This window comes from Gossypium hirsutum, chromosome D01 (assembly GCF_007990345.1).
Source record: "Gossypium hirsutum isolate 1008001.06 chromosome D01, Gossypium_hirsutum_v2.1, whole genome shotgun sequence".
NCBI classification, from domain to species: domain Eukaryota; kingdom Viridiplantae; phylum Streptophyta; class Magnoliopsida; order Malvales; family Malvaceae; genus Gossypium; species Gossypium hirsutum.
The window spans coordinates 55,693,002-55,765,090 of record NC_053437.1 but is presented as its reverse complement, the minus strand read 5'-3'; the positions used below and the strand labels follow the sequence as shown (position 1 = coordinate 55,765,090).

At 33.3% G+C, this 72,089-nt stretch overlaps 5 protein-coding genes across 12 annotated transcripts; 4 read left to right on the top strand and 1 right to left on the bottom strand.

Annotated features, from left to right (window-relative positions):
• The first annotated feature begins 30,828 nt into the window (after positions 1 to 30,828).
• Positions 30,829 to 34,019, top strand: LOC107922352 (probable 26S proteasome non-ATPase regulatory subunit 3). The gene is made up of 9 exons (XM_016852346.2): positions 30,829 to 30,958; positions 31,079 to 31,167; positions 31,326 to 31,516; positions 31,933 to 32,070; positions 32,137 to 32,273; positions 32,442 to 32,496; positions 32,567 to 32,677; positions 32,850 to 33,089; positions 33,290 to 34,019. The coding sequence occupies exons 2-9, from the start codon at positions 31,089 to 31,091 to the stop codon at positions 33,791 to 33,793; spliced, it is 1,455 nt and encodes a 484-aa protein (XP_016707835.2). The 5' UTR covers positions 30,829 to 30,958; positions 31,079 to 31,088; the 3' UTR covers positions 33,794 to 34,019.
• An 11,562-nt stretch (positions 34,020 to 45,581) lies between these two features.
• Positions 45,582 to 47,945, top strand: LOC107921248 (mavicyanin). Of its 5 annotated transcripts, none has more exons than XM_041087465.1 (3): positions 45,613 to 46,057; positions 47,159 to 47,274; positions 47,604 to 47,945. In XM_041087465.1, the coding sequence occupies exons 1-3, from the start codon at positions 45,892 to 45,894 to the stop codon at positions 47,799 to 47,801; spliced, it is 480 nt and encodes a 159-aa protein (XP_040943399.1). In that variant the 5' UTR covers positions 45,613 to 45,891; the 3' UTR covers positions 47,802 to 47,945. The 5 variants fall into 5 exon arrangements, with proteins under 5 accessions (XP_016706613.1, XP_040943399.1, XP_040943398.1 ...); XM_041087464.1 differs by having other exon boundaries at positions 45,622 to 46,057; positions 47,601 to 47,945; XM_016851123.2 differs by having other exon boundaries at positions 45,669 to 46,057; positions 47,120 to 47,274.
• Positions 47,946 to 49,075: 1,130 nt separating this feature from the next.
• Positions 49,076 to 51,764, top strand: LOC107920904 (pre-mRNA-splicing factor syf2). The gene is made up of 6 exons (XM_016850729.2): positions 49,076 to 49,201; positions 49,595 to 49,739; positions 49,857 to 50,050; positions 50,141 to 50,381; positions 50,680 to 50,816; positions 50,916 to 51,764. Exons 2-6 carry the CDS (start codon positions 49,616 to 49,618, stop codon positions 51,141 to 51,143), a joined length of 924 nt encoding a protein of 307 aa, XP_016706218.1. The 5' UTR covers positions 49,076 to 49,201; positions 49,595 to 49,615; the 3' UTR covers positions 51,144 to 51,764.
• A 1,430-nt stretch (positions 51,765 to 53,194) lies between these two features.
• LOC107922244 (aquaporin PIP2-7-like) lies at positions 53,195 to 54,673 on the bottom strand. The gene is made up of 4 exons (NM_001327196.2): positions 54,276 to 54,673; positions 53,886 to 54,181; positions 53,659 to 53,799; positions 53,195 to 53,575 (listed from the first exon to the last, which is right to left on the bottom strand). Exons 1-4 carry the CDS (start codon positions 54,553 to 54,555, stop codon positions 53,456 to 53,458), a joined length of 837 nt encoding a protein of 278 aa, NP_001314125.1. The 5' UTR covers positions 54,556 to 54,673; the 3' UTR covers positions 53,195 to 53,455.
• Positions 54,674 to 59,520: 4,847 nt separating this feature from the next.
• On the top strand, positions 59,521 to 63,597 carry LOC107922473 (F-box/kelch-repeat protein At5g60570). 4 transcript variants are annotated; one of them, XM_041087463.1, is made up of 4 exons: positions 59,521 to 61,544; positions 61,964 to 62,031; positions 62,481 to 62,531; positions 63,053 to 63,597. In XM_041087463.1, exons 1-4 carry the CDS (start codon positions 61,430 to 61,432, stop codon positions 63,056 to 63,058), a joined length of 240 nt encoding a protein of 79 aa, XP_040943397.1. In that variant the 5' UTR covers positions 59,521 to 61,429; the 3' UTR covers positions 63,059 to 63,597. The 4 variants fall into 4 exon arrangements, with proteins under 4 accessions (XP_040943397.1, XP_040943396.1, XP_016708015.1 ...); XM_041087462.1 differs by having other exon boundaries at positions 63,005 to 63,597; XM_016852526.2 differs by having other exon boundaries at positions 62,624 to 63,597.
• Positions 63,598 to 72,089: the final 8,492 nt, after the last annotated feature.

Below are 72,089 nucleotides of genomic sequence, written 5' to 3'. Positions count from 1 at the left end.
AATCACTGAACTAATATTTGCTTGTCACAATTTTGCTATGCATGCAAAATATAAAAGATAAAAATACAAAAGACATAATATTGAAATGTGAAATTAACTTTATTTATTTATCATTCAAATAAATAGAAAATAGTTACATGTTTCCTACAATATAGGCACATTTCCTAATATCGATTTCATAAGGATGCTGATCGTCTCCCTCGCTGCCCTCGCGAACGACAGGAGAGAAATTAACTATTAAAGACAACAAAGGATTGGAAGCTATACTATCGTTTGGTGTCTACAAGTGTGACAGGTCAGTTGTAATATATTTAGACAATAGGGTACAGAGTACTTTGAGGATTGAACCTAAGAGAGTCGACGATTGGGAAAATTAGAGCAACAAGCATACAAAAAAATGAGTCTAACTAACTAATTGCTAAACACTATAGTATGGCAAGCCATGAAATCAAGAATAATTACACTAATTTATCAACTAATTAACACAGTGACTAAATTGTAAACTCTGCAAAGTTACTAAATTAACCAATGAATAACAAACGGTGGTTGATTTATGGCAATGTGGTTCACTAATCTTTGAAATAGGGATCTAAATTGCTTAAACTCCTAAAATGGTTCCATTTTTACCTCTCAGTCACAACTTTACTAAATTAGACAAATTAGTTTGGTTTATCTCTCGATCTCACCAGCTAGCCTGAGACTAACGAATTAGTGCTCAATAAGATTACCTCTCAGTGCACTTGCTTAAATATTCTCTTAAGGGTGACAATCCTAAGTTTTTAGGTTTTTCAATTTAGTTCAATTTATTTGCAACTTAGTCTCTCATCCAAAAATCAGCTGACTCACCTCTTCATTAACCAACCTCCTTAGAGTTTAGTTATTCATGATAAAAACTAAGCTAACAAACATACAAGAAAAGGAAATGATAGCCATTAACATACAGCATGAGAAAAAGATGAAAGTTTGGACTTTTAAGCTACAAAACTTAAAGGAAAAGTGTAAATGAACATTCAACAGTAAAATGAAGTACAATAAACATAAAAGTTGAAGTCTTTAACAGATTAAATAAAAGAAACTGAAATATATTAAAATAAAGGTTGAAATTTCATTACAAGTAAAGGAAATGGTCTAAAACTGCAAATAAAATTTAGCTACTTAACTAACATAAAGAACAACAAGAACAATAAGAAGAATTGTAGAAAAATAACTCTACATCTAAGGAAGATGAGAACTAAGAAACCCTAAAAAATAGAGAAGAAACCTAAGAGAACTAAAAAGAAACTTAAGCTAAACTAAAGCTAAAGTGTGTATCTCTCTCTACTCAGCAAAAATTAGTTGATTTACAAGTGATTTATGACCCCTATTTTGTGACCAAAATGCCTTTGAATGGGCCTCCTCTGAGTGGTGCTTCGGCTAGACAAACATTACCCCTAGCGTCATTTTTTGTCGCCTCACGATAATGATATCGCGATACCTAAGGTTGGATATTGTGATATCATCATCAGTCTTGAAACGGGGTGCTTCTTGGCAAGTGGGTATCGCGAAAACCAAAGAGGATATTGTGATGCCACTATAGTTGTCCTTCATCTCAAGCCTGTTGGGGGTATCGCGATTAGCATGCTTCAATGTTGTGATACCCCTTGCTTCATTGCTATTTTTGCACAATTTTGAGCCACCAACGAGTAAGGGTGTTCAAACTTAGGTTAAAATCGAATTAACTGACCGAACCGATCTAATTCGGTTAATCGGTCGGTGGCCGAACTTAGTTTGGTCGAAGATTGGTTAATGGTTTTTTGGAATTTTGGTTATCTATTAATTTGGTTCGAAATCAGGTAATTAACCTAATTAATTGAACTTATGTAGTGTTTTTAATTATGTATTTTTTATATTTTTATACTTGTTTTAACCTAAAGACAAAAACATATAAATTTTAGTTAATTCGGTTAACCAACCGAATTAACATAAATATTTTGGTTCAATAAATTTTTTTGAAAAAATTTTGATTCGGTTAACGGTTAAAGAATTACAGGGTTCGATTAATTTTGTTAATGCTAGTTCTGTTTGGTTATTAACCGAGCCGACCATTTGAGCACCTCTACTTGCGAGTACCTACAACACTCAATCATACATTAGGGCCTCCAATGGCACAATTGGCCAATTTGTCTATCAAAATGATTAAAAAAAGATATTTGCAATTATCAATTTGGAAATCTAAAATCTACACTAAACTACGGAAAATATGTTAATTTGCCCAAAAACAAGCTCCTTAAGTATAACGGGGAAGCCTAATTTGACATTTCAAATTACGGTAGATTACATGCTAAGCGACAACATGTTATTAACATGGGTATGTAGTAAATATTATTTTCTATATCATTCTTTAACATATACATTGTTTGCATTCATGAATATACTATTTATTTTCTTCAACAGGGTACGAGCTCGTCCAACATCGATTCCATGAAATGTTGGAAAACTTGCAAGCTATAAACAAAGCCGGTGCAGAATACCTCGATGGGATACCCAAGGAGTAGTGGACTTAATCATATAAAAAGGTCTACAATACAAGCACATGACAGCGAACCTAACATAATGCATAAATTCAAGGGGACATATCATTTTTCAATAATGTCGATGGTCAAAGAAACATATTTTCGCTTAGCAGCCTTATTTCCAAAGTGAATGGAAAAATATGTTGGATAGATAAATGTATAATGCGTAGGTTTGTGCAAGTATACACAGTCGTTATCAAGTAATAAGTAAGTAAAAGAGTTATCGTCACCACAGGGACTATATATGTTAATCAAATAATTGTAAAATTAAATATTACAAGTTGGTAAGAAAACACAATAATTTTGATGTGATGGATAAAATTAATATTAACTAAATGCAAAAGAGTTAATTTAAATGCAATGGATGAGATGAGATAGTTTAGCAGCAATTTCACAAGTTAAACAATAATAACATGAATAAGCTAGAATAATTACATATTTGACTCAATTCATTTTCATCATGCTTAATAAAGTTCTGAAAAATATTCCTATGGCAACTCGATCTTTCATTAGCTGAGAATCTAATATAAGTTCTTTCAAAATCTTATACTTAGAAAAACATGTATATTTCTATGTACATATTTAACTAAGGATTCATTAGACTTTAACTGAAGTAACAAGGACGGATTAGGTTTGAAATAATTTAATCACATAAACCTAAAATCTATGAAAAATAATAAAGCTCTTTCGAGTTATTACGAACCTTTAATTTAATATGGTTAGGATCTAAATCAAGCATGCACCTTCCAATTATTGTGCCCATTAATTGCCATCTGGTTAGGATCGATCAACTAATTCTAATGCATTCAAATATATTTCAATGCATGGAATACATAAATGATTTTAATTGGACGAATGAACGACTGAGACACAAAACATCATAAACATGAATCAAATGAACTTTTTCAAATTAATGTAATCATTCCAACTTAAAAAAATTTAAGCTAACGTTGTTAATGGAAAAACATTAAAACAATTTGCTAACATGTTGAATAACTAAGAACAAAATAAACATAAGGAAAAAGAAACTCTGAATGATTTTGGCAGTCCTCTAGAAATCGTTCACAGTGGCTTCCTCCAATCCTTGTGTTTGGTCCTTCGTAAAATGCTCCTCAATGTGGCCGACCAAGAGTGGATTTCCTCAAGGAAAATACTAGCTAAAGATAATGGGGAGAGGGGATGCTTATGCGTGGAAAAAAGAAATGGAATAAACAAGTGAAGAATGAAGAATGAATGAATGATTGATGAGGGATATGAGAATGAGAGGTGGTATTTATAGTAAAAGGGTGACATGAGAGTTTGCTGAAAATAGCTTGAAGGATCCCTTGAAATGCTCCCTTTCTTAGTCGGCCATGAATTGTGGATAGTGGCTGATTTTTTCCTTGATTTTCTTGCTTGATTCTAGCTTGATTTGTGCTAGGGGTTGGACGGTTTCTTGGGCATTGGTTGAGAGCTAATTTCTTATTCTTTCACAAGTGCAAGGACCTCCAAATAAATCTTACAAAAGCTTATTTTGGGCTGCTCATATGCCTTTGTCAAATGTGGGTCATTCTCTCCCTTATTGGACGGTTTTTGACACCCAATTCATAGCAAACTCAATCCTTTTGAATAACTATCTTCCAAGTTGGGTTGCATGGAATTCTGAAGTCCAATTTAATGAGCTTGTCGTTCACATGATGTACAATTTAAATTATGCTCATGTGTGATATTATTCAGCTCCCATGCTTTATTAATTCAACGGTCCATCTGTCATATTTTGAGTAAAAATTAACATCCAACATAAAATAATAAAATTATGCAAAATTAATTCTTATTTGTATAAAATTGAAAACTTCACTTAATTTAGGTCTAATGTATTAATATGAATGAAAATAACCCACTTAGATATCAAATACTCGAGATTAACAGAAATTCCAAGTAAAAAGGTGATATAAACATCAATAAAAAAATCTATATAATTTAGAGTTTACAAAAGGGCGATCTCATTTGGTGCGATGAGGTGATGAAAGATATTAGAGAAAATGCAGAAAGAGCGAACTATGTCTGTAATGTGTCAGTCACGTCCAAATAAAATGTTTCGGGTTACAGATCAGTTCCATAGACCCAACAAAATTATTATTAGGGATGAAAGACTTGCAGTTGTGGGAGATTTCAAACACTTCATTTTCCATGTGCACATGAAACTTTTGTATGTGCCTTGGCACATCTGGATTGTATTAGCTATGTCGATGAAATTTATAAACAAAAATGCATATCTAAAGAATGAAAATCTAAATTCCCACCGATCCCAAATGAAAGTATGTGGCCCCTTGTCTTGAGCGCTCCATTTGAGTTGATATCAGATATTACTTTGCGTTGCAAGCCAAAAACTTGACTGAATTCTACTCGAATACGCGACAGTATGGATATTCGGGAGAAGATAGACCAACCGAGGTTATGCAATTATTGTAGGAACCCAAGGCATAGTAAGCCAACATGTCCACACCTGGGGGCAACATTGAAGAGAAGACTAAAATTAAAACATTTTTTTTAATTTTATAAACATACAAAAAACAAACAAATAATTGTTCGTTTTTCATTTTTTCATTGCTTCTCATTTTTTGGTAAATTGTAAATAAGTATATATTATTGATGTAAAATACAATAGAAAACAATGTAAACAATTTTTTTCATTTTTCGTAGATTGTAAATAAGCATATTATTGAGAAGACATGTGATACAATATAATACAAACAATTTTTTAATTTTTTCGTAGATTGTAAATAAGTATATATTATTGATATAAAAAACAATAGAATATAATAATAATAATTTTTAATTTTTTTTGTAGATTGTAAATAAGTATATTATTGATGTAAAATACAATAGAAAAACTTTTTTGATAAAATTGGAATAAGTACACTATGGATGGAAAATTTTAATACCATACAAATTAAAATTTAACAAACTAAATGATGACTTATATGTGAAAAATTTTAAATAAAAAATTCATCAGCATCGTCAACCCGAATGTGTGCCACAACCCAAAGGGTATCGGTTACGAGGAGGATTTCATCGTAGTTAGGGTTCTGAGTCCTCATCTTCTTCATCTCCATCTTCACCTCCACCTCCACCTCCACCTCCATCTTAATCTTGATCTTTAGCTTTATCTTGTTCCTTTGTTCTAGATTGCATTTGCGCCTTAGGTTTCTTGTAACACCCATAACTCGTTTTCGTTGCCAGATTAGGGTTTGAGAGCATTACCAAACAATCGGAATAACATTAACACCATAACATTGAATAAAAATCTCAATCAGAAACCTATCAAACATATGCATTTGGTCCCTAAATCAAGCCTTTGAGGCCTTGAAAATAGCTTAGAAGCAATTCGGGACTAATTTGAAATCAAAATAGAAGATTTGGGAAAAAGTTGAAAATTTTGAAAATATGAGTCTCACGGTCATATGGCCAGGCCGTGTAACAATCAACAAGGGACATACGGCCATGTCCCAGCCCGTGTCTTCACCCGTGTAACTCACTAAGTTGAAACACACGACCGTGTGCTAGGCCGTGTAACTCATTAACTTAATACACTAGGAATTTACAAATAACACATGGCCGTGTAGTCAAGCCGTGTGACAGCCTATGTCCCAGGCCATGTGATCCGTATTTTGACCCTAAAATCATTACATTTCAAGGCTAAACTAAATCTAACCAACCATTCCATTTGTGCACACATTCAAGAGACTTAAACATCATTCAAACACATCTAAACATACCCTTTCTAACATCCTACTTCATCTAACCAATATGTCATTCAAAGGCACCATATTTTTACCAAAACATCATTAACCAAAACAAGTCCATAATGTCATATTCAAGCACAAAACCTAGTTCATTTAACTACCACATGATATCACAAATGACCATTTCCAAACCATCACAAACATACCAAAATAGTCTTATAATCCAAGTACCTAAAAAAAAAGGCCAAACTAATCATTCCAAAACATGCCATCATACCATATACTATCTAGAACCTATGAGTATGCATGAGGTTTCATTCACCCATATTAGCAACTATTATTCATGCCAAAATTTACCTTATTAACCACAATAAGCTTGACACAACTCAAGACAAGCAATTTCATTTGAATAACCTTTCAACCCTATTACATGTCATTTATAACCATTAACCAAAATAACCATAAATACCAATATGTCGAATAGATAGTGTGACGATACTCCAACAAGATTCCAACTGGCTGAGCTTTCCAATAAACTACAAAATAGATTAAATGATTACGTAAGTATTTAATGCTTAGTAAATTCGTATAAGCGAAATGTAACTTACCAATCATATCAAATTAAACAACCAAACCTACTCTCATCAAGTCGTATGCCAAACTTCCTTTCCTATACATATCACCTCATAAGGTTAGTAAATATATCATTACATATAAATCCCAAGTATCTCATGGCATATACATGATAAACATTTAGGCTTCATCCATAATCCATCACGTATAAATATATCATTTACACATATTTTCCATTGAAATCATATGGTTAATAGATAGTAAGTAAACAATACATCTATAAAACATAACATATATTAAGAAATAGATTCCATGCATATTTCATCCATCACTTGATAAATTATCTTTCATTTTCATATTGTATAAGCGTATTCATATTTCCCTATCATATGAAAATTAGTAACATTAAATTTTCATACATGCGTTTCCATTAACCTTTACTTACCCATTGTACTGTATAGAATAACATTGGATATTCAGGAACGCTCACACATAGTGTGCCTTTTTATGTAACCGTAACCGTAACCTTTCCTTTTCATTAGTGCTCACATGAGCTGTGAAATGGGTCTGCTTACACGAGCTGTGGATCGGAATGTTAGCTATACGATGCTACTCATACGAGCTGTGGAGTATCCGCAACAAATGCAAAACCTCAGTCATTGGTAGGACATTTAAGACCAACACCTAAAACCATATAACCCTAATGACATGTCATTCGTATCCTAAGTATTCACAAGGTTAAAACAGGACTTATACATCTCAAAATCCTTTATTTCAAACGCATTATAATATTTCTATAAACCATCATGAATTTCACATTTATAAATTACAACTTTAAGTCAACTAACCTTCCAATCATATCCATAATATCAATTATCAAATCAAGATTATAATTCACATAATTATACATATTAACTCATCCAAAACATCAAATGACAAATTTAATCTCTATATGAACTTACTTGTACCAAAACGATGCCCTAACATGATCCAACGACTAATCTGCTATTTTGGCTTTTCTGCGATTAGTGTCCATTTGAGTCGTTTCTTGATCTAGATAAATATTATTATTCAATTAATCTCGTTCTAGCATTTAAAATAATTAATTTAACATTTAACCCTCCATAATGAAAATTTAAAAAATTGCCCTCAAATTTTACCTTTTATGCAATTTAGTCCCTATACCCGAAACTTGCAATTTCACCATTATTAACCATAAATCATGCTAGCCAATTTTTACCTACTCTTATAACAGTCGATATTTATTCACAATTTACAATATTTTCCTTGACTTTTACCATTTTCATAAGTCCCTAAACTTGAAAATCATCAAAAATTACTTAACAAAATATTTATATTTAACAACCAAGCTTAAAAATCTAACATAAAATTTCAAGAACATCACAAATTTATCCCTGCTAAAATTCTAAACATTTAATAATTTAACAAATTGACCCCTGGGCTAGCTAGATTAAGCTAATACGAGCCTAAAAACATAAAATCACAAGGAACAAATAAAAAATTACATACCATGCATTCATTTCAAACTTGGCTGAATCTAAAGAATTTTAATCCATAGAGTTTCTTTTAACTTTCGATGGCGATAATGATAATTAAAGATTATGACATTTTTATTATCTTTTTTTTACTTATTTACTAAATTACTATTATAACCATAGTTTTTAAAACAAATTTCTCTCAAAACCTACCACTAACCGTCCACTATACTCTAATTTGGTACATTTATCATTTAAGTCCATTAGTTTAATATTTCATAATTAATTGACCCCTTTACCTAATAAAAATCTACTTTTTCACCTATTTTAATTTAGTCTTTTTTACTTAATTAACTATTTAAATATTAAAATTTCTTAACCAAATTTTAATAAGACCTTAATAACACTCCGTAAATATTTTATATTTATGGCTTATTTTAAAAAAACGAGGTCCCGATACCCCATTTTCTAAAACTACTTGACTTTAAGGACATATCATTTGAACCTAATTATTCTTTCATTTAACATAAATCTTTAAATAAAATTTTAGTGTTAGATTATATTCGAATCGTAAATATTAAATAGTAATATTTACGGGCTCACACATCGGATTTGTTGCCCCAAAACCACTGTTCTGACACCACAGAAAAATGAGTTGTTTCATTTCTTTCATATATCGTGTCTGGTATTAATATGTTGTTGTGAAGATGACCCACCTTTAAAGAAAAATGATGTTGGGGGTGTTTGTGACATTATCGACGGAGAAACATATAGTGTCGAATAATCCAATTGTGGATAGAATGTTGGAATTGTAGGTGATGGTGGATACATGGTGTTTAGAATTGTAGGCGATGGTGGATACATTGTATTTTTGTTGGCAGTGGTGTGCAATATAGTCCTGGGGATAAAGGGGGTGAAAAAAATATTCCTCGAGAAAGTGTTGACGCATGGTATGATGACGCATAATGTGGTACTTGTGTAAAAAAAATAGGGTGAGTGAAAGTACCAGAAAAAAAACCATACTAACCAAGAAGTGGTGCACCCATTGGTATAGTATTTGGGGTTAGAACTGATGATAATGAACTCAACACATGTACTCCTAATCGCTGCCTCATATGGGGTCATCTTGGCCTTCTACGGCACATTGCCTACTCCTTTCCTACTCTAGCAATAAATATGCCTTATCGTGAAGTCTAAACCATGTCATGTACTTCGTAGAAGTTTCCAAATCTGGCCGAACAATTGGCTCGCGCATAGGTATGAAATCGTACCTATGTTCCCAGACGTGGATGTATTTGGCATGGAATTTAGACCAATTTTCATCGGTTCTCCCCCACAAGTTGATATTGTGAAGTTCATTGAGCTCTTAGAGTCACGGTGAAATACTTTGCATTTCGTGCATCACTTGATCAGATTCGTACATCTCAACCGTTGCGATCCATGCATCTCAACTTGATCAAATATTGCAATTTACCAAAAATTTGGTTGGGGTGCATTCTTGAATTCTCGTATAAAAGTATGACATCCATTCAAACTACAGTATGAAATTATAAATTTTATTACGTACCTGATATTAAATTTCAAATCCTCACGTAAATATTAAATAATTGAAAATTTTAAAAACTAATATTGGCTTCTGATAGTTAATCTAACAATAGTCGGATACCTTTGAGCTCGTCTGGTATACCCTAATGACTCGCGTCATTGTTCTACCTATTCAAATAATATGTTATTTCAAAAATATAATAATGAAAAAATATTATGATAATTATATTATTAAATAAATTTTACCTTATAAGAAAGTTTACTCGATGATGTAAAAATGATATGCGATACCATGCCCATGACTGAAGAAGGAGTACACAACCACCGATTTTAATTTTTTGTGCTTCTGTTGCCCAATAGATCAACTTGAAGATCAAACTATCCAGATTCATTGTGGTAGATTTTAATACGCTTATTTTGGGTTATATGGCATGTAATGGGTGTTTCTGTATATTTTTAGATACTTATTACAAATGTTATGTTTTAAGCTCGGTATAAGTTTACTTGTGTAAGTGTCTTTAATCTTGGTGTGAATATCTTCATATAAAGTTGTTTTGCTCATGTGATATAAACCTTATCTAAGTGTTTGAATCATGGTATGAATGAATATGAATGATTAAGAAGAAATGATAAGTTTGGTATGAGTTTTATATATGAACTTATAAATTTTAATGCAAATTAGTTTGTGTCAAGTGAATTGAGGTTGATAATTGAATCATGGTGTCAATGAGGACACATTGGTTAGGCACTTAGGTTGATTGTTTTGACATGTTTTAGGCTTGTTTAAATGTGTTTTTGAAGTAAGGAAATGGTTTATTTTGATTTGGCTTGGAACCTAAGTGTTGGATGAAATTTTTCCCTTGTTTTGGAAGCTTTTTAATGTGCACACGGCTTGGGCTATGCCATACGACCTCGTCTTATTAAGTTTTGAGTGCGGGTTTTTTTACACAATCAAAATTAATTACACGGTCTGGCCACACAGGTGTGTGGGGAATCTATACGACCTTGTGTGAAGCCACACGGCCTGAGCTATTCCACACGATTTGGCCACACGGCTATGTGACCCTTGTTTCTAAAATTTTCAAATTTTTTGCATATTTTCTATTTTGATTTAAAGTTGTCTCAAGTTGTTCCCAAACTATTTTTTTAAGGCCTGTAAGTATATTTTATCCCAATTTTTATAACCTATTGATTGTTATCATTAATTTTATATTTTTATTTTTATTTAATGATAAACATCATTATTTGTATTGTAACACTCCGTAACCCTAATCTGATGACGAAGATGAGTTAGGGGTGTTACATTTAGTGGTATCAGAGCTACGATTTAGTCCATTCTCGGATTGAACATAGTGTATTTGAAGTCTAAAAATTACATGCCATATAAACCTGTGATAGTGTGATATTATTTCATTCGATCTAACTCTTATTTTTCATAAAGATTATAAAAATGTCGGTAGAATCTGATCGTGCTAACACTAATAAAGTTAACAGTAATGTTCCAACTAATGAACAAGAAACTAGTCGTGGTTTACTAATTCCACTAATGTCAGAAAATGAAGTTAAAAATGTTTTCTTTGGTTTAATGGGTCAGTGGTTCACAGAATTTATATGAACCAACCCTGTGGCTCAACAACCTCCATCCCTTATAGTACCCCTTATTGTACCTCTTATGGTACCCCCACCTCCTCAAACAACTAAAACAAGTAAATGAATTTCTATTGATAAAATTTGAAAAAGTGGGGATAAAGAATTTAGAGGTAGAACAGATGATGATCCAGGTAAAACTGGGTATTGGCTCAAAAATATTCAACGAGTTATTGATGAACTTACCTGTTCCCCTAATGATTATCTGATATGCACAGTGTCGTTGCTTAAAGATGAAGCATAAAGTTGGTGGACCACGTTGACAGTAATAGTACCGAAAGACAGAATTACTTGGGTATTTAGATCGGAAAAAGAAAGAATTTCTTGAATTGAAGCAAGAAAATAAATCAACAGCTAAATATGAAAGAGGTTGTGTATATTAGTAAGTATGCCCGTGAAACTGTACCGAAAGAAGAAGAAATGTGAATCCATATTGAAGATTGACTAAATGATGAAATTAAAGTGTTGATTGGAGGAACTGAGATTCGAGAATTTGTTGTTTTATCTGGTCCTGCTCAAAAGATGGAAGAAGTTTATAACCACAAGAAGTTGAGAGATAGAAAAGCTCAAGATTTTAGTAAAAGAGGCTTCCCTAAATCATTTTCAGCACCCCTGTCCTATAAAAATAAAGAAGAATTTCATCGTACCACTTCGGTATCTGGGTTTCTAGGAAAAAATAAATCAATTCAGCATGATTCAAAATATCGAGTTAAGCCTGCCGATCTTGTGGGAAGTGTTCGAAATGCTCTAAAGCCTATTTGTAAACATTGTGAAAAACTTCATAGTGGGGAATGTAGAACAAAGACGGGTGCGTGTTACAGATGTGGCTCGGCATATCATTTTGTACGGAATGGCCCAAGAATGGCAGGAGAGAATGATGAACGAAGTGATAGACAGATGTCGACACTTCAAAAGGGTAAACGTCCTGGTCAAATCAGTAATACTAGAGCTAATCATACTGAGAATAGAGATATAGTTGCTAGATCTGAAGTTAGAGCGCCTGCACGAACATATGTTATTCGAGCCAAAGAGGAAGCTGTCACGCCTGATGATATTGATGGTATTTTCTATCTCCTTGATGTTACTGTATATGCACTAATTGACCTTGGGTCAACTCACTCGTATATTTGTACCGCTTTAGTAACATATAAGGATTTACCTATTAAATCAGCTGAGTTTGATGTTCAAGTTATAAATCCACTAGGTCAAAGCGTATTAGTCAATTTAATATGTCGTAAGTGTCCACTAAAAATTCAGAGCTATGAATTTCCTACTGATTTGATGTTGTTACCCTTTCATGAATTCAATATTATTCAGGGAATGGATTGGTTGACGATATGAGCTGTGGTAAATTGTAGACTGAAACAGATTGTCTTAAGATGTCAGACGGGTGAAATTATTATAGTTGAGTTAAATAGATCAAATAGTGTTACCAGGGTTATTTGAGCTATTTTGGCACAGAAATTGATTCGTAAAGGCTGCAAGGCATTTTTAGCCTATATACTTTATACTAGAGAATCAGACTCAAAACTTGATTAGGTACCAATTGTGAATGTGTTCACAGACGTATTTCCTGAAGAGTTACCAAAATTACCGCCAGAATGGGAAATTGAATTTTTTATTGCTCATACACCTGGGACTGCACCGATATCGATCTCGCCATATCAAATGGCACCAACTAAGTTGAAATAACTTAAAGTACAATTGTAAGACTTGTTAGACAGGGGTTTTATTCAGCCGAGTGTATCTCATTGGGGTGCACCTGTTTATGAAAAAGAAAGACGAGTCATTGAGACTATGTATTGATTACAGGCAGCTGAATAAGGTACGACGATATTTTCAAAAATTTTCAAAAATAGATCTCAAATCTGGTTATTATCAATTGTGTGTAAAAGATCATGAAGTGCCAAAAATTGTCTTTCGAACTCGTTATGGCCATCATGAATTTCTGGTGATGCATTTCAGATTAACTAATGCCCCTAACGCTTTTATGGATCTGATGAATCAGGTTTTTAAGCCTAATTTGGAAGGATTTTTTGTTATATTTTTTGATGATATATTGATATATTCTAAAATAAAATTCGAGCATTCACAATATTTAACAACTATGTTACATATTTTGCATGAGAAATAGTTGTATGCAAAATTTAGAAAATGCGAGTTTTAGCTTCGCGAGGTTGGATTTCTTGGTCACATAATTTCTACGAATGGGATCTGTGTCGATCCGAGTAAAGTTTCTGCCATTGTTAGTTGAGAAGCTTCGAAAAATGTTTTAGAGGTGCAAAGTTTTCGGGGCTTAGCAGGTTATTATCATCGTTTTGTTAAGAATTTCTCTATAGTTGGTTCACCGATGACCAGATTGTTACAGAAAAATGTTGAGTTTCTTTGGTCAGACAAGTGCCAATAGAGTTTTGATCAGTTGAAAAATATGTTGAGAAAAGTTCCTATACTGACTTAGCCTGAATCCGAGAAGGAGTATGTTGTTTATAGTGATGCTTCGCTTAGTGTCTTAGGTTGTATTTTGATGCAAGCTTAAAGGTTGTAGCTTATGCTTTTTGACAGTTAAAACCACATGAGAGAAATTACCTGACACACGATCTGGAATTGGTTGCAATTGCTTTTGCTTTAAAAATTTGGAGACATTATTTGTATGGTCAGAGATGTCACGTTTACACTGATCATAAAAGCCTGAAGTATTTGATGACTCAAAAAAAAATTGAATTTTAGAAAATGACGGTGGCTTGAGCTTTTGAAAAATTATGATTTAGTGATTGATTATCACCCTGGAAAAGCTAACGTTGTTGCGGATGAATTAAGTTAAAAATCATTGTTTTCTCTGACAGCTTTGAATGTTCAGTTGATTCTGAATTATGATGGTTCTATTTTAGCCAAATTGAAAGCTAGAACAATGTTTCTTCAGAGGATTTGGGAGTTGCAAAATGATGACCCGGAGTTAGTAGCTAAACAAGATCATGTTCACAGTGATTCATCTACATGATTTAGTATTAATGTTGATGGCATATTGTACTTTCCCAATAGATTGTGTATTCCAAATAATCTGGAATTGAAACGAGACATTTTGACTAAAGCTCATAGTAGTATGTACTCTATTCATCCGGGTAGTACGAAAATGTTTTGTGATCTGAAACAGATGTATTGGTGGTTGGGTATGAAACGCAAAATTGCTAAATTTGTGGCTAAATGTTTACTTTGTTAGGTGAAAGCCGAGCATCAGGTACCGTCTGGACTATTACAACTTGTCATGATTCTTGAATATAAATGGGAGCGAGTCACGATGGATTTCTTTATCTGGATTGCCTATATCACCGAGAAAGAAAGACTCAATCTTGGTTATTGTTGATAGATTGGCAAAGTTGGCTCATTTTGTTTCGGTTAAAACGGATTATTCGCTTCAAAAATTGGTTAAGTTGTATGTATCTAAAATTGTTAGATTACACGAGGTGCCAGTGTCTATTATTTTTTATCGAGACCCAAGATTTACTTCTAGGTTTTAGGGTAAACTTCACAAGGCTCTAAGTGCTAAACTCAATTTCAGTACAACATTTCATTCGCAAACATATGGACAATCAGAATAGATAATACAAATTCTGGAAGACATCTTACGGTGTTCTATTCTCGAGTTTGAGGGAAGCTAGGAAAAATATTTACCATTTGGTGAATTTGCCTATAATAACAGTTATCAGTCTAGTATTAAAATGACACCATTTTAAGCTTTATACGGTAGAAAATGTAGAACACTGTTATACTGGTCTGAGTTGAGTAAATCCAAATTAGTTAGAACCAATTTGATTCGTGAAACTGAAGAAAAGGTCTGTGTTATTCATGATTGTTTGAAAGTTGCATCTAATCATCAGAAATCATACGCAGATTTGAAAAGAAAATATATAGAGTTCGCAATTCGTGATCGAGTGTTTATGAAAGTTTCACCGTGGAAAATGTGCTTCGAATTGGCAGAAAGGGAAAATTGAGTCCGAGGTTTATTGGGTCGGATGAGATTATTGAAAGAATCGATCTTGTAGCTTACAGATTAGCTTTGCCTCCTAAACTCGAAAAGATTCATAACATTTTTCATATTTCGATGCTAAGACGGTATAGATTAGATCCTTCACATGTGATTACTCCCAATGAAATTGAATTACAATTGGATATGTTGTATTTTGAAGAACCAGTAAAAATTTTAGCTCGAGAAGTAAAAAAACGGGTATCATTAGTAAAAGTTTTGTGGCATAAGCATGATGTTGAGGAAGCTACCTGGGAAACCGAGGAATCGATGAGGTTGCAATATTCGAATTTATTTTCAAGTAACAATTTAAAGGACAAAATTTCCTAAGGGAGAAAGTTGAAACAGCCTGTTTTCCAGTGGTGTCGGAAACTGTGGTTTAGGGACCACAAATCCGACGAGAGAGTTCGTAAAAATTATTATTTAATATTTATGAGTCAAATATGGTATTATAATAAATTTTGAATTGATAATTTTAGTTAATTGAATGATTAGTTGAGTTCAAGTGAGTTATCTCTAAAGTCAAGTAGTTTTAGAAAATAATGTATCAGGACCTCGTTTCTATAAACCAAGCTTGTAAATATTTTTCTTAAATATTTACAGAGTGATTATATAGGTGTACTAATTTTTGGTTAGAAAATTTTAACATTTAGATAATTAATTAAGTAAAAATGATTAAATTGTAAAAGTTGCAAAAGCAAGCCATTAATAGATTATATGTGTTAAATCGATATTTAAACATGAAGTGAGGGTTGTACTTACAAGGTAATTATACCTTATTTAATGATAGCGGATGGTAGGTAATGAAAATGGATTTAAAATATGAAGTAATGGAATTTTTGTAATTAAGTTGAAATTAAAAAAAATGTAGAATGGTGTCATCTTTTTCATTTCTTCTTTATGTTGGCTGAACCTTCATGGGAAGAATTGGAGGAGCTTTGATTTGAGTTCATGCTTGCATGTAAGTGTTTTCTTGATCTGTTTTTTATGAATTTTACGTTTTTTGAGATCGTTGTATTGATATTTAACTAGTTTATAGACTAATTTGTGAAGTTGCTAAAGTTTAGAAAAATTACAATTAGTGTTCTTAAAGTATTTTTTATGTTTGTTATTGAGCATGAAGCTTGATAATAATTTTGATCTAATTTATAAAGTGATTTTTAGTAATTTTCATGTTTAGTGACTAAATCGAAAATAAGCTAAAATAGACATGGTTTTTCTTGATAAATCCAAAATTTTAGGGCTATTTTAGAATGGTTAAAACTTAGGCTAAGTGGTTTTAAAGTTTAATTATGAGAAATAAGCTTCTTTTGGTCTTAAGGACCAAATTGAATAAAATGTAAATGTATGGGGTCTAATGTGAAAAATTGTAAATAGGAAGTTATATGTATTAAATTGAATAGTATATGAAATTGAGACTAATAATTGAAATAAATTATATTATAGATCAGGAACAAGTAGTTAATCAAGGAAAAAGGAAAGTAGTTGAATAGTCCCTAAACTTTTGTCATTGCTGCAGTTTAGCCCTGGTAAGTTCATTCGGTTTATTTTGATATATATTACAATATGAATTGAATGAGACGAAATTTAGTAGTTGATTGTTAATTTAAATATTTCGATGTTGAATTAGTGTGAATGGAAATAATAAATTATTAGACTTTGGTCTAGCGGTAATGTCGCCTGAGCCGATGAACATAGGATAGAGTATGATTGGCATGCCAATAGGCTATAGTGCGTGTGGTACAGGGATTGATTTGAGATGAGACGATGATTCCTATCCTGTGATTTTACACTTAATATACTGAAGTCCAGCATTTGTTGCAGACTATCACGATATATTACAGTGATTTTGGCGTGTTATCGGGTGCGGATGTAAAGCCTTCGGGCTTGGCACTTAGTGCCCCGACGTGTTTTCGGAGGGATGTTAGCCTACGGGCTAGGCATTTGATGCCAAGGCGTGTTATCGATTGGATTGGCTCATTGGAGCATTTGGCCTGTTTCAAATGGATAAATGTGTACTCATATTCGTATATTGTTCTTCGGACAATTTTTCTTGTGTTAAATGTCTTATTATTGAATTGTTGAACGATTATTCATGAATCTCTTGATAGTATTGTGACTTGATAGTGAATGATCTCGTACTTGTTTATGTATAAGCTCACCTATTGTGGATTGGTGGTTGATAAGAGACTCTGCCTTTTAGTCTTGTTATTAAAATTTTTATATTTAATTCAATAAGTTTTATCGTTTTACCCGTTAAACTTACTAAGATCTAGTAAAACTTACTCATGTTCTTTTCTGTTCCTTGTAGATAACATTTTGTAGAGTCAAGTGATAAGATCAACTTGAAGATCACACTATCCAGATTCATTTTGGTAGATTTTGATACGCTTATTTTGGGTTATATGGCATGTAATAGGTGTTTTTGTATATGTTTAGATACTTATTACAAATGTTATGTTTTAAGCTCGGTATAAGCTTACTTGAGTATGTGCCTTTAATCTTGGTGTGAATATCTTCATATAAAGTTGTTTTGGTCATGTGATATAAACCTTATTTAAGTGTTTAAATCATGGTATGAACTAATATGAATGATTAAGAAGAAATGATAAGTTTGGTATGAGTTTTATATATGAACTTATGAATTTGAATGCAAAATAGTTTCTGTGTCTATTGAACTGAGGTTGATAATTGAATTATGGTGTTAATGAGGACACATTGGTTAGGCAGTTAGGTTGATTGTTTGGCATGTTTTAGGCTTGTTTAAATGTGTTTTTGAAGTATGAAAATGGTTGATTTTGATTTGGCTTGGAACCTAAGTGTTGGATGAAAGTTTGTCTTGTTTTGGAAGCTTTTTAAGGTGCACACAGCTTGGGCTATGCCACACAGCCATGTGTCTTATTAATTTTTAGGTCTAGGATTTTTCACACGGTCTGGCCACACGGGCGTGTGGGGAATCCACACGGCCATGTGTAAAGCCACACGGCCTAAGCTATTCCACACGGCCTGGCCGCATGGCCATATGACCCTTGTTTCCAGAATTTTCAAATTTTTTGCATATTTTTCTATTTTGATTCCAAGTAGCCTCAGATTGTTCCCAAACTATTTTTAAGGCCTCATAAGGTCGGTTTATAAGTTATTGATTGTTATCATTTATTTTATATTTTTGTTTCTGTTTGATGATAAACGTCCTGATCTGTACTGTACCGCTCTATAACCCTAATCTGGCAACGGAGACGGGTTAGGGGTGTTACACAGGAAATAATTACTAATCTAATTAAGTCTGGAATTAGTCGTGTTGATGAAAAATTAAAGTATTTATTAATTAATTAAATTAATAAGCTTAAATTAACCTAAACTAAGCTAATGAAATTTTCCATTCCTAGTGTCGACAATGCGAGCTCTCGGCCTATGATCGATTAAATCTCTAATTATCAATGAAGTCATTAATTACCCTCAACTGAGTTGTTTACCACCCTTAGCTAATAATACCCTCTTGATCTCATCTTCACTAAGGATTACCACCTAAGTCACCCTCTCAGTCTCTTCCTAGGCATACGGATACCCTCTTGGTCTCACCGCTTCACACAAGTTATACTCAATAGGATACCCTCTCGGTCTCACCTTTCTTGATATTCTACTAGGGGTGTCACTCCCTAATATACTAAGCACTCTTGAATGAACACTCAATTTTAAGTAAATAATTACTTAATCAATAAATCAAATCCCTAACTGAAACTTGCAAAATATAAAATACACATAATAATTTATCCTAATATTCATACAAACACTAGTTAATCAGGCTAACGAACTATAAATAATGAAATAAAAGAGTAAAGGAAAAGATAAAGCTCATTGATAAATAATTGAAGCGTAGTTCCGAAACAATCTCCACTTGCAATCGTCTTCACATCGAAATAGAAAAGTTTTGACTATGCGAACATAAAAATAAAAATAAAATAAAAATTAAGAAAACTATTTAGCTAAATCTACTCCTTAATTAGTTGATTCCTCTTAGGGGTTACAATGACCTCCTTATATAGGCTAAATTTGGGCTGATATATGCCTAAAATACCTCTGATACTATTAAATAAAAGTGTAACAACCTTTAACCCATATCCGTTGCCGGAATAGGATTTTAGAGCTTTACCGAATAAACGTAATCTAAATCATTCATTTCAAATATTTCAATAATCATAATATAATTCATCATTAAACATGCAATACGTCCCTTATTCAATTTGGGACTAAATCGGGAACATTTAAAAATTTTAGGAAAAAGTTAGAAAGAAATTCAACTGCAGGGGTCACACGGTCGTGTGACTCACACGGCTAAGACACACGCCCTTATCTCAGGCCATGTGGGCATTCAAAATTGGGACACACCGTCGTATCCTAGCCCATGTCCCAGCCCGTGTAACTCTCTAACTTAGGTTGCACGGCCAAGCCACACGCCCGTGTGCCAGGCCATGTAACTCTCGAAATGGCCTCGGACGCTCGTGTGCCAGCCGTGTGAGACACACACCTGTGTGTCTGGCTGTGTGGACCTAAAATGTGCCTTAAACAACAAGTTTACCATTTCCTACTTGCCTGGGCATTAAGCAACTCAAAAACCATTCGTTTAACCTATTCAAAACACGATTAAACACACTCAAAACATGCCAAAACAATCATCCTAGGTGCCTAACCAATGTACCCTCATTGGTACCACATTTAAATCATCAAAACATATCATCAATGCATCATTCAAATCAAATTTTTAAACATGCCAAAATCAATCAATTTGGCCTAGCTTATATCTACCTAAAACATCAACTTAAATTCAAAAACACCTAACAGATCTTGGTTCAATTCAACATACCACATTATGGCTTCAAACACAAACACATGTTTACATACATATTTCCAAACCAACATTATACTTAAACTCAATTACAATCCATTCACAAAATTTCTACCAATTAGGACATCTTAGGTACATGCCATAACAAAAGGTAAACATCACCACATTTGAGATCGAGATCATTGTTGGATGTTGAGTTGGCGATCAAAAGAGAAGTACCTAACCTGCACACGAAAAACAAAACTGTATGCTGAGTAAAACTCGGTGATATTCCTATAATCCAAACAATTAAAGACATGAGGATACAAAATGCACAATTTGAATTATACAAACATACTATTGTCTAAGCTCACAATTACCATATAGCATCATTTTGAATTCATGCATATTAGCATATCATTTCATACTATACTTAATTTTCACGTGCTTTCATATTTGATTTGTTTAACAAAAGTCCCAATTCATATCACTTGCTATATAAACAGCTTTTCACATATCAAACCACTTTTGTTTATACAATGGCATTATTCATTCTATATTCAATTCTTGAGTACATAACTCATGTATTTTATTTAATCACAACATATCTCATTTTTTATATTTCAATTCACTACCTCATTTCCAATTCACATACCATACCATTCAATATCGTTCATAGAACTTTATTATTTAATTACCCTTATTAACACGACTCAGATGGATACACGGATCCAACCAACACACCAGTTTGGCACCTAGTGCTTCATCAGATAAATCCGAAGTAATAACTACGCCTAGCGCTATATAAATTGACACCCAGTGTCTTATCAGTTAAACCGAAGTAAATTGGCACCTAGTGCCTCATTGACTCGAAGTCGAAGAAATCCCTGAACTCTTCCTATCCTATGGCATGCCATCTATATCCGACTCATCCCGATACAGTTAATAGGGTTTCATTTCACTTTTCAAATACAAGTAATATCCAATTCTCATATTAGCACATACATTCATAATGCATATACCAATTCAATCTATATCAATCAACTATAATTTCATTTCACTATCAAAGCGTCAAAATACTCACATCAACCACTTATTATATGCATTAAATCAAATTACAATAACTAACAACTAGGTTCGGATTATAGAAATACAAACAGTGGATTCTGACCTATTCGATGTCGATTTTATCCTTCCCCTTTTTAGTCAAGGATTCCAGTACGACGTTAGCTACGGAATTAAAATAATTAAAATACATCAATACAACACAATTCACTTTCACATTGAATATTTCAATTTTTACTCAAAATTTGCTTAAATTCTAGTTTAGTCCTTAAACCGAGACCAATTTTTATTCTTCACATTTAATCCTATATTTTTATACTAATTTCACTTTAAGCTAAATTTAGTTCCCTATTTGCAATTAAACCCCTAAATTTTAAAATTTTCATAATTTAGTCCGTATAACTCAAAATTTACAATTTGTTCTACAATTTAATCCTCTTTCATTTCTAGCTTAAAAATATATCAATTTAATCATTAATACTAAAACTATTCAACATTAACAACATTTAAAATCTTACTCAATGCTAAAATTTCAACATGGGTCGGGTAGTACTTAACACCGGGATTCCAAAAACATAAAAATTACAAGGAAATGGACTAAATTGACTAACAAATTAAACTTGGAAATATTTGAAACCCTAGTTCGTGCGTGGTTTTCTCTTTTCTCCCTTTCTTTTCTTTCTCAATTATTTGCATGCTTTTCTATTTCAATTTTTTTATTCTTTCTTTTATTATTATTACTTTTATTGTTATAACCTTTATACATATTAATTTCATTTTATAAATCATAATATATAACTTAGATATATTAAACTATATTATATGTATATAATACCCATTAATGTCGTCCACTACCTAATATAAAGGTATATTGACTACATTGGTCCTTTAATTAATTTTAATCTTATAATTCCACTTCTAATACTTATACAAATTCATTCCTACATTTAAACAACTTATAATTCATGCAAATTCACTTAACCAAAATCTAATTAACTATACAACTAACTTCGTAAACATTTAATAAAAATATTTACGAGTCCGATTTACAGGAACGGAGTCCTTGGAATACACTTTCTGACACCCCTAACTATAGGGTCGTGACAAAAAGAGATAAAAAAATGCCAAGATGAAGCTGCTAACATCAGCACTGTGTTAGATGACATCACAATGTCAAGTTTCTCCATGTTGCGACATCGGTACTATTTTAGCCCTAGATGCTTCGCAGTTTTGTGTCGCGACATCAGATACCTGTGTTGTGACACGGCCGTTGTTCTTTGCATTCTTTGGCATAAATTGGCACCCTACACACTCAAGTAGCTTATTAGTCATTCTCGAGGCCCGAGTTGGCCTCACGAGTCATCAAAACACTAAAAAGTGTGTAAAAACACTTATTTTGAAAAAAAATATAAACTAATAAAGTTGAAAATGAAATAAATAAATATAAAATGGCTAAAAAAAAGCTCGTTAAGTGTCGAAAAGGCTCTAATTTGCCACAACGAATTGTGGTAGATCAATCACACGGAAGATAGAGTGTGTGTATCTCAGGTCTCCATCTTTCCACCAATGCGTTGATAAGTACGGGCTCCAATTTAGCCCCCCCGAGCATACAAGACATGTGAAAGAATCTTGCCTCTTACAAGTGTTGTTTAATAACACGTGGTGTCCTCACACTTAAATTGTCTATATACGTCTCGATAATCCGATATTCGATCTGATTATATAAACATAAAAAAATTTAAAAATTAATAATGTTAACAACTTAATAATTATATTAATTAAAATAAAAAATTAATAATTTTTCTTACCATTTGTAATTGGATGCCGGAAATGTGTTTGTCATCCAAACGAATAAGAGGCGTTGACATTTTTAAAATTATAAAAATTAAATGAAATTAAAGAAATATAAAATTAAGACAAGAAGAATTTAAGAGAAATTGAATGAAAAAATTGAGAATAAAATAGTAGAGAGAATTAAGAAAATAGGATTGAATGAAGAAAAAATAAAATAAGTAGGGTTTATTTAGAAAATAAATAGCCATTAGGGGGAAAATGTAAATAGCCGTTCGAAATTTTAACCGTTAAAAAAAATTGACTGTTTTATATTTTTTGATTGTTGGATAAAATGACCGTTGGACGAAAACGCTTCCTAAAGAAGGCATTTTCTATTTCTCTCTCCAAAATCGGCTTATTTCCCTAAATTTGAGAAAAACCAGCCTAATTTCTTAATTAACTTTTTAAAATGGCATTTTTTGCTAATTAACCTAAAGTTATTTTTAGATTTTATTTTTAAGAGTATGTTGAAATTTATGCGTATCAAGTTTGAGAGATATCAAATCACCAAATGACAACCATGTTAAGAGGGATGTACTGTAAAATGCAATCAAGAGTAACTCAATAGTAGACATCCATGAAAATTGAATTCAAGGTTTAGTAGTTTGACTACAAAATTTTTTTGGTCGTTTATTCTACCGACCTTTTAAATACAATAGAAGTCCACAACCGTGGCAGGCAACTTCCACTCTATAAATACCTTACTCACTTTTCTTTTTTTCCCACCCAAAATTCTCTAAACCTTTTCAACCAAAATTCTCTAAACCTTTTCAACTCTCCAAAAGATCTCTTTTTTTTTACTTATTTTCTATAGAAAAATGACGAAATCAAGGTTTCAAAAAGAGCACTTTACCAGCTACACCATCAATATGGTGAAATTTTCAACTCAATTTTTTTAATATTGTACTTTTGCAAAAATATGTTTAAGATTTTCCAAAATTTAATATTATATTGTGATTTTTTAGTAACGATGTGATCAAGTTATTTGTGTCAAATGCAATTTAAAATTCCTGAAGTCCGATGGATATATCGTAGAAAACTTGAAGGATGTTAGTTTATATGTGGCATTTAGATGACAAAGTTCAATTGTTTTCCCGAGTTGCTTGTTGCATTGTTGAAGACTTGGAGGCTAGAAATGCATACATTTATTTTCAAAGCAATGAAGCAATGATTTACACTAAAATTTTCCTTTTATAACCGACCTTCCAATCAACGAGCATGTAATAATTGATCCTAGTAACATCGATGAGGAATATAAGTGCCATCAATTGTTGGGTGTCGTCCTGTCTAAAGAGAAACCAATGAAGGAATTGGATGGGTGTCACATGAAGTGCACATGGTTGGAGAGGCTAATCACACAGGCCCCTCCACTGCATGCAACTATGGAGGAGATGGATCGATACATTAGAGATTGGATGCTTTGGATGGCGGGCAAGATGTTATTGTTAAACAAGTTTGGCAACAAGATCCATTACATGTATCTTCTTCCACTAGAGGATTTTAAAACGGCTAGTAGATTCAACTAAGGTGTTGAAACTCTAGAGAATCTATATAAGGCACTTTGCAGCACGACTCATGAACTGATCAACTAAATAAATAGTTGCAAGGTACTCTACAAACAAGGGTTTGGATACGAAAGCATGGTTAGCTGCTATCCTTTCCTAATCGTGGGAGTTTCATCTTATAAGAAGTAAAAATGTCATATTGTAGATTATTTTTAAATAAGTTATAATGTCAGACTACCAGTACTTCAAATCTCCTATTGCATATGTTAGAATAGATTTAAAGGTCGTTTGGACCATACGTGTTATAAGAAAAAATTGACATGGATGCGACAAAAAATCGATTAACGAGCTTATAAAAGGTATGTTGATTTTGTTTTCACATTCAATGCAATTTAGTATCTTGATAGTGAGTATTTTTGCAATTTCGGTGGATACCTTAGCTAAACAACATAATGTTTACCATTATACCAAAGATTGCTTTTAAGTAGTATGTGTTATTTAGGGTGTAAATGCCAATCATTTATTTTTACATCGTAGAGTGAAAGCCCCTTAATCTAGTGAAACGCAAATTCAGGTTCACCCAAAAAATTTTGGTGAAACCCTATAACATCGAGTTGCTCTATAAGATAGATATAAAGAGGCAAGAGAGTCATTAGTCGATGAAGCCTGCACCATGGATTGAGGTTTGAGACAAATGAGTTGAGTACAGCATATATGGGGAAATCATCTAGGTGTCACGTGTGAATATGATATGCGAATTGTGCAAGTATACACGTCAAATTAACTACTAAAGTGATAATGTAACAACCCGTTTTCAGTGAAATCGGGACAGTAGTTTCGGGACCACAAATTCGAGTCAGAAAGAAAAATTATTTTAATATTATTGTATGATCTACATTATGATAGGAATAACGTATGAAAATTTTGTTACAAAAATCTTACTGATTTCAAGTTTAATTGCTAGAAATGACCAAATTGCATAAAGTGCAAAAGTTGAATTCTAATAGCTAGAGGGATTAAATAGCTATAGAATTTAAAACTTGAGGTCCTTAAATGGCAATTAGACCATTTAATGGAGTTAGTAGATAATTATAATGATTCATCCATAGAAATTCAAGAAAAGAAAAGGTTGAAATTGGAAAGTTGAAAAATTAAAAGATGATAAGTTAATTAAATGAATAAAATAATTTTATTTTCATCTTCTTCCCCAAATTTTCTATGGAAACCCTAGCTAAGAGAAAGAAATTCAAGCAAGCTTAATTGGGTAAGTAATCTTGTTTCGTTTTTAGTAATTTTTATATTTCCGAGATTGTAATAAGCTAATCTAGCTAATTTGGGGATTAAATTGCAAAGTTATCAAAGTATTAAAATTTTTCCATGGATGAGTATGATGAAATTTTGAAGTTTATGGTAGAAAATGAAAGGTTGTTGATAGATAAACAACTTTTGTAAAGGAAAATTTCATGAAATTGTGATTTAGGGACTAAATTGAAAAGATGTAAAATTTATGAAAATTTTCTGATTTTTGTGAAATACATGGACTATTATTGTTATATGAAAAAATTGGCTAGGCTTGAAATAAGGATTAAATTGTATGAATTTCATTTTCCGAGCCTAGGGATGAAATTGGAATTAATTAAAAGTATAGGGGCAAAATGGTACTTTTGCCTAAAATATGAATTGGATTGAACTGAATATAAATTGTATTAAATTGAGTTAAATTTACTCATATAGATCCGGATAAACCTAGTACAGAATTGAATCGAGGAAAATAAAAAGTATCGGATTAGTAGATTCTCGTATACGAACAAGTGTTAAGGTAAGTTCGTGTAAATAAATTGTGTGCATTTATTGTTTGAGTTAAATGTTATATATGTGAATTGTATAGTTGCCATGTATATGAATTGATTAAATATCCAAAAATGCCCAATAAATGTTAAGTCGTGTTTGAACAAATAAAAATCGATGGATACAAGTTTCTCGTATTGGTTGTAGTCCTGCATATGTTGTGGACAAAACACAGCTCGAAAGAGCGTCCCGTTATTAGCCCTCTCGAGCTTCCCATTATATGGTTCTTGCGTGCTTCCCGTTAATAGCTCTTCGCAGCAACCCGATAGGTTGTGATCCTGCATGTGTTGTGGGCACACCGCAGCTCTTATGAGCATCCCGTTATATGGCTCTTCGTGAGCTTCCCGATTAAAGGCTCTTTGTGAGCTTCCTGATTAATGCCTCTTTGGAGCTTCCTGATATTGGCTCGCTTGAACTACCCGATATATGGCTATCCCAAGCTTCTCGTTAATAGCTCTTCAGAGCTACCTATTATTGGCTCGTGTGAGCTTCCTAAATATGGCTCTCATGAGCTTCCCATTATAAAGCTCGGATAAGCTTCCTGTTACATGGCTTACATGAGCTTCCCGTTATATGGCTCAAGAGAGTGCTTCCTGTTTAAGTGTCTTATGAACACTCCTGAATATGAATTCACAAATTACAGATTCGTACACTACATGTGTACTACCCGATTTCCATCAATATTTTATAAGGTTCAACGAGCAAAGTTCTAATATAAGTTAAGATAAGGTCTGAATGAATTAATAATTGTATCTACCTGAAAATACATGGAAATGTTTATACGATGAACTCATCTCTGTTACTTACTTGAAATGCATTTGAAATACGTGACTAACTTGCTTGAGGATGTATATGTGTCAAGTTATTGATTAATTTGATTTGGATGTACTTTGTATGCTTATTATAAATGAATATGAATGGTAAGTCAATTTCCTGTTGTACGAACTTAGTAAGCATTAAACGCTTACTCTGTTTTATTTTCTCTGTTTTATACTACTCGGAAGCTCGTAAAGGTTGGAGCGGGTCGGAGTAAGATCACACTATCCTTCAGCTCGTTTTGGTATAAATAGTAAATTTTAATTAGGATATAATGGCATGTATAGGTTAAACCGGTCAAATGTTGGCATACACATGTTTTGGTTGTAAATAACCATTGGAATGGCTTTTAATTGCCATGTTTTAATATATATATAGTATTATCATGTTTGAAGTATGAATATGATTATGCATATATGCATTTGGTATCTAGGTAAGTATAAGTTTTAGAATGACATAATAATAAATTGTCTATTGGGAAGCCTAAAGGTACATTGGTTGTATGTGTAAAATGTCAAGATTAAAACTTAGTTTTGGCTTGGTTTAAATGCCTTAAATTGGTTTTTGAATGTGTTAAAATGTTGATGTAGGTGGAAGACAAGTTTGGGTGAGAAATAAGGCTTGGAAATGGTCTTATTTTGTTCACACGGGCAGAGACACGGGCATGTGTCTTAGTCATGTGTGACACACGGCCTAGTATATCGGCGTGTGTTTCGGTCATGTGTCCCCTACATCTTAAAATTTAAAAACAGAATGCTCAAGTATTTTCACACGAGTAGAGACACGGGTGTGTGTCTCATCCGTGTGTATAACACGGCCTGGCACATGGGCGTGTCACTTGGTCGTGTGAACCCTGCACCTTAATTATGTAAGTCAGTATACTCACACGGGCGTGTGGCTCGGCCGTGTGACTAAGTCAGTATACAACCTAATTTGGAACACGAAAGTGTGCCTCACATCGAATGCCCACACGGCTTGAGACACGGGTGTGTCACTTGGCCATGTGAGCCACACGGGCGTGTGTCTGCTGCAAATAAGGAAAATTTTAAAATTTCGTGAAAAATTCCCTGAGTTCTCGGTGTAGTCTCGACTTGTTTCTAATGCATAATTTGGGCCTCAAGGGTCTATTTGAGGGACAATATGATTGATTATGTATGATTTAGGATATGAATAGTAAATGTTATGAATTAACTGTATTTGTTTTGTAAATTTTGATAATACTCTGTAACCCTGATCCGGCGATAGATATGGGTTAGGAGTGTTACATAAGTGAGATCGTCTCCACAAGGATCGGATTAGATATACAAATGGTCAAGTTATTATAATAAAGTTAGATTAAGGTTATAGCAGAATAATGATAAAAATACAGTGGTAAACAAAAGGAATATTAATATGAACAAAATGTGTAATTGATGAATAATTGAAAATGTTATGGCAATGCAAGAGTAAAAATGCAATGGCAATTACGAAAATGATTATATGAATAATATGTAACTGAACAAGTAAACAACTAAGGATGCGATGGCAAAGATACTACGGCAAGGGATAAGGGATATACGATGTTGATATGGAAGGTTGGAATTATTAAGAATTTACCCTTACTGTCAGCAATGCCTCGACAAAATCGTAATCAATCTACTACTTAGAAGAGTTCTAAAGTGGTCTACTTCTTTAGAGAGCAGAAACCTCAAGTTACCTTGTCCGTGTCTATAGGTCTTTAATACGATACCTTGCACTGTTTCCTTCTGTATGAACGTTGCTTTATGTCTAGAGTCTACTACAAGTATTTGTCGAATACTTACTCATATCATTCAATTTTGGTCCAACTAATCCAACCTTTTCAGAATTAAATTAGTTTATAAGCATGCTGCATAGTCGTCTATGTCTAGGGATTGCACGCATACAATTTAGAAATAAAAACAATTGAATGAAATAGTAAATTAATTCAGATCTATGCTTTATAAAGGTTTCATCAAGTAATCTCAACCCTATAAGATTTAGCTCATGGGTTGGCAAATAAAATTCAAAACCAAAATATCATTCAACATCGTTTTCATCAAATCAATTCACGGATAAATAGTTAAGAAATAACAGAAGAACGTCGGAAAGACAAATTTTGTGTGTCCAGTTCACACTCCAGTGGCACAGTGTCCTGTGGTGGCTGAGAGGGACTGCCTTCATCTTCCTCTTTCTGTCTCTACTCAATTGCTACCCTCTAGTTTTTCGCCTATAGATCCCCACCCTTGTTCATCCTTTAAGGTTTCCTCCTTTGGCTTTTTATAGCTTTTTCCCTAGGGTAAATCCAACAACCGAAGATTATCTTTTTAGGTAGATTTTTTTGGTACAAGTACAGTTGGGCTAAAACCGGTATGCGTTGAGTGTTGACTCGGTCTTCCTAGAATTGCCACAGCATTCGTGCTGACAAAATGTCCAACCTTTTGCCCTAGCAAACCTTCATTCTTTTATTTCTTGTTCCTCAACTTGCACCTACCAAACCACCAAACATAGCCCTACCACAAGCAATTAAAATTACATAATATTTAAACACAGTCCAAGCTCCTAATGCAATGATAAAATACTAATGAAATATCATAAAATACAACTAAATGTACCTAAGTACAAGCAATTGGCTAGTCCTAAAGGCATGAAATATAACTCTTTTCAAGAGATATCACTAGGATAGTAATTTTTGTGCCTCTGAAGTATGCATGCAATGGTTCAGTTAGGTGGGCCACGAGCAGTTCTATTCGTCGAAGGAGTATCTGATAGTAGGGGAACAACGTGTATTGTCAAGTCATCGATAAGCACATCATCAAGGTCATTTCTGAGCATACTGACCCATCGACGCAACACCAGCTCTCTTGCCTTTTCGATGTACAATTATTGTAAACTTTCATACTATGTTGGCAATGGACTTGGAGTAGCCATTTACAAATAAAAGTGGGCTTGAACAGAATATGAGACCCATATTTCAAGTCGGGTTGCGTTTAACAACTATGTATGGTACCTGGACCCAAGTCTAGCCCAATCCAACATGAACACTTTTAGTTAGAAGTGATACTTAAATTATTAATTGTATCATTTACCCAAAAAGTATATGATATTCAATAAAAAAACATGACATGTATCACATTTTATTTGTTGGTATTATTTTCTTTTTAAAACTAAGAAAAAATTAATAATTTATACAACACTTACTAAGAAAAGCCCTTTAAGAATCAATCTTGGAGTATTGTTGAATTAATTAATAAATATAGTTATATATATGAACCCACAAGACAGGAGATAACAGAATAATGGGCCTTGGGCCAATATAGTTTATTTGGGCTCTCTAGACCTTTTCTATAATGACTTCTGATTTCCATATAAACGACGTCGTTCAATCCGGACATTTTCGCTTTCTTCAACTCCTCTCACAAGACCTACTGCTGAAGAAACTAAAACCATAGTCCACTGCAAGCTCGGCTCTCGATTCCCCCAAAATCCAGCTCTTCCTTTCGTGAATCAAAGGTGATTTTTTTCTCCTTTCCTTTTGTGCTTTTTAAGTTTTAAGCATCTCCCTAATCAATATTTCACCTTTTTTTCCCCTTGATTTTCACGTCAAATTTCGTTTCAATTTGCATTTTTCAGATTCTCAAAGATGACTCAAGATGTGGAGATGAAAGAGCAACCAGCTCCGTCCAATTCCGTTCCTTCCTCTTCTCCATCCACTTTGCACCGTAAGTACAATCTATCTATGCATCTATAACATCCAAATGTCTCTAGCGCATATTTTTTGACGTTTGGTGATAGAAATCTGATTTTCTTTTAGCGTTTTCTGGACTGGTAACTTGTGGGTTTTCACGGATTTGAATGAAATTTTCTGGGTTTCTGTTAGATTTGAAGGAAATTGCGTCTCTGATTGAGACCGGTGCTTATGACCGTGAAGCTCGCCGTATTTTGAGGGCTATACGACTTACAATGGCTTTAAGACGGAAGTTGAAGGCATCCGTGCTTTCCTCTTTCCTTAGTTTCGCTCTTACCCCTGGATCCGAGGCCTTCACTCGTCTTTCTTCTTATCTTCCTAAGGTAATCTTTTGATGGAACATCGTAATATTCAGTTATTAATGTGGAAGTGTTTTTCCCCCTTGTGGTGAAGTGATTGCCATTCCATCCTCTTAGATTAGACATGATGTCTTAGTTAATTAAAAGCATTGAAGTGCAACAAATGCTAAAGATAGAAAATAATTGGTTGCATCTTTGAAGTTAATTTTTGGTGATTGGCCCTTTATATGATGTTATTTTCCCCGTTGTCACCTTCACCAGTGTAGTAGGCTTTCTGGTTTCAAGTTCAAGGAAATGCCTTAGTTGCTGGTCTAGTTTCTCTGTCGCCAGTCTAGTTTCTCACCTTACAGAAATATTTTGTTTATGAGTACAATGACTGTAAGTTAATAAGTCTTGAATTAATTGTTCTTTTAAGAACTCATGGTTTAAATTTGTTTCAGGAAGATGAGAATGAGATGGAAGTCGACACTGCAACCTCTACAGCTCAACCTCCTGCTAAGCATTCCTTGCCAGAGCTAGAAATCTACTGCTATTTGCTTGTCCTGATATTTTTGATTGATCAAAAGAAATATGATGAGGTACATTAGCAAATAATTTCATCAGGATGTTTCCTGTTTCTTGAACATGATGTTATCTTGTTTCAGGCAAAGGCATGTTCCTCTGCAAGCATTGCTCGGCTGAAGAATTTGAACAGGAGGACTCTCGATGTTCTAGCTGCTAGGCTGTACTTATATTACTCTCTTTGCTATGAACTCACTGGTACTCTTTCTGAAATTAGGAGGTGAGCTATACTTGATTCATTCCTAACTTCTGTCATACGCTGTCTTTAGCATCTTTTCTGATGTGCGTTTCCTTTTAAATGAACCTCAGCATGTTATGTTTCTTTTATTCATGATCAGAAGCACATATGACATTCTGGGTCTAATTAGGATGATCTTTAATTTGACAGTAACCTTCTAGCCCTGCACCGGATTGCAACATTGCGCCATGACGAGCTGGGTCAGGTAATTTTTCAAACATTTGAGCAATTATTTCTCTGATAGGATCATATTTTTAAATATTGTTCTCATGCAGGAGACTCTTCTTAACCTGCTACTTCGCAATTACCTCCATTACAATTTGTATGACCAAGCTGAGAAACTGAGATCAAAGGCACCTAGATTTGAAGCTCACTCAAACCAACAGGTAAGTCACGGTTTTCTGTTATCTTTGTCTTTGAACTGTAAATGTTAACCGAGCTGCATTTTTATGGTTATTAAATGGTTACCTGGAGTTTGTCATGGCTTATGGTTATTGTTGTAACTGTAAAAACATTATAGTTTGATTCCATTCATAAGACAAAGGTTATCCTCTGCAGTTTTGCCGCTACCTCTTTTACTTGGGGAAGATTAGGACAATTCAATTGGAGTACACAGATGCCAAAGAATGTCTCCTCCAAGCTGCTAGGAAAGCTCCTGTTGCAGCCCTTGGTTTTCGGGTTCAATGCAACAAATGGGCAATCATTGTTCGATTACTGCTGGGAGAAATCCCCGAGAGGACTGTTTTTATGCAGAAAGGCATGGAGAAAGCATTGAGGCCATACTTTGAACTGACAAATGTGAGTTTGAGTTTGTGTAGTCGTCGTCTTACTTTATAGAGAGCCAAGTTTGATATTCCAAGCATGTCTTTCCTAGAAACGAAATGGAGAGAATCATGTGCATATATCCTCACGTTATAATCATTTGGACTCTCTTTGGTTTCTGTGGTTCCTAGATTTTACTAATTGTTCTGAGAACACAAAATCTGTGTATTGTTCAGGCTGTCCGCATTGGTGATTTGGAGCTTTTCAGATCTGTTGCTGAGAAGTTCTCAACTACTTTCAGTTCAGACCGGACCCATAACTTGATTGTCAGGCTGCGGCATAATGTCATTCGGACTGGGCTACGCAACATAAGTATCTCATATTCTCGCATCGCACTGGCCGATGTTGCGAAGAAGCTTAGATTGGACTCTGTTGCTGATGCTGAGAGCATAGTAGCCAAGGCAATCAGAGATGGAGCTATCGATGCGACATTGGATCATTCAAATGGATGTATGCTGTCCAAGGAGACGGGTGACATCTACTCTACAACTGAGCCTCAAACGGCATTCAACTCTAGGATTGCTTTCTGCCTCAATATGCATAACGATGCTGTGCGTGCACTTCGGTTCCCACCAAACTCCCACAAGGAGAAAGAAAGTGCTGAGAAGAGGAGAGAAAGACAACAACAGGAGCAAGAGCTTGCAAAGCACATTGCAGAGGAAGATGACGACGAATTTTAGAGATTGACATTCGAAAAGTTACTTTATCCACCATATGATGGTTTGATCAAGTTGTGCATTTTCCTTTTTAAAGTGCCCTAGTAGTACTAGAAACGCTTTTGGTTTTATTTTCGCAATAGCTACTATTTCCATTGATAACATTGCTTTACAGTCCTACACCATGGAGTTGCACTTTATTTGTATTTTTATTTTCCTCCCTTGATTTCAAGTTTTATTCCTTGAACAATGCAATCTCATTTGTATGCATGCCAGGCAGCCATTGAAACCTTTTGGGGTAAAACTTCTCTAAATTGCCCGACATCGTTAGAGAAGGGATGAAGCAGATCCATCATCATTTGATAATACGGGTATATGGGAAACTACTTCCTTTCTTTCGCTAAACAATTTTTCATGCTTTTATATTAGGTAAAAAGATAAGATTAATACTTGAACTTGTCAACTAATCTCAGATTAGTACCTATGGTTTTTTTTTGTCTTAGATTGGTACTCAAAATTTTTTTCCACCCACTGGTTTGGTACCTGAGCCTAACACCGTTTAAATTTTGTTGACGTGGTAGCGCTAGTCGATCGTGCGCCATCATGTGTCGCAATTTGGGAGCCCCATTTGATCTGTATTTTTTTTTCATCTGCTATCCCTTTGAAAAATAAATTATATATAACATTAATTAAAATTTGAAAGAATTAAAAGCTTAGCATTTGGGGAAAATTTTGTTGATTCTTCGTCTGAACAATTCTTCATTTAAAAGAAAACTATTAAGTTTTTTTTTATTCTTCATCTAAAAGAAAACTATTAGGTTTTTTTTGTTGTTGATGAAGATCAAAAGCCAGATAATAGTTATTAACAATCCCATATTTAACATTGATTCTTCGTATGAGAAATCATTTCGATTCAATTTGTTTGAAAGAAAACCCTCAATTTGTTTGAAACCTTCCACAATCTCTAATACTCTTTCGATTATTCTTCATCTAAAACAAAATAAATACATTGATTCATCGGATCTGGGGTTTTATGGAAGTGATTCAGATGGTGAGGTAGTTTTTAGAAGTAGACATATATGTTTCGATCCTAATAATCCAATACCACATTTGGAGCTAGGTATGGTGTTTAAGGGACCAGAGGAATTTAAGATTGCATTAGCAAAGTATGCAAGAAAAAAAGGTTTGATATTATGTATTTTAGGAATGAGAGGGGTAGGACTAAGGCTAAATGTAGGGTAGATGGATGTCCATTTAGAATATATGCTTGTGTAGATAATAGTGATGGGTGTTACAAGATAAAAAAAAACCTTCATAGAAACCCATGAGTGTTCTATTAATTTTAAGAACAAAAGGGCATCTTACAAGTTTGTTGAGGAGCATTTCTTAAGTAAGATTAGATTGATTCCAAAGCTAAAGTTAACTGAGATGCAAAAACTAGCCAATGAAGAGTTGAAAGTTAAGCTGAGCAGGGGTACATGCAACAAAGTTAGGAAATTGGTACTGGAGGAAATAAATAGAAGGGTTTCATATAAGTTTAATAGACTATGGGACTATGCAATGCACTTAGAAAAGCATATCTAGATGACAGTATAGAGGTGATGGTAGAAACACCAACCCCTATTGAAGTTCCCAAGTTTAGGAAATTTTATGTAGGGTTTAGTGCTTTGAGAAAAGGGTTTTTAGAGTGTTGTAGACCATTTATTTGTTTGGATGGATGCTTTTTGAAAGGGAGAATCAAAAGGGAACTTCTGTGTGCTGTGGGGAGAGATGTTAATGACCAAATATACTCTCTCTCATGGACAGTTGTGGAGAATGAAAGCAGAGAAATATGGAGATGGTTTCTTAATAATCTTATTTCAGATTTAGTAATTAGTAATGGTTCTGGATTCACTTTTATGACTAACAAACAAAAGGTATGTTTACTTAAATAATTCTATGATAGTATGCTTAATTTATTAAACCAACCATCTAATATTAATGTTTTTGTTTGCATTTAGGGATTGATGGAAGAGATTTCTGATTTGGTGCCAAGGTTTGAGCATAGAGTTTGTGCAAGGCATCTATATGCCAACTAAAGGAAAGAAAATCCTAGAGGAGACCTGCAACAAGCATTTTTGGGAGCTTGAAAATCATACATAACTACTGACTTTGAAAAGCACATCGAAAACATTGACCGTATCAAACATAGTGCCAAGGTAAGTCTACTTAGGACTGACCTTGAGCAATGGTCAAAGGCCTTTTATTCTGGTAGCTCCATATGTGATGCAATTGACAACAATTTTTCCGAGTCATTTAATGCAGCAATTTTAGGAGCTAGGTCAATGTCTATAATTTCCATGTTAGAAGAAATTAGACAGTATGTTATGGGTAGGATTGTAAATAATTTGGCCAAAACTAAAAACTGGAATGATCAATTCTGTCCTAAGATATGTGAGAAGTTACACAAGAGTATCCAAATGAGTTCATACTGTCATGTTAAATGGAATGGAGCAGATGGGTTTGAGGTAGCCAACTTTGGTGATGTTGTAGTTGTTGACTTATTTTAGTAGTCATGTAGTTGTAGGAGATGACATCTCACTGGCATCCCATGTCCACATGTTATTGCAGCAATTTTGTAAAAAAAAGTTGATATTTCTGATTTTATTTATAAGGGGTTTAAAAAATATGTTTATGAACAATTATATGGCTTTGTATTGTTTACTGTCCCAAGTGAAAAATTCTGGTTGAAATCTGATATGGGACCAATTAACCCTCCTATTCCAAGGAAAATACCTAGGAGACAAAAAAACAAATAGAGTCGGAGATGAGAAAGAGATAAGTGGGAGTAAGCTGTCTAGAAGAAGGAGGAAGATAAAGTGCCACAAGTGTTCCATGGTTGGACACAACTTCAAAAGCTATTAGAATTCAACTATTGTAAGTGTTATTAACTTATAAGAATTTTAATGCAAAACATGTTTAATTTGAGAACTACTAACATGTTTAATTTGCAGAGTACACCTCCACCAGCTGGAGTACTTCCAACAACTCATATTCCACCAGCTCCTTCTGATCATGCTCCACCAGCTCATTCTCAAATTGTTGCATCTGAAGCATCTACATCATCACCACTAGCTCCTTCAACACAACCAACTCCTCCCACCATGCCAACCTTTTCAACACAGCAAATACTTACAAGACTTCGTAGTAGGGGAAAACAAGTTGTGCAAGGGATTATGTTATCACCAATGATAGGACAGAGATGTAAATTTTGAATGTAAGAAGCCAACCTCTAAATTGTTTATTGTATTTTGATATGTTTTTTAATTCTGTATTTTATGCATTGTAGTCTGGTATGAGAGGGGAAACCATGATAATTGCCCCAACCAAGTGCACCAATAAAAGGAAGGACAAGGAAACTGTTGATGGGACTCAGGAAAGTAGGAACACAAAAAAATGCTAAGTCTAAAGACCTACCCAAGCACAATCGTAAACCATAGAGATAGTTGATGCTAATCCATGATTAATTTGATGATCCTATTTTGTTAACATACAATGGATGGTTTTATTTTGTTGGATGATTTTTTTTATGTATTTTGATGATGGACAGTTTAATTGTTGTATTTTGATGGAACTTTATTGATGTTTGTATTTTGATGGATGGTTCAATTTATGGATGTCAATTTATGGACAAAAAAAATATTTTCCATTTCATTCAATTCATTCATTCTTAACAACTAATGTAAATACTTGAACAACATTTCACCATCCAAAAGCAAGGTAACCAAAAAATCATCCATGATAAATTAACAACTTATAAGCAACTATTAATTTGTTGTCCCTAGACATTTTATCATTGTACAATTTTATCTTCTCTTCCAAACGAGTTACCCTTGAGCACATTCTTTGCATTTCATCAATATTGAGCTCGTCGTTCTTAAGTCTTAATCTTTTGTTCTCTGTCAATAACATCTTATTTTCTAACATTATTCCACCGATTGTGCATATTTCTTCTTTTATAGTTAAGCTCGTCCCCTCACTGTCACCTTCAACCCACCGAACAAAATCACATCCCCCAGTCTTCATTTTACACATACAATAAAAAATAAATAGAATATTAAAAATGGTAATACACAACAATTCTCTGCAAATTGCAATGGCAGATCAAAACCCTAAAGCCTAATTTACCTCTTTGAACTTAAAACACCTAAAGAATTTTCTCCATTTGTTCTATGGAGTATTCGCATTGCAAACGGGTGCCCTTGAACCGCAATGGCAGTACACAACACTTCTCTGCGCACTTGATTTTCTGTTCATGGAAGAAGACATGGTGGAGAATGAAAGAGATGGAAAATGAAGAAGAGGAAAGAAAAAAAGAGAAAAGAAATAGGGGAAATTTTAAGAGAAAACCAAAGCTGGAAAAAAGAGAGAGATGTAAGGTGAAAGATGTTGAGAACTGTTGAAAAAATAAAAGAAAATAAAATGGCAGAACAGATGATGTAGAGAGAAAACGAAAGAAAAAGAAATGTTAAAAAAGATGGTGAAAATTGATGGAAAAATTAATGAAATATAACTTTAAAGAAAAAAATTAAAATAAAATAAAAACTAAAAGGGTCGAGTCAGAAGATGAAAAAAAGGTCAAATGGGGTTTCGAGATTACGACATGTGGCGACATGCAATTGACCAGCATTGCCACATCAGCAAAATTTAAACAGCGTTAGGCTCAGGTACCAAACCAGTGGAAGGAAAAAAAGTTCGGGTACCAATTTGGGATAAAAAAACCATAGGTACCAATCTGGGAGAAGTTGACAAGTTCATGTACTTATCTTATATTTTTCCCTTTATATTATTATATTTTTATCAACCAGGTGGTTGAATTATTAACTTATAATTGTGGCGTAATGGAAGCCTACTTTGTTCCTTGTGGTTGAGAGTTTAAATCTTGTTTATATAAGTGAATATCCTGATTTTAATTTTATTATTATTGCCAACAAATACTTTAATAGACAATTTACAGATTCGGTATAAATTTTCAGACAAATTCAATCTTTGACTTCGTTTGTTTAATTAAAAACTAATTTCAGAAAATGATTTCTGGAAAATGGAGTGATTTTTTGAAAAAGATTATATTTCTGGTGTTTGAATAATTCTGCATAAAAAAACTTTCGTTTAACAAATTTCTTTGAAATCAGTTTTCAAAAGTTGTTTTTAGTAAAATAAACATAATAAAATAGTGTTTGAAAAGCCACATAATAATTGGATTTAGGTGTAATTTTTGTAATTATATAAGGGTGGCATGTTTGGGTAAACCATTGTAATTGATTGTCCTACTGAATTTTGTATAATTGGAGCACCACAATTGCCACTTTTCAATTCTTAGGGGAGAGGGTGAGAATTAGAGTAATTATGTAGGTAATTACACCCAAATTAAATTTTAAAAAATATTTTTATACAAATTATAAAAAATATTTTTATAGAATTTATAAAAATTATATTATAAGCATGAACACAAATGAGTGTTTGAGATGGTTATGAAAAAAATTCTTATATTATAAATCTTAAAGAGTATTATAAAAATAATTTGTATACTTTATAAAGTTGTAGCAAAAAATTGTATTATTTAAATCCTAAAAAAAATTCTAAAATTATTGTCAAAAAAATATTATAACAAATAATTTACATGTTATAAAAGTGTTTATAATATATTTATTTATCAAAAGTTATGGCCAAGTGTCACGGGGTTAGAACTTTAGTCTCGCAGTTCATGCGGTCTTAAGCAATTTCTTAGGTTCAAATCTGCCTAAGTCGGCCTTACTCTTGCAAAGTGAGAATTTTCATAGAAATTCTTTAAAGCACCGAATCAAAGTGGAAGCAACTCAAAACAAAAGAGCAACAAAAGAACAAAAAATGCCATAAGAAAATAATGCACACAAGGTGTTTGGGTAAATGCTCTTTAAGTATCTCTATTACTTTGAAGGATTACAATTGAGTGATCACAAATGAGAAGGAAGACTTAATGTATAGTTGAGCTCCCCCAAATTCAACGATACAGATCGAATTACATTGATGGCTAAAATTAGTGCCTATTTACAAGATAAGAGTCCTAAGATATTTAAACTATATACATCTTTACCTCCTAAGATTTACAATAATTACCTTGATAACTCTAGTTTTACTGGAATGTTTCAATAGGTCACCAAGGCTTCAAGTAGATGGGCTTCTCCATATATTCCACAAGTCGAGCCAGGTCAAATTGGTTAAATGAGCCCCATTTCATCAATTGGCCTCCATAGGATGTTCTATATGTAATGGTCACGATCTTTGATCTGCTGCCCATGACATGGGTCTTGGAACGGTCTCGATGCCTTGTTTAATTCCCAACTTGTCTCTCAGGTAGTTTCGCCCCTCAGAACATTTGACTCAGCTTATGTCTCTGTCATCGTCTAACTTGATTTGTATTTCTCTCTTATACATTCAATCGTAAGAGGCCACTGCTCCTACTTGCCTCCATTCTGACTTGTTTCGATCAGGATCCTATTGATCCTTACAAATAGGCTTTGACATACTTACATTGAACACCAGGCTAACCTTGAGTATTGCCGCTAACTCTAGTTTGTAAACCCCTCGGCTTACCCTCTTAAAAACTCTAAAAAGGCCCTTGTGTCTTTGCCAAGCCAACGATAAGTAATAATGTAAAACATTAGATGTGTTTGAGATGGACCTTACTTGTCGCATTTACTCATTTTAACTGCTTAGTTTGTATCACTACTTTATCCCCAAAGCCTGGTGCACAACCCACCTCTCTCATAGGTGGTAGCCCCACTGATGACTCAACAAGCTTTATGCACCACACGGCCTCAAGCTATCACATAGCCGTGTGACCCCTATTTTGCATTTATATCTGTTAATTTGTAAATATTTTAGATTGGTCCTGATTTAGTTCCGAATTTGTTCAAAGGCTTTCGTAAGCCCGATTAAGACTTGATTTTGATTGTAATGCATGTTTAACATGGAATTAGTTTGTATTTATTGGGTATTAAGTATTATTGAATAAATTACTTGTAAATGTTGTGGTATATTATTGTAGCATCCTATAGCTTGGGTCTAACGACTAGATCAGGTATAAGGTGTTACAGTTAAAGTCCATGAAGCACATATAATTGGACTCAATATAGGAGAGGCCCAACTCCCCTTATATGGAATACATGGGACGAAAAACCCTAGTATTCCTATCTAAGGTTGTCGCCCTTCTCCCTAAATAATATGGAGTTGGAGATTTTTCTATTAATTTAATATTATTTGTATTCTACCACTTCAATCAGGATTCTACCAACTCTCCCTATAAATAGATGACATTGGTAGACATCAAAAATCACACCAACAAAAAGAGAAAAACATAAGTTTCTCTGAAGTTTTCAATATTTATATTCTGGCAAAAAGTAATGGAAATTTATTTTAAGAATAAATTTTATTTTTTAAGAATTGTAATTCTTCCTGTTTCTATTTAAGAGGGATTTACTTTCCCACTAAAAGTAAAGAAAATATTTTTGATTCTATGTTTGATTCGATTTGTTTGAGCCTACATTCAAAGCAGTCGTGGTACGAAAATAGCGAAAAAGATTGTTTGGTTAAAAGTCGAGAATGAAAAAGATCCGACTATCCAAAAACATAAGTATGAATTCGATCTAGGGTTTATTGCTATAAATATCACAAATCGGGTCATTTTTCACATTTTTAATTTTCTACTCTCAAGAAGGCACGATCAAATTGTACCACATGTCCAATAATTGATAGTCTTCTAATATTTCTCCTCTACGTCATTTGGTTTCTTTTCTTCAATGGTAATGTTTAGACCTTGTTGAAAGAGAGTATTTAGAACCTCACTTTGCCATATACCAAAAGGACTAATGCCATTGAAGATCTCCACTATCAATCTTGTATTTGTCACTGTCGATCTCGTGTATATAAACAATGTTAGAGCTCTTGGATTATTTATCATTTCAACCATAATCTTTTAATATGTCGTAGAAAATCTTTTCTTATATTGAAGATCAGTTTAAACCGCAACCACAAAGTATACTTTGAATAACCTTTAGCTCTGATACCATTTATTGTGCGAATAGGGTAAAACAGAGTAAATTATTGTACTAAAAAACCACACTAGATTCAATTCCTAAGAAAGATTGGAGGGGTCACAAATGATATCGCTTAAAACCCAATCTTCTAGATAAAATTTCCCTATAATGTAATTTAATAAGACAATATATCACTATAATTATATCGTACAAAATATTGAAAGATAAATAAAACAATAAAAAACCAAAAATTTAACGAGATTCGACAAATTACGCCTACATCCTTGAACACTACCAAATATATTACACTGCAAAAAAATACAAGTGAAAAATTACAAATAGGAAGACAAAAAATTGCCTTATCAAGAAAATGGAAAATTTTGAGATGATTTAAAGGTGGTGAAACTACCTCTATTTATAGTAGTACAAACACTCCACAACCTTGTATTTTTTAGATGTGGGGTTCTGTTATTTCAATAGATTCTTCAAGTGAAAAATGAACAATATTTATGCTATCCTAAAAAGCCAAAGACAAATAGCACTCTTATTCATTTTTTCTTTTTTTTTCCCTTTCACTTTTAGTTGCTGCATATCACAAGTTAAATTAGGAAGTATTTGGATCACTTTAGAACTCAATCAAAGCAATAACATTCCTTCATCACTTAGCTAAGAAAAGTGAAATTAAAACACTTTATACCCAACCCAATCATTAGGTCCGGATTACAGAGTGCTACACCCAATATCCGAAAATTAACTAATTAATTATTATTGCAACCCGAAATTCATATTCACAAAGTACAAGTATTATGAAAACACAATCCTCTTTTTAACCTTGCATTATACAGGAATTTACTTCGAATTATATATTTCAGTCTAATAAGCAAAATATTTTTACAAAGTAGTCTTTAGCGTGTTGATTATGTGCTTAGGTTTGAAAATAACATTTTGAGCATAGCTAATTACATCTACGACTATAACCTTGAGGTTTCGCCTCTAGGCCGCCCCGTTGTATGCATAATACGACTAATAAACAAATTTGCCTTAACATAGTGGATTATAGCCTAGTCCCTCCCCGAACTCTCAAATTTTCTCTTTTTACCTGCAATACTTAATAACACATGCATAAATTCAATTGAACTTAGTGAGTTTTCATACATTCCTCAATACGACACTAGTAAACTTGTGTTTCACAGCTCCACATTCATGTTGACTTGAAAATAAAAAATTTCATATTTGGCTATACAAAGCCTTGAACACATAAAGCTTCCACTGATGAGATTTCATAGATGTAATACCAAAATACAAATTTAATAACAATTGATCTCTTGGCGAATTATCCTACTAATTTTATCTCTAGTTGTCTTTGTGGACCCTTATGTATTTATTTCTTTAAGAGGAAATCCTTGCGAATTCTTACTTGCGAACTTGTAAAAGATAACCCACAAATAATTCCCATAGTATGTCTCGCATCAATAAATACAGATAACCAAGTAAGACAAAGCTTGGAAAATAGTCCCTATTCCAAACTTTTATTAATAACTTATCCTTATGGACTCAAATTCGTAGTACGATCCTTGTGGATTCACGTTTCAGACCCGAAATCTGCATATTGACACTTAGCAAAACATATCGGTGGATTCATAAGGAAGACCCCTATTACGGATTAATAGAAAAGATCTACTCTCCTCAATCCATTAGACAAATCTGGCAGATTTTCTTATCCTACCTTTGTTTTGCAATAACAGAAATCACATTCATAGTGGTCCACTCTTAGAAATAGATAACATGTAGGCGGATTCTTAAGAGTGAATCCCCTATTTGAGGAATCATACATATGAGATGGTCCTGATGGACTATTATATCTTTCATATACAAACTCACATAAATAGATAGCTCGTACCTTTGGTTTTGCACATAATAATAGATTACAAGAGAATGAACTCTTTCTTCGCGAACTTATCACGCGGATCCCATATTTGCAAAGACATAGATGCAATCACATATATACATATTCATAAATGCGATTTTATCTCGTGAACCTTCATTGGATTATGTCATCTAGGCACGTTTAGCATATTCATAAACACAAACGGCCTCACGGACCTCATTGGCTCTTGCCATGGCCATGATCTTGTATTCATTCATACGGCTTAAAGTCTCCGACTCTGTAGAGTCCTTCACATCCCATAAAGATCTCTCATGCGTCCCATAAAAGGCTCTCTTATACTGGTGCGCACCTTTCGCCATACAGTTCGTCCAAACCTCCGCAAATCCACATATCATTAATATTCATTTTCAATACAGTTCACCTGAACCTCCGCAAATCCTCCTTGTTAATTTGAACACATAAGTGTTCCCTCACAAGGCCGAGGTCATTTGCCAATTTCAATTTGCATTTACATGTCCTACCGGAGGAAAATCACATATCATTTTCCCTTCTCCATCTTCCATCTCAATCACAGTTCGACAACCCTCCACAATTCTGCATAATTCATACACATGCATTCAACTAATGCTACTATTCATGCATGACACACAATCTGCCAAACATTTCATCAATTCAACGTGATTAAACTTATGACCAATCATGTATTCTCATATCTACTCAACATGCATCATTCAGCCATAGAACAACTCATCTTTTGCATAACATTCCGTCAAACCTACTTAGCACATGATATTGAAGGTAAACAAATAACCATTTAAGTTTTGAGTTCTGAAACCCACCTACAGGTTGACGCTTTGTCCATCTACTTAGCTTTGTTCTTACTACACAAGCCTCCTTAGTCAACAAACATAACAACCATTTCAAAATTTCTAATGAAGATAATGTAAAATGACTTAGGTTGAGTCAAGTCATTTTACTCAACCAAACACATAAAAATGTGTAAAACATTTTTTGGAAAATGTAAACAGTGAAATAAACGAAGATAATGTTCCTAATCAATAAATTTTTATCACAATATATTATTTAACTCATAACAGAAATACATTCCAAAACGTATTTGAAAAAAAATATACTAAACATATTTGATAGAGTTTATCCTACTTGCAAGGTTTGCTACTTTCCTTAGTAGATCTATTACATTTAATGGACCTCAAAGCAAATTGTTTGCATGTTACTCTATTCACTTTTGTTGTGTTGAAGGGAGGTTGACATAAGTCTAGAGTGTTAATAGTTGAGAATCAATAGACTTGTCAACAAATTAGTATTGTATTTGGTGAGAGCTCAAATACTTGAAAAAGCGACAGGTTGAACAAAGTGAGAGCATTTAGTTCTTGGTGAAAACATGTATTTCAAAACCATGCATGCTTTCACAATCATCCACACAAAAATTCTCAACATTTGCACTTGTTGTAAAGCCCTTCAAGCCTTACCACGTTGGCATTGCTAGTTTTTTTTTTTTTTTTGCTTAAGCCCAAGCATTGTGCTCTCATCTTTTGGAGCAGTTTAGGGGTGGTTTTTGGGCCTTTTAAAACTTGTTTGACCCCTTTGATGATCTTCTTTGGGCGGTTTCTTTAACCCTTTTGCTATTGGCTCAATCCAACACAAAAGCCTATGGAAATTGAGTTTGTGGTTAACACATTGTGCTTACATAATTTGTTTGTACTTTCCATCTCTGTAACCCTCCTTCTTATATATATTTTTTTCTTCAATAAATAGTTTATTTAAGAAAACACACTACCAACCTTTTTAATATAAAAAGATATTTTATTCATTTACCAAAAGAGAAAGTAAACAATTTATAGTTTATGCTATTGTTAAGTAAAGGCATCAAAGACTTTACATATGTATCTTTTATTTGAAGCATCTTCTAGCATCCATCATTATAGACAGCGTAAATTCATTTAACTGGCCGGCTGCTATTTTACTTGGAGCTTTGAGTTACCCCTCACTTTAATATAAAACAGAACCTAAGAACCAAGAATGCCCATTCAAATTAAATGATTCGGTGCCAGTTGTATTTTATTAATTAATAACAAATGATGATGACATCCCCAACCAGTTGACGATAAAAGCTAAGATGGGCAACAAAATTTCATCGTTTTTGGTTGCTTTGAAAAGCCATGGAAGACAAGATTGGCAGGCTAATCATTCTTATCATATGTTGTTCAATACTGAAAGGAGCCGTATCTCAAGTTTACAGTGTTGGTGATGAAAGCGGATGGAGCTCCGAGGTTGACTATGGTTCCTGGTCGGAGAAATACAATTTCACCGTCGGCGATGTTCTAGGTACGTATTTGCTGCTTCCTTCCCATTTGGTTTCATAAAGTTTGGTTATATATAGCGGATTTAGTTGCTTCCTATAATTTCATCATTTTTAGTTTTTTTAATTAGTAACTTTTTCATTAATTTCATCGTAAATTTTTTTTTTTAAAAATCATATCAAATGATTTAATAGAATTAGCAAAAAAAAAACTTTAATCTTCAAATTGGAAATTACACATTTTGAAAAATAAATGATCTAATTATAATAAAGGGATTAATTTCGTCAAAAACCCATATCACAATAACCATCCATAGAATTTGACCCTTATTTTTAAACTTATTATTATAAGACATATACACTGTGGTATTTTTGTATAGATAGACTATTCTACATATTCAAAAAGACAAAAAAAAATTGAATAATTTTCATCCATTTATAAAAAAGTTGAAATATGGGTATAGTCATTCATTTCAAAAATTAGGAATTTACTTTTTATACTTGTATTTTTAGGAGTTTAGTTTTTCTATTTTTTAAATTTTAAAATTTAGATTTAAAATTTAGATCCAACTGTCAATACTGTTAATTGTTTTTTATTTTTTTGTTAAATTCAGGCTAATTATAACATTTTTTTAATTATAGGGCTACCAAATGAGTAGTGTTTTTTTTTAAATGTCACAGCAATCAATTTAACAAAAAAAAATAACAATGCTAACGGTGAGACCTAAATTTTGAAATCCAAAAAGTAAAAAAACTTAATTCCTAAAACTACAAATTCAGGGACCAAATTCCCAATTTTCGAAAAGTACAAGGACTATAGGCATATTTTAACCTAAAAATGACAGATATATGACAACATCACCATGTTTAAAAAAAATAAGCCAATTTGTAAATAACCTTGTCACCAAATGGAGAATCAACCTAATCCTATTTTCATTAGAAAACTATTTTGCCTTCATCTTTAGCACTAGGAAAAAGCCTTTTTTGGGTCGTGATTGTGAGCATATATTCATGATTCTTCCTCATAACCATGCTATTTATGGAGGTTTTCAAATATAAATTACTCAGCAGACACTATATTTTTGTAGAATTTACATATAACAAGGGGCAACACAATGTGTTTGAAGTGACAGAGTCTACATATAGAACATGTGATGCGAGCAGTGGAGTATTAGCCAAGTATGAGAGCGGAGATGATAAAGTTGAGCTCACTGAATCAAAGAAGTATTGGTTCATCTGCAATGTAAGTGGGCATTGCATTGGGGGAATGAGGTTTGGTGTCGATGTTAAAGCAGGGAATACTAGCAGTACTAATTTGGACCCAACTCCATCAGCCAACTCTGGCAATGCCTTTGATACATGGAGTTTGGGTCTCCGCATTTTTGCATTTCAATTTCTTCTCCGTTTGTTTTGTTGATTAGTAGTAATTGCTGTTTAGGGACCCATTTTTGTGTTCTTTTAACCATTTTATGTGCCAGGGTCTGACCCTGAATTGTTGGGAATTTTATGCACCTACTTTCACCGATTTAGTAACTTCTAAACCAGTGTGTCATACTGAAATTCTAACAGCAGAGCTTGAAGAAGGTCATCCCAAATGTTGCTTTGGGAACTGGAATGGTGATTGTGGAGCTGCTAATGATTGTAATAATTATATCCAATGCCTCTGTTGTGTTCTCTCACTCAGTTAAACTACCAACAAGTGGTTCACATTGCCCACATCAAGAATTTGAGACAGACTGCCCCCTTGTATCGCCATCACAGCCACCGTGAGCTGCCGCCGACGGACACCGTTTCCTTCTAAAATATTCAATCTTTTATGATCTAAACCTTCTCTTTGATGGGATGAACCTGAACCCATCCAACATTGTGGAAGTATCGTTAAATATGATTTGCTTATTATGGCAAACCCATTAACACAATATGTATCAACGCCAAAAGCATAGAAAATAATATAAGACATTTTTTACATGAAAAAATAAAGAGTAAAAATTATGAGACTCGACAATCCACTATAATAAAAAAATTTACGAGACTGGAGAGTTCATCTATGTTTGAGAAAGCCCAATTGCCCATGTGCCCTGTTATAACTCTCAAATCCCGTAATTAATCCATATATCAGCTTAAAACAATAAAAATAAACTTCAATTCTTTTTTTAATAAGTCTATTAGTAGGTGCTACATATTATCTTTTTTATCGAGAAAATTATTTTTAATATTTTTAATTTTACTTTTTATTTTTTTAATCATTTAAAATTAGGACTAAATTGATAAATTTTGAAAATATTGAGAACTAATTTTTTTAAATTAAGACCAAAATAACATAAATATATTTATAAATATTCGATAACTAATTTTGTTATCATACCAATAGAAAAAAGAGTTGTCATACTTTCATTATGAACGGTTAATAGTGATGTGGAAAAAATAAATTTCAAAAACTTTAGTAATTAAATTGAATTTTTTTAATTAAGTGATCAAAATAAAATATTTTTATAATTAGGTAATTATTTATATAATTTTTTCAAGTTTTAAATAATAAAGATTACTGTGAGGCTTGGGAAGTTGGGTTGAGTTTCTACTTTGCCCTCGTTAAACACATAAAATATTTTCATTTTAGGTATTCAAAATAAAATATATATATATGTATATAATTTAAGCACTTTCATTATATAGTTAAATTATTTTGATCATTTTTTGTTAAAAATAGAAATACTGATGTGGCAATTAAAAATTAAGCATAATAATAAATTATATTTTTTTATAAAATATTTTTATATTTCTTTGAATTTTTTTAGAATTTTTTAGAATTAAATTAAGAGTTTTTTTTTTGAATTTTAGGATCAAATTAAGATTATTTGTAAATTTTGAGGGTCATTTTTTAAAATTATGACTAAATTAATATAATATGTAAAAAAGATGATGACTAAATTTATTATTATATCAAATTTTTTCACTACGTCAGCATTTGTGTTTTAACCGATAGGGACAAACTATGTAATTTAGATGCTTCAATTGCAAATTTTTTATTTTGAGTGTCTAAAATGAAAAAGTTTTTATAGCTGGGCGGTATCTTTGTAGTTTACCCATTAAATAAATAAAAATTATCCAAATAAAACCCTAGCCAAAGGGGAAAAAATTATAGAAGCGATCTCAGGAATTTCATCAATCAGGTTCGTTACACGCTCGTTTAAATCTTTCTTTATGTTTTCAAATTTTCCCTGCTTCACATATTCTAGGGTTTTTGAGGTTTTACTTAAGTCTTTTACGGTTTCTGAGAAATCACGCTGGATGAAAATTCGGCTCCATGTTTTTCGATTTAGTTTAATTTTATAATAGAATTAACGATCAAGTTTGGTTCTTTTGAACAATAATTTTGTTTATCTATTTCAATTGCTCCTTAATTTCGTAATCAACGGTTGAAAGCTACACATCAATGGAAGTTCTGTGTATATTCTTGCTGAAAGAATGAATATTGGTGATAGTTTAGGATTTTTTTTTATTTATTTTATAATCTATTAAAAAAGAGTCCTGGATTTGCTTAATTTCCTAAGTTAATTTTTCAGATAAAACATAGCAGAAAAGAAATGGAAGAAGAGCGAAGAGTGCACCCGGATTGTATAAATGCATCAAATCCGTATCATGAATGCGTTGAATATTGCTTCCGGAAGATTGCTGAGGCCAAAGCTAGAAAGGATAAATCAGTGACAGGCTTAACTGTTATACTTGTAATTCTTAAATTAATGTTTTTGTTTACCCTGCCTTTTCCTTGAGAACTCATTAGACAGTTTAACTTTATCGGCTTAATTGCAATTTATGTTGTTATAGAAACTCCGCAACCTGAGCATGGCCAGCCTGTTACACCTGCTGCTTATCAAGAACAAGATGTGCAACCTGGCATTCCAGAACCAGAAGAAAGCCCTGATGATGATAGTGACCGCCCTGTTGAGGAGAACATTGAAGGAGACATTACAAATCTTACAGGAAGACAGAAAAAACTATTCGAGTTGAGACTAAAGATGGTTAGTTTGATTGATCTTTCAAAAACAAGATGATCTGTTTTGTCATCTTTATATCTGTACTGATTATTAAGAATGATTATCTGCTTCCAGAATGAAGCGAGAAAAGCCAATCAAACAGCAATGGTGGCTGAAAAGAAAAGGATGGAAGCTCTGCCAGAATCTAGAGGAATTTCTAAGCAAAAGTGGCTGGAGGAAAGGAAGAAAAAGATAGGAAAATTACTAGATGCTAATGGTTTGGATTTGCAAAATGCGTATATGCTAGATACCCAAGAAGCAGCTGAGGCAAAATATAAGAAATGGGAAAAGGATCCTGCTCCATTTGGTTGGGATGGTATGCTTCTACTTATTATATTTACTTCTCTCTTCCATTATCCTGGTTACATGATTGTTATGTTTCCTGGTTGTTAATGATACTCCTTATTCTAATTTTTATGTTGTACCAGCTGCTTATGCATGTATATTTCGAAGTCGTAAATATTATCGGCCCGTGAAACTTGTCCAATGCATTCTCATCTTTTGTGTGTGTGTGTGGATGAAAAAAGAAGAGCTCTTATCCATTCTGTAGGATAGAAAATTTTACCATGTCAATGAGCTCAATCTTTGTGTTTTTTCTTGGAGGGACTTAACAGTCTTCAATCAGAAGACATTGTACAATGCATACAAGAAGCGGACAAAGAACATTGATATTGACCTAGAAGAATATAACAGAATGAAAGAAGCAGATCCAGAGTTCTATCGTGAAGCTTCAAGCCTCCAATATGGGAAGGTATGACCGGAAAAAGTAGGGGGAAAGGGTTGCTAGTTTCTTTCTTATTATCCTGCCCATGTGTTTAAGTATTCACTCTGTGTTCCTTTTGGTGAACAGGCACCTAAAACTTCAGAAGATAAGATTGAGAAGATGGTGAAGGAACTTAAAGACCGCGAAGAAAAGCGCAAGTCATTTAGCCGGAGGAGGAAGTTTCATGAAGAGAAGGATATTGATTCAATCAATGATCGTAATGAGCATTTCAACAAGAAGATTGAAAGGGCATTTGGAAAATACACTCTGGAAATAAAAAATAATCTTGAACGTGGAACTGCATTGCCTGATTAAGGTATATTGTTCATTGCTATGCTTTTGTCCAGTTCAGCAAGCATCAAGTCAGGCTGGCTTGCCTTCATAAATCAATGAATATGTATGGAATGTATTTTCAGAGATATTCAACCTAACCTAATGGTTTGACTGGACTATAGTGAATCCAATGCTGTTATACGTATACCTCCCTGCAAGTGTATCTGATCTTCATCTTTTGAGTACTACTTAACCTTTATCTTTTACCGGATTGCTTGCCTCCATGAATCTATTTGTAAGAGCAGTATGTCTGAGATCTTCAACTCGGCCTTACGGTTTGACTTAGATTGGATTGAAGTGAATCTGATGCTGCTACTAGTATTCCTGGGAATGTCTTTGCTGCTGATCTTTTTGAGTAACCTGTCATTAAACCTTGTTTTATAGGACCGTTATAGAGGCTAATTTAGCTGCTGACTGGATTGCTAGGACTAGGGAGCGAAAATGCCTTGGTGACTTGGTGTCATTTTCGTTAAATTAAAGCTTTTATAAGGTTGCTTGTAAGAGTTTATTTTGCAATTTTCCGGATTTGGTACCTATGTACCTAAACCTAACACCATTTAATGTGATGATATATATAAATAAAAACAAGTCAATTACTTTGTATCATTGGTTGAAATTTATACATTCTGTTATGCTTTACATGTTGGTTCACTCATGTTGGTTGCAGCTTCTTAAATGCATATGATTATATATCATGATATTTGAAGGATTAAGGTAAAAAGTTATTGTGCTTGACTGATAGTTATGGTTGTGCTGGATAGAGATATCGTCATTTTGTGGTGCTATAGGGGCTATCTGATTAGACTTGAGGAAGGCTGAAATGATAATTAAGTTTGTCATCATCCCAATTCCCTATTCATGTAGAAAGCTTGTGGGTTTGGTCCCCCATAATTGAAGGGTAACTTTCCGTTGTTTGGTGGCTACGAAACAATGGGGGGATAATCAGGGAAGTTATAGACCTTAAACCAGAATATTTACTTTACAGGAATCCAAGACTTTGGGACCATGGGCTGAGCAGTCGATTAATTGAGTTCATTAATTGGAAATTTTGATTTTTGAAATGAGAACTGAATTCGATTAATAAATTGATATAATATCTCATATTTTTGGTCAAAAAATAGTAAAAAATTTAAATTCTAAAATTTTTTAAAATAATAATTTTAAGAACTCCAATAAAAAAATCATCAAATTCTTTTTATTATAATTTAATTTGAATAAATTTATTCAAATAGTTTAAATTTTAAATTAAATTATATCCAACAATAACCCTTGCAATTAAGTAAAGAAAATGGAAATGAAGCGCTGGACCCTCACCACTATGGTTGCATGCATGCCATAGGCCATTGGTTAAATGCTCTTGAAGTTTTCATCATCATATCAGCTCACGTTCAAGGGATGCTACGTACCTTTCGTAAAAAGACGGGAATATGATTTCTCTTTTACACCACCCCATAAAAACATTATTACTTACAAATTTATTATACAAACTGTTTAGTTTGGGGAAAGTATATTAATACTACTTCCCTTCTCTTTTGTACTGCACTGCTACCAGCCTACTACTTGTTTTTTGGCTTTTATCTTTCTTTGCCTTTGTGGTTTTAGCCGATTTCTGATAGGATAAGACTGAGAGGTAACCCATGTGCAGCCATGACGCGTGGCTTCGTTTGTAGGGTCCTCGGATTCCTTGCCCTCTCGTTTTCTGCTTTTGGCAACCAACTGACCTTTCCAGACAGGTGAAAAAAGGAGGAGGGTCAGAATTTGAACTTTTTTAACCCCTTTTTTATCTTCCTTGGGAAGGGGGCATCTTCGGTTCTTTCTTGCTACCCTTCTCCTTTATACGTGTCTATCTATCATATGTTGTTACAAAAAGTTAACTCATGTGTACCTCACATGACTCCAAAACAAGGCCCTTAATTTATGGGAAATGAATGATCCCACTCACTCCAAATGGCCATTATGGGGAAAATTTGTTTACCCATTTTGTCATTTTAGGTCTTTTACAATAGGTTAGGTCTTGAATGAGACATATTACCTTTAAGAAACGACACTAAGGAATCAATTATCTAAATTCTTAAAGAGATTTACACTGCACACAATGTGAAAAAACAGTGATACATGAGAGAAGCAAAAGCTAACAACGAAGGATTAAATATTTATAAATAGAGAAAAATGATAAAAAGGAAAGGGTCATCATCATTCATCATTCATAATAATCTTCTCATACACACAAACGAACAAATGGAGAAAATAGAAAAAGAGTGAAGTGGAGACAAAGCTATTTGGGTTGATTTTTTTTAGTTGGTGGGGTTGCTGCGGAAGGATCCCAAAGCTTTGATAGCTGCTGCTCTAAGGATGTACTGATGATATATAGCTGCTGCAAGTGCTCCAACAAATGGACCAACCCAGAAAATCCACTGTCCATCACAAATATAAACCATGTCTTAGTTTCAAAGATCAAAAAAGGACAGTAAAATGTTAATAGTACATGAACACTTACGTGTTCATCCCAGGCTTTGTCGTTATTGTAGATTACAGCAGCACCGAAACTCCTTGCAGGGTTAATACCAGTACCGGTGATGGGGATGGTAGCCAAGTGAACCATGAACACTGCGAACCCTATTGGAAGGGGAGCCAATACCTACACCCAAAACAACAGTTTAAATCCCATCAGACACGGTAACAGCTTAAAATCATGGAGTCGATCCATATATAGATGTTACATACAGGGACGTGGGAGTCACGGGCACTTCTCTTGGGGTCGGTGGCTGAGAAAACAGTGTAGACAAGTACGAAAGTTCCAATAATCTCAGCTCCCAAGGCAGTTCCCTTGTTGTAGCCAGAAGCCACGGTGTTTGCACCACCACCAAGGGAGTTGTATGGATGCTTCATGAAAGCTTTAACCAACCCAACTCCACATATAGCACCCAAGCACTGTGACACCATGTAAGCCACAGCCCTAATGAAAGACACTTTACGGGCCAAAAACAACCCAAAAGTCACCGCAGGGTTAATGTGTCCACCTGTAACCAAAACAACCAAAACACTTCAAGCAAACAAAAGAGCAATTTAGTTTTTAGGGTTAGGGGTTTTGTTTTGGTGTGGTGTTGGTGTTACCTGAGATACCGGCAGTGCAGTAAACAAGGATAAAGATCATGCCACCGAAAGCCCATGCAATACCCAAGAGACCAACACCATCACATGCATCTTGTTGTTTCTTGTGACCAATTACAGTAGCAACAGTGACATAGAGGAAGAGGAGAGTGGCTATGAACTCAGCTATGAGGGCTCTGTAAAAAGACCATGACTTGAGTTCAGCCATGTCAATCAGAGGTGCCGGTGGAGGGTCCACATAGTCCTTACGACCCTGTCCTTCTTCACTAACTTCCTTAGACATTGTTTTTGGGTCTCTCTCCAAGCTTTCCTTTGTGGTTTGCTTACGGGGAGGTGCTTATTATATCTATGTTGTTTCTTTGTGCAACTAAATGCAGCTTCAAATCACTCCCTTTTAAACTGGTGTCAAGGGGAAACACAAATGGTGCATTTACGGATAAGCCAAGGGTAGTGTTGGAATATAATTTGGGTTATGGGAAATCATTTTCCTTAAATAATAATATATTATTTGGTGGGTTTGAGAAGGGGTAGGGGACAGTCAGGGTGGGACCAAAGGGTGTACAGCGAGACCATGTGACTGTGAGGGCTAAAAGTAATCATCATCTCAAAAGTAGGGTTTCAAAGGGGTCAGCCTGGCATCCAACCTAAGCCACGGTTATATCTTGTCTTTTTTTCTCTCTTTTTTTATTTCTCCATAATTTTACTTGAATTTCCTACAATATCCCTTTCATATCCCCTTCCCTTTGTGTTGCCACATCATCTCATACCATTTCCTTTCTCTCCAGTTATTTATATCAAACTATTTCCAATTTTTCAAATATTTTTAAATGGTTAACTCCCCAAATGAATTTGTAAAATATTCATTTATTTCTTTTAATTATTTTAATCTAGAGCTAATATACGTGTACTTACCGCTTAAACAATTTAAATATGATATTCTAAAAATATAATGTGAATAAATTTAGGGTGATAATTTTTTTAGCACGAATGATCTAGTTTGTTCATTTAGTAGGTACACTCGTGTTCACAATTTAATTCACTTATTTTCTTTTATAGAAGAAGAAGAGCATTAGTGACCTTAGGACTAGAGGTGCTCATGGGCCGGGCCGGGTTCGGACCGGGCTCAGAAAAAATTTTGGCCCGAGTCTTAGGCTCAGGCCCGGCCCGAAATATGAGCCTAGAATTTTACCCATGCCCGGCCCGGGAAAAATTCATAAGCCCAGGCCTGGCTCGGCCCGGCCCGTTTTTTAAATAAATACCAAAAATTTATTTTAAAAATTAAAAAAATTTAAAAATAAAAATATTTATTATATTTGGGCCGGGTCGGGCTCGGGCCAAAAAAGTGGTGCCCGAGGCTCGGCCCGTTTTTTAATCGGGCCTCGTTTTTTTGCCCAAGTCCATATTTCGGGTCTATATTTTTACCCAAACCCTTCCATATTTCGGGCGGGCCGTCGGGCCGAGCTGGGCTGCCCGGCCCATGAGCACCTCTACTTAGGACCTATTAGTCCTTACATAAGATTTCTAGCTTTATCATCTAATAACATCTTCCTAACATTAATCAAAAGTAACTAAAAAATGACTAACTCTAAAGGGTTCTCAAGGCATGTTTTTGCTATACAATCAGCTTTCTACTTTAATACCTTGGATGAGTGAAGCCATCATAACATCCTCAGAATCTGCGTTTAGCATATCAACCGCTACCTTGCTATCACTCTCCAGAATAACTTTAGAATAACATCTATGTCAAGCTACTTGTACACCATGATATATTGCCCATAATTCATTTATTTTAAGTATACTTCACATTAAATTTAAGGTAGCATTTAATGTCGAAACTAACTAAATGATCTGATTGAAGTGATACTAATGTTTCGGGTTTAAAAATCAATTTAGAATCTAAGTCATAATTTACGAAATTTAGGTATAATTAACCCAAAAATAAAGTATTTATATTTAGTCCAGTATACTATTTTAGGCTTATATCACGATTTGATCCACAAACTATATATTTTAATTTCGAACATTTTTGTCATGCTTAAAAGAAAGTGATGTGTTCTCATTTATTGGGTATAACATTTTTTTTAACACTACTAATTGTTTTTACTAAAAATTATAATGGAATGACAGCTTAGATACCAGAATGAGGCTACAAAATATTTAGATACCATATTGAGAAAATGAGTATAATTTAAAGGCTAAACTGAAAAGGTATAAGCCTTATTTTTATTATTATTCGAACTGTTGATTGAATTAATATAAAGAATCAATCATACATTAATTTAATTGAAAATAATTAAAATTTTATTATTTTTGTAATAATAATACAATATATTTTTATCACTTTAAAATATTTGTATATAAAATCAATAATTTGATAAAATATTACTACCATTGTAAATATTATAATTAATTGTTAAAGGTGTGTGAAGAAAATAAAACACTATAAAACTTTAACTAGCTTCCATTTTAGCCCTTTTTCTTCCTTTCTTTGGAATAGAGAAATTGAGTGTTACATAGAAAATCAAAGACGTTACTTAAAGCAACCTCAAAATTACACAAAACCACTATTTCTAGTTTTTCTTTTCTTAATTATTAAACAATAGCATTTACTAATCATATAAATAAAGTAATAAACTATAACTACACCTTTCTTGATTTCTTTTTCCTTTCTACTTTATTACCTACGCCCTTCTCATTTAATCTCAAAAAAATTACATCCTTCCCTTATTTTTCATGATTTGATGTGACGTACTAAATTTAAATAGATCACATGCATGTTAATACGTGCCCTCTCTTAAGACCAACATGTATTCTCTTGACATGAGCTCGCCACACATGTTAACGAAGTCTATAGTATAGTAAGCGAGTTGTTAAGCAGCAAGCTATAATCATTGAAGCAAAAGGGGTCGGATTAATATTATTAAAAGATGTTAGATGTTTGAAATCGTAATGGTATTTAATACTTGTTATTGCTTGAGATTATGGCTTAAAATCGCTTCGTGAAGTCTTGCGATGATGTTTCACCCAAAAACAACTTTTCTTTTGGAAAAAGAAAAAAGATATTGTCGAATGCAGAAAAAGAAAATGAAAAGAAACCTTTCTGTTTCCACAAATAATTAGTTTGATAATATTTTGGATTCATACCAACTCGCAGCAGCAGCATTTATTTGTTACAAAATTCCATAAGCATCTTCGATATCGTATATTATAAGGCCTCTTGACATTATTATTTTTACATGTAAACCATTTCCCCTCGCCGTAACTTTTGGGCTACAATAGAAATACAGATTAGGAACATTTTAAACTCCGATAGTTATAAATAAAATATTTTAATAATAAAAATCCATTTTTATAAAATGGATGAAATGTTAATTCCTTCCCAAAAACAACGTAATGAATTCTCAATGATTCCAGTATTTTGGTTGAGTAATGCTACTAATAGGGGATTAATCAAGCATCACGTGGTAACAGCTGGCTAACAGTATCACGGATGATTCTGCGGCACATTCGGCAACGTCCCACCACCACCAAGCTTATCTTTCATTTTCTTTTCTTTTTTTTTAATCTCAAACCTATCCACGTCACGGGCCCCACCCACTAGAATTCCATGTTTCCCTTCCCTTTCTCTCTTTTTTTCATTTTCCACCTATTTCTCTCCCTTTTTTTGCCAAAAAAATGTTATATTTATCTTTCGCATATACAACAAATAATCCATGAAAGTTTAATGTTCTAATAGATAAGTAGCAATCTTAATTAATTAAATATCAATTCAATTAAAAAATAAATAAAATAATATATTAATTTAGTTTTCTAAACAATTTACCTATTTTTCATATTTAAAAAACCACTATGTGAAATTATTTAATCAACTATTTATTTGTTAAAAAAACTAAAAAAAACGTTTTTTTTAAATAAAATCTCCATTTTGTATTATTACTATCAACGTACTAAATATTATAAAAGAAATTCAAAATAAGCGACTAATATAGATTAAAAAGTACAAAAAAACATGATTTTAACATGTATTTTTATGATTTCTAACATGTATTATTTACATGTCAGTTTTTTCTCTTCAAAAATAATATATAAAAATATTTTAAAAATAAATACACTTAAAAAATTGTTGAGGAGTGGAATTTTGATCGTTTAGAAAGAAATTGCGAAATATTATCCTTTAAAGATTGATAAATTCCTCCATAAATTTAATAATGAACTTAGAATATTTATGGTTTGTTTTATAGGAATAACATACATTAAATAATTATTATATACTTATCTATAACAAAATTATTTTATGAATTTTTCTCACCATATTATTCATAGTCCTTTTATAATTATTTCATAACATTCTAATAATTTTTCTATATCATTGACACAGAATTTTGATAATTTTTTTATCTTAAACCCCAAGCCCAAAACCTTGAGTCCTGAATCTAGAATCTTAAACTTTAAACCTAAAACCTAGAATTCCAAACCTTAAACTCGAGCCCCATATTTGTAACATCGAATACAAAACCCAAACCCGAACACTAAACCTTAATCTCAAACTCAAACCATGAACATTGAGGTTTAAGGTTCAAGGTAAAAAAAACTATCAAAATTATGAGTCAATGACATGAAAAAATGTACACAAAAATTACTTTTTTTTAAAAAATTAGTTGCACAACAATAAAAAAATTAACTTAGGGAGAAAAAACAAAATGATTAAAATTTGTAAAAGAAGAAAAGATATTTGTTTATAATTTTAAAAATTAAATTAAGTTAGAGAATATATAAGATATGGATAAATGTATAATAATATTTTATTATTTTTAAAATTTAATGACGTATTATTATTTTATTGATACTTAAAAATTATATTTTTTAGGATGATGTTAATATAATGTATTTTCATGTTTTATTCTCGAAATTTCTCTCATCCAGCTTATTTCTCCCTCTAAAAAAACATGTCAATATTTGCCTCAGATGGTACCAATTGCTCAAGTAAATTAATTCAATTTAAATAGGAATGAAATAAAAATCCAGAACATTCAATAAGATAGCTTTGTCATGAAAATGGCTAGATGTTTCCAGATTTTTCTACAGCAAGCCGTTGAACGAACGGTAAGGAAGAGGTGGACCACCCGCCACCCTTTCCCCCATCAAACGGTCACATTGATTTTTAGTTTTCAAAATTCTCTTTCTTTATTTCGTAATTATGATTAACCCTGAAATTTGAAATCCCCTAAAGCACCTTAAAGCGTGGGCTCCATTTTGCTTTTGAAAACTTCCTCCTTCCTACTTTTATTTTCCCAAAGAGATTTCAATTCCCCTGCTTTTTCAAAATTTCCGAATTTTTTTATATTTCATTTTTGTGGTTGCTTTCCTTGAGATGTGACGATTTTTAATACTAATTATTTAGTTTACATCGATTTTTAAATATCCTTTCCTTTCTTTTGCAGGTCACGGAAATGACCTCAGCTCAATCCCATTTGCCGCAAACCCTCAAGCGGTAAGGCTGTTTTCTTTTTTTTTTAATATTTGTAATTTTCTGTTTGGTTATTGGGAAAAAAAAATGTAGCGTATATCTAGTAGATAATGCCAAACACTCGGCCATTTCCATTTTACGAACTTGCGTTGACGACACACTTCCTGATTTTTGCCACTGTCTGTCATCACAGCCGTCATTGGCCAAAGCCAAACTTTTCTATCACCAACCCACCAAGTTACGGAATAGTGTTAAAGTTACTTGAAAGCTTTTGCGTTAATGGAGAAAACAGTAACGCTAACCACCGCCGTAAATTCGAATTTAATTTGATTATCTAGACGTTGAACTTTAAGTCTTTAGTTTAGCCTCAAAAGAATTTAAACTTCTGGTTTAATATTGAATTCCATCCTTTTACTTTGTAAAAATTACAAATTTGTCCATCAATATTAATTTATAAGAATTTAATCCATTTAGTTGCTCTAATATTCAACCTCTTTGTTAAACCACTGACTTGAATTAGAAAAATATCAGCAATTTACTTGTAACAAATTAGTTTCACCTATTCGTCAATAACTAGGTTAATTTTTCAGTTTTTTCTATTATTGAAACATTTTTATGATAATTTAAAAAATAAAGCAGTGTGAAATAATTTGAGTGGAAAGTGGAATCTGTTAAAATTCAACCGAGAATCAGAGGGCAAGGGAATAGGGATCTTTGTTAGTTGAAATCATAGTCTGGGAATCATCTGCCAGAAAAAGAAAATAATAAAAAAATAAAGATGTCTGAAAAATTGACAGAGAATCAGAGTGTTTGTTTTCACATACATTGAAAAAAACTGGGATTAACTGAAAATAAATAACAGACCAAATATGATTAAAGAAACTAAGTGGATTGTACTTTAGTAGGTAAAAAAGTGAGATAAAAGCTTTTTCCTAAATGCATTTATTTTTTACTTTTTGGGATTTGTCGTTTACAGTATATGAACAATTTTACAAAACATAGGAATTTAAGTGCTTTTTTTTGGGGTAAATTAATATTTTATTAATGCAAGAATATAATGGTTTAGGAGATTGCATGATCTTATCTAACTCCAACCATATATTAGTAAATAAAGTATTAGAGGGACCAAACTCAAGTGTGGGTTTGGGGCAATTTTTTTCTCAATGCAAGTGGCTAACTATAAAACAAATATAATTATCTGTTAAGAGTTTGTGGGTACATAAAGGTGTTTTTATTCTTTTTAAGAGATTGTAAGGTGCTTATTAATTATATTAGATTTTAATTAAATTTGATGTTAAATTGGATCTAAGAGATAAACATTTTCTAATACTATATTCTCTTTTCATGAAATTCAAAATTAAAATTGTATTTAAAAGATATTTCAATTCTTACAATTTAACCTTGAAACTCAAAGGGTTACCTCTAAGGCTGTGTTTGTTTACCTGTAAAACATTTTACGGAAAATATTTTCCTCCTTTTCTACTGTTTGTTTGGTGGAAAATAAACTCCCATTGTAAAAGCTTTTCCAAAACACGAGAAAAGAACTCTTCATTTTAGGAAAATGTCTTACCGTTTATCATTTGGTAAGACATTTTCCAAAGTTTTTCTCTTCAGCAGTAAATGTAACCCAAAGCCTCTTCCCCTTCCCCCTTTCTTCCCACCCTGATTTAGTGCTTGCCGCCAGCCAGCAATGGTTCCCAACACCAACCGCCGGCATTCATCTTTGATTTTCCTCCTTTCCGCCTTTCGTTGTCGAAATCTACACTGCACCAATCGACGATGGCGTTCATCTTCCTCTCTCGAAGGTATGAATGAAAAGGAAGAAATATGTGGTTGTTTTTTAGAAGCAACATGTTGTTTTGGCCCAATTGGTTGCTGGTTAATCCCTCTTTTAATTTTTATGTTTTTTTTATTTACCGTTTCATCTTCCTTGAACTGTGCAAGTTGGATTTTTGTTGGTGGTAATGAAATAATTCAGATATGGTAATGGTGGTGGTGGCCAAGACACAACTAATGAGCAAAAATTCAAAGTCTTTAAGTTCACACATTATTTGTTCAAATGGGATTAGTGGGAATGTCTTGTAGCCGTTCCTATTTTGTTAAACCTCAATCTAGAACATTTGATTCTTCATCTATGGAGTATTCAAAGAGACTATATCAATTTATTTGGTATATTTGGATATTAATCCTCATGTGTCATAATAATTTTCATTTTCTTCCTCAGGGAAAGATAACTTCTGCCTCATTCATGTCATTCTAATTCCTGATCTGCTTACATTTTGCTTAGCTCAGGTACACTGCCTCCTATGTACTTCTTGTGGTAGGTGATTTTTCATTAGAATCGTTTGGGGAATTGCATCATTGCATTTTATCTTTCTGGAGTACTATTGTGTTGGCTCATTGTAGCACTTTTAGGCATTTTTATTAGTTTTTAAATGTGTTGGCATGAACCTATGTAATCATTATCATATTTGTGGGGTGCGGCATTATGTTGGCGCTTTACTTGCATAAGTTTTGCTGCAAACTGCTGTTGAATTTGTCGTATAAAACTTGGCATTGTATCTGTAGCATTCATATCATAGAAATATTTTGTGAACAATTGCATTTTCTCAGCTTTAGCCCTTGGGTTTGCTTGTGTTTTCTCTTATCTTACTGGATATCCTTTTGATTTCTTTGTTTTCTTGATCTGAGCTTTGTCCTAAATTGATGGTAAATACACCCTTTTGGTTGGTGACTTACAGCCATTATTGGATAATACAAAGATGAAACTTTCACAATTTTGTCACGTTGAGGTAAATTTGATTGCAAAATTTGGTTTGTATTCTTTTGAGTTAGTTTGGTCATCTTTACTAAGGATTGTGTTTATCCTTCTGGTTCTTCACAGGTTGCGAACATCTTAAATATTCATTATGTTCCCAACATTTGGCATATTCCTCTCTTACTTAGAGTATATTCTATAGCAGTTCTTCCATTTGTCTGGAACTTAAAGATTCCTAGTCTCATTCTTTTATTTTCTTTTTGATGATGTTACATACTGTATATTGCTTCAGAACCAAAATGCGCATCATTCAATTCTGAAACAGCTCAATTTGCTTAATTTAGTTTTTGGTTCAACATTTCATCATCCCTCTTTCTCTAAGTATCATCAGATAACTAAGTTTGTTATAAATTTTACTTTGTTATGGCTTAACTCTTTACTGCACAATGCGGCTGGCCTAGGCAATCAATTTGGATTGAGGTACTAATTGCAGGAAGTTTTGATCAGTTTTACTAAGAGCTATAAAGTTCTGTTTCTGCATTGCCACACCTCCAGATTTAGAAGCTTGGACCAGGAGGGCAGAAATAATGAAGTGTTGTGATAAGGTTAAGAAATATGATAAGGTTAATAACTCATGGAGTGTTGTGAAGAGACTACCTGTGAGGGCGGACTCTTCCTACGGTTGGGGGCTGGCATTTAAAGCATGCAGAAACAGTTTACTAGTAATAGGAGCTGGAGGTCATGGAGGGCATGATGATGGAGTAATTGTTCTGCATTCTTGGAATCCAGATGAGGGAAACAGGGATGGACAAGAGTGGAATGTGCTTGCTGTCAAGGCACGGGCAGGTACTTTTGTGTATAATTGTGCGGTAATGGGCTGTTAATGAGAGTTGCTGCATCTTTAGTGCAAACATCGACATCTGAAAGACCAAGATAAACGATCATCTGTTATAATTTTTATTGTCTCAGTATCATTAATTTTATTGTTCTTTTTCCCATTTTATGATTCAGAAGAATAATTGACCTCGAATCAATTTCTTAAAGTTATCAACTGATTGTGTTGATCCCTCTATTGCAAGCATTAACCTCATACCAAGTAATGACTGGTTCCATTTATCTTGTACTTTGGCATTGAATTCATTTCTCGTAATTGCTTTTATGCTGAGCGTAATTTCATCAGGAGATCACTACAATTGATTCACTACTAATTAGTAAATTTCAGAAGTAGTTTACAATGCTTTTATATTTTAATAATTGAGTATTATTATATATTTAATTTGATTTATTTATTTATAAATAAATCATTGCAATATATGTAAAAACAATTTAAAATGTAAAAAATTATTAATATATATTAATATATGTAAAAACAACTTTTCCGAAAAATATTTTTAAGAAATCTGTCAAACAGTAGAAAATATTTTACACAGATTCAATCAAACACCAGAAAATATTTTCTAGTAAATCATTTTACAGAAAAGTAAAACATTTTCCAGAAATTATTTTACGGAAAACATTTTACTGGCAATCAAACGGACCCAAAGATTGGCATTCCTTTTAACCTATTCTTTTATATTTAATTATTAGGATATTGAAGGTTCTCATAGGTTGGATTAATGTACCTTTTCATAGTTTCTACTTTAATTCCATTCAACCTTGTTGATTATTTCTATATATCCTTTAGGTAGGTGAAGCTGTGTATTTATAAGATATAATTATTGTTCATTAACGTGATATCTAGGTAGGCTTCATGCATGCCAACATAGATCTTACTCTAGACTTAACATGTGTTTATGCAGTCCCATGTGCAATCTCACATGTGATCTCGCAGGAAGGTGTAAGTGCCCTTCCTGCGAACACTCAATATCACGCAAGCTCGATATGTGAACCGCATAAAGTCTGACCCGGATCCATTTGGGTTGTGGGTCAATATAGTAAATATCATAACAATTTATTCCCCGCCTAGTTTCAAGAAGAGTTATAAAGTGACTCTTCTTGAAATTTGGTTCTATAAGTCAAAAAATAATATAAAGAAAAATTTGTTGAAAAACTTGTTGAGTATGTTGTACATTCTTAATTTGCAACATATACTTCGCCACGAGTGAAGAAAGAATATAGCTATGTGTAGCAGATTGTGTCCTCATTCTTGGTTATATGAATCATTAAATTGTGAAAAACCCCTTTTAAAAGGAGGTTACCGGAGCCCTAGAAAATCTCATTATTCGAATATGATACTTTGAAGAAAAAAAACCATTGTCAATAAAAGTAATTTTAGAGGTAATCTCCCTAAAATTCCCATCGTATTTTCCATTTTTGTTTCTAGTTTTGTTAGTGATCCATGGCCAGAACCAGAGAAAGTAGTCACATGGTTCTAAATAATCCTTTGAGACACCATGAAGTGAGAAGTCCAATAGAAGTTAAGGCTTATGTTTGTTCTACGAAGGTGGAAGAAATGAATCGAGCCTTGGCTATATGAAAAATTCAAGTACTAAACTTCGCTAAAGATTTTTTAATCCCTGATGGACCACATCGTTTGAGCAACACCAACGACGGTAACTTTTTACTCCATTTTCACGTGATAGAAGTAAAGTTTCATTTACCATTCACCCTTATTTTCTGTCATCTTCTTGATGAATACGAAATAGCTTCAGGATAGTTGTCTGATTTTTCTTGGTGGATCGCGATGGCGTACTTTATTGAATCTAGTCGGCGTGATGAAATGTCGTTGATTGCCATTTTTCAAAATTTGTATCAACTAAAGGCCTACAACCGAAGGGGTTCGGTAGGTTTATTTTACTTCACTCCCCGCGAAAACGTGGAATCTATTATTACGAATTGATATTCTAACCTTTATTTAAACCGTTGCAAGTACATACGAGTTAAATACAATCTCAATAGTGGTTTTGACTTTCCAACCAAGTGGTCAATACCTAGCAAAGATATGTGTTCAAGAAAATAATATATTATGACAAAAATAGGCTGAGGACAATATTATAGACTTACACCAGGGTCGTGTGCTAGACTTGGAGGAAATTCTAACTGTGAAAAATGTTTTTTAGTATTGCCTATTAAATCTAAGCACTAATGGATGGAGGCAACTTGATGTTGATGATGGAACTACCAGCACAGTTCGCATGGCCACATAGAGCCACTGATGAATTAGGGCTCATACTGTTGGGAAATAGAGATGAGCCTAGAATTTTTTATAGTTTTTGTAAATTAAAGCCTCATTAATGGTCTTCGAAATCTTCAATGAATATAGAGAGTGGTGCGAACCCTCTTATGTTAATTGTTAGTGCTAATATTACACTTGTTGATGGTGCAGACACAACTCGTGGTGTTGAAGAAAATCTTAAGGAATCCACCAGTTTATCCAAAGAAATCAACGAATATATGGATGTGCTATCTTATATGTAGAGTGTGTAAAGAGGTAAAAAGAAGCAAAAGACTACTGTAGGAGAAGCTGACATTGTACTAAGCAGCAAAAATGAAGGTAGCCCAGTAAAGGAGCTTTGTCGAAAGAAAAAATGATCGCATTGAAATATCTGATAACGTAAATTTTATCACAACAGTTCCTACTACAAGTCCATCTCCTCCAATCACTCCTGTTAACTCTTCACTAGCACCAAAGCAGACAACTGGCGTCTTTGGAGTTGTTGATGATCATGGCCCCCTAATGGTTCTATGAAGTTCATTATTTCTGGTAGTGAAAAGGGGACTTTATTTCTATGGCGAGAGCATCTCAATATGCAAAAGTTTCCCTTTAGTCCCAATGAGGTGATAAAATAATAAAACACCTGTATATCTTAAGAAGTCAAGAAACACATCTGCCCACTGAGTCATTCAATGGTACAAGTAAACCTTCGCTGTAAGAGTTAGCATTTTCTCTGCGAGTGATCTTAGCCGAGACTGGTATGGTCAACGTGGCGCTCGCTGAGGGCATTAATAGATTAGAGATTAAAAAGAGAGAAATTGAAAATGTTCACCAATCTACCCTAGAAGCTTTAGAAAGAGCTCGCGAGCTTCATGTGAACATGGTTGAAGATACTTAGAAATTACTAGAGCAGAACAAGAGGTTATAAGAACATCTTTCCCTGCCAAAAAAGACATTAAAAAATTATATGGGGAGATCACAGGTGAACGAGCTGATAAGAGTGTGTTGGAGGTTGCCTTAAAAAGCATGGATGAACAACACAAATCTGCTATAGCTAACTTAGTTAAAAGTCACGAGGAAGCTTTGGAGAAGTATAAAAGGGATAGTACACAAAGCTTCTAAGATTACTTGCCCGATTTGAAATCTAACTTCCTGTTACATACTCAAGTGGCTGGTGGACCTTTTGATGCTCGTAGAGTCAACTTTGATGTTATGAACGAGCTCATTGGTGCTCAGTTGGATTTTGACGTCAAATTTCCTTCTGAAGTAGCAGAAAAAGTATTTATGGAGAAGTGAAAAAGTAATCTGTACTTCGTTGAAGCTCTTGTTGAAACTAGCGTAGCTCCCACAGCTGAGTGTGATGGTAATAAGAACAAATGAGAAGCTAAAGAAAAAGATGAAGCACCCACCAATCCTCAAGAAAGCAATGTTAATTCATAGTTTATCTACTTTTTTGTACTTGATATTTTGAAATTGAAATGAAAAAATTCATAGTTGTTTTAAATGGTGAACAGTGCATTTGAGTTATTAACCTAAATGAACTAAGAAGCAAAGTTTGTGAAATCCATTAACTCCAAGAAAATTGTCCTTAATTTTCAATTAATTGGAGTTAGGTTACGACCTTAAATTAGCTAATATTAACAATATTAGCTGCAATTTTAAACCAAAGAGTTGTTCATAGTTGCGATATGAGATCAACTAACTCAAATAAAATTTGTTCATAATCTTAAATCGAATGAAATTAGTTTTGTGATCTTAAATCAACGAGCCTTAATAATATCAATTGCGATATTAAATCAATGAGTTGTTCGAAGTTGCTATTCGAGATCAGCTAACTTAATTAAAATTTGTTCACGATTTTAAATTGAATGAACTTAGGTTGCTATATTAAATCAGCAAACATTAACAATATCATTTGCGATCTTAAATCAGTGAACTGTTTGGAGTTGTGATATGAAATCAACTAACTCAAATAAAATTTGTTCACAATCTTAAATCAAATGAACTTAGATTACGATTTAAATCAGTGAACTTTAACAATATCAACTGTGATCTTAAATCAACGAGTTGTTCAGAGTTGCAATATGAGATCAGCTAACTTAAATAAAATTTGTTCATGATTCTAAATCGAATGAACTTAGGTTGCGATCTTAAATCAGCGAGCCTTAACAATATCAGCTGCAATATTAAATCAACAAGCTGTTCAGAGTTACGATCTAAGATCAGCTAACTCAAATAAAATTATTCATAAAATAAAATAAATATCATTTATAAATAATACTTCTTTATTGAAAGAAAAATAAATCATTCATTCATAATACTTCTTTAAGTGGCGTGCATTCCATGTTCGCGATAGAATAAGACCTTCTATTTTTGCTATTCTATAGGCTCTATAGTCTATCTTTTCTACTACTTTGTAAGGTCATTCCCAATTTGAAGCCACTTTTCTTTACCGCGACACCGTAAAACTAGCTTCAGTATTCCTCAAAGCAAGATCACATACCTGAAATTGTTTGTTACTAACTTTGGAATTATAATACTGGTCAACTTGTTGAGCTCATGCCACGTACCTGACTTCTGTTGCCTCTTTAATTTCATCAATGAGATCGAGGTTGAGTCGTATAGCCTATTGATTAGCATCCTTATCAAAATGGATTGTTCTATGGGATCACATACCTATTTTAGCAGGGATCAATGGCACTGTTTCATACATAAGTGAGAATACAATTTCTCTAGTTGTTGTGTGATGTGAGGTTCGTAAGGCCTAAATAATTCTTGGTAATTCCTCTAACCACACACATTTAGCCTTATCAACATTTTTCTTCAGAGTTGTTAAAATCTTTTTGTTCATTGTCTTTGCTTGACCATTCATTTGAGGTGTCTTGATAGAGCTTTGGGCCAAAGTAATATGTAGATCTTTGCAAAAAAAAAATCCTTAAAATTGGATTCCATTATCTATTATAATTAAGTGTATGATGCCAAACCTACAAACAATGGGCTTCCAAAAAAAGGATTCTATTTGCTTCTCCGTAATTGTAAAGCTTCAACTTCTATATATTTAGTGAAGTAATTTGCAATAACCATTATAAACTTCTTATGTGTTGTAGCTATCGAAAATAGATCCAAAATATCTATTCCCCAAGTTGTAAATGACCAAGGGCTTGACATTATTTGCAAAGGCTCTACTGATGATTGGTGCATTTGAGCATATCTTTGTCGAGCATAGTAAGTGTGAATCATATAGTATATGTCCTTCTACAAAAAATTGGCCAATAGTACTTTTGTTTAAGAACTTTTTGTGCTAGTAGCCTTCCACCCAAGTGATCACCTCAAATTCCCTTATGGATTTCTCTTATCACATACTCAATTTTCAATGGTGCAAGACATCGCAACAGTGGTTGAAAATACCCATTTTTATAAATTACACCATTTAGAAGGGTATACCTAAAAACTGTATAATAAAGTAAATGATTTTAATTGACTAAAAAATGAATAATTTGCAAATGAATTGGTATTTGAAATATAAACAATGATGTCATACCTTACAGCCTTATATTGCAACTTGGCAAGCTTCCTTTTATTAAGGTGGTGCTCATCTCCTTGCAAGGCTTGGATAATGGGGTCATCTATGTTTCTTCTTGGCTCAGATTAAAGATTTTTTGAATGTCATAGCTTGGGACGTCTTTATATTCTTCCAAGATTTTTTCTCTTTGCTCAATGATAACAGATGATGCCAACATTGATAAAATATTTCCCTTAGTGTTGTCCCTCCTTAAGAGCTTTTGACTTGCGCTTTATCAAACTTTGTAAGAAACTAAGTTGACATGGAATGGTATTTCTTCAAGATTGGTTCTTTTACTTCATATTCCCCACTGATTTGTTTTGCTACAAGCTCAGAATCTGTATGTATAATTAGTTTTTTTGTTCCTAGTTACTGAGCTAATTGTAATACTGATATTAATACAATGTATTCCGTATCATCGTTAGACGTTTAAAAGAAAAAATATAGTCTATACTCCCATTTATTTTTATCGAGATCAACTAGAAGAACTCATGCTTCTGACCCTGTCTTTGTTGTGGAGCCATCAACATAAACTGCCCAACACTTTGATTTCGTAACTGAACTTGTTTCCCCTAGTGACAAGCTAACTACTGCATTTGCAAGATTTGATGACTTATCAAAAGATCACTTTACTATAAAATCGGCTAGGATCTAGCCCTTTATCGTCGTTCTTGAAGCATATTCTTTATCGAACTCAGCTAATTCAATTTCTCATTTTGTCATTCTTTCTGAAGTATCTACTCTAGACAGAATATCCTTGATAGATTGATTCATCATGACTCTTACAAGATGAGCTTGAAAATAAGGATGCAACTTGCGAGCTGCCATAGTTAGATAAAAAGTGAGTTTTTCTATTTTTAAATACCTTTACTCGCCATTCTGCAACACCTTGTTGACATAATACACCGGAAACTGGTAAACTCCTACCCTGATTAAAATTGCTACTACTGTCTCATTTAAGGTTGCCAAATAAAGATACATAATTTTCCCCACGCGAGGTGGCATCAAAAGTGGTGATGTAATATACAACTTAAGCTTCTCGAAAGCAACTTGACATTTTTCAATCCAAGTAAAAGAAGCTTTCAAGGCTTTAAAGAACTGTAAACATTTGTTTGCCATTCTAGAGACGAACCTGCTAAGTGTAACCACCATCCCCGTTAGATGTTAGGTATCCTTGATAGTCCTCGGGGGAGGCATATCCAAAATAACCTAAATCTTCTCTAGGTTTGCCTCTATTCCCCTCTCTAAAACTAGAAAGCCTATAAATTTGCCTGCTCTTACACCAAAAACACACATCTCCAGATTCAATTTCATATTGTGAGCTCGCAGAATGGCGAAAGCCTTCAAAATATCTTAAACATACCCCCTTAGAGTAGAACTCTTCACCAGCATATCATCAACATAAACTTCGACACTATGTTCGATTTAATTTTTAAGAATTTTGTTAACCATCATCTTGTAAGTTGCCTTGAGCACGCATCCATAAAACTTATGAATCTATGCCTTGAGCACACATCCATCAATCTACCAATTGAGGGCAAATGAAAGTTGTCTTTAGGGCATGCTTTATTAAGGTTAGTGAAATCAATACACATTCTCCACTTTCCACTAGCCTTCTTCACCATCACAACATTCGAAATCCAATCAGGGTATTCCATCTCCTTAATAAATCTTACTAGCAACAGTTTCCCTACTTCTTGCTTTACTGCTTCTACAACCTGCGGAGCAAGCTTTCTTTTCTTTTGCTTATTTGATTTAACTTCATGGAACATATTTAACCTGTGAACAATTACTTAAGGATCCATTCCAGGCATGTCTGCAGCCGACCACGTAAAAACATCAGAATTCACCCTTAAACAGTGGAGCAAATCTTTTCTTTCCTCCTCTGCCAATGCCGACGAAATTTTTACCACTCTATCCACATCATCATAAAACAACTGCAAGGTTTTCGTGACCTCTGTCACTTTTGTCTTTTTAATTCTGTCTTTATCCTTCACGTCCAAATCCAAAACTTGACCATCCATTCCTGTTTGCAGCGAGCACTATCCTTGCTATACCTGTTCGCGTGTATGTTTGATTGATAACATGTGACACTGTCTCACTGTTCGTTGATCAAACTACATAAAGCCTATCTCTGTTCTTGTAAGAAATTTAATCTTAATGTAAAAAGTTGCAATCATCGTCTTTGCCATTCGAGTTATGGGTTAGTAATACTAAATATCATAACAAACCTTTTCCTCTTCAAACTCAAAATTATTTTTCATTTTGACTCCAAAAAAGTTGTCTTTCATTTTCACTTAATAAAATTAATTTTATCTCCCAAATGATTAATATAATTTCGTATTCAAATTTCTTTTTAAACTTGTGTAGCTGAAGTGAGTTTAAAATATATACCTAAAGTTAATTCATAAAATATTCTCTATCCTCCAATTGAATTCTAAAAGTATAAGAATTATACCACTTAGCTCATTCTGTTTAGTTTAGACACTAAATATCAACTTAAATCTAAGATGAATCATATTTACATGTCAATCATATTATAAACATATGTGTACCTATTACATAAAGAGTTCGAATATATCATGTTAATATATATGTATGTATATATATAGCTTTCATAAATCTTATTGACATGACTTGTTTTCGTTATCACATCGTATCCAAATTGTTCATACAACAAATACATATTTGAATTGTGTTTTACATCTAATTGACTTATTGGAATGACAAACTAACTTCATTGATATAACATTAATTTTAAGTACAGTTTACATATAAAAAAAAAACTGATAAATTTAAAAAAGCTTAATGCAATTAAATAATATATATATAAAAACCAGGAATGTTCCCTTTCCCTTAAAAAAAAGATGGTGGAA

What these genes read in the sequence shown, in the direction of transcription:
- LOC107920904 (XM_016850729.2), top strand. Translation starts at nt 49,616, where the DNA reads ATGGAAGAAGAGCGAAGAGTGCACCCGGATTGTATAAATGCATCAAAT. An exon ending in TCGAGTTGAGACTAAAGATG is followed by an intron (nt 50,051 to 50,140) that starts GTTAGTTTGATT and finishes ATCTGCTTCCAG; the next exon opens with AATGAAGCGAGAAAAGCCAA. An exon ending in CAAGCCTCCAATATGGGAAG is followed by an intron (nt 50,817 to 50,915) that starts GTATGACCGGAA and finishes TTTGGTGAACAG; the next exon opens with GCACCTAAAACTTCAGAAGA.
- LOC107922244 (NM_001327196.2), bottom strand. Translation starts at nt 54,555, where the DNA reads ATGTCTAAGGAAGTTAGTGAAGAAGGACAGGGTCGTAAGGACTATGTG. An exon ending in CTGCACTGCCGGTATCTCAG is followed by an intron (nt 54,182 to 54,275) that starts GTAACACCAACA and finishes TTTTGGTTACAG; the next exon opens with GTGGACACATTAACCCTGCG. An exon ending in ACAAAGCCTGGGATGAACAC is followed by an intron (nt 53,576 to 53,658) that starts GTAAGTGTTCAT and finishes TGTGATGGACAG; the next exon opens with TGGATTTTCTGGGTTGGTCC.
- LOC107921248 (XM_016851122.2), top strand. Translation starts at nt 45,892, where the DNA reads ATGGAAGACAAGATTGGCAGGCTAATCATTCTTATCATATGTTGTTCA. An exon ending in CACCGTCGGCGATGTTCTAG is followed by an intron (nt 46,058 to 47,119) that starts GTACGTATTTGC and finishes ATATTTTTGTAG; the next exon opens with AATTTACATATAACAAGGGG. An exon ending in AGTATTGGTTCATCTGCAAT is followed by an intron (nt 47,275 to 47,600) that starts GTAAGTGGGCAT and finishes AAATTCTAACAG; the next exon opens with CAGAGCTTGAAGAAGGTCAT.
- LOC107922473 (XM_041087461.1), top strand. Translation starts at nt 61,430, where the DNA reads ATGGTTCCCAACACCAACCGCCGGCATTCATCTTTGATTTTCCTCCTT. An exon ending in TTCATCTTCCTCTCTCGAAG is followed by an intron (nt 61,545 to 63,052) that starts GTATGAATGAAA and finishes CCACACCTCCAG; the next exon opens with ATTTAGAAGCTTGGACCAGG.
- LOC107922352 (XM_016852346.2), top strand. Translation starts at nt 31,089, where the DNA reads ATGACTCAAGATGTGGAGATGAAAGAGCAACCAGCTCCGTCCAATTCC. An exon ending in ATCAAAAGAAATATGATGAG is followed by an intron (nt 32,071 to 32,136) that starts GTACATTAGCAA and finishes ATCTTGTTTCAG; the next exon opens with GCAAAGGCATGTTCCTCTGC. An exon ending in GCCATGACGAGCTGGGTCAG is followed by an intron (nt 32,497 to 32,566) that starts GTAATTTTTCAA and finishes GTTCTCATGCAG; the next exon opens with GAGACTCTTCTTAACCTGCT.